The sequence below is a fragment of the Cetorhinus maximus genome, chromosome 2, assembly GCF_964194155.1.
Source record: "Cetorhinus maximus chromosome 2, sCetMax3.hap1.1, whole genome shotgun sequence".
NCBI lineage: Eukaryota > Metazoa > Chordata > Chondrichthyes > Lamniformes > Cetorhinidae > Cetorhinus > Cetorhinus maximus.
In genome coordinates this window covers 192959384-193010590 of record NC_135880.1, presented here as the reverse complement: position 1 = coordinate 193010590, position 51207 = coordinate 192959384, and the positions used below count along the sequence as shown (strand labels likewise).

Sequence of the window (51207 nt, the reverse complement as noted above, 5' to 3'; positions counted from 1 at the left end):
GAATTTTGATAGGGTTAGTGGTGATTGATTCAACTGGTTGGGAAATTCTCCAAATCCATAGACTCAGGAAAAGTCTGAAACCCTCCCACCTCACCAACTCCCCCCAACCACCCCCACACAGAATTCCTGGGATGAAGGGGTTATCTTATGAGGAAATGCTGGCCAGATTGGGCCTGCATCCATTGGAGTTTAGAGTAATACCATATGATCTTATTGAAACATATAAGATCCTGAGGGGACTTGACAGGATGGATGCTGACAGGATGCTTCCTCTTGTAGGTGAGACAAGAACTAAGGGACACAGTTTAAAAATAAGGGGTCTCCCATGTAAGATGGCGATGAGGAGAAAGCTTTTCTCTCAGAGCTGTTAAAGTCTGTGGAGCTCTTTTCCTCAGAGAGCAGTGGAGGTTGGGTCATTGAATATTTTTAAGGCAGAGTTGGATAGATTCATGGCTGACAAGGAAGTCAAAGGTTATAGGGGGAAGATTAGAAAGAAGAACAACTTGGAAAGTACAGTTGAGGGCACAATCAGATCAGCCATGATCTTATCAAATGGCAGGGCAGACATAAGGGGCTGAATGGCCTACTCCTAATTTGTATGTTCATATGTTAGAAGTCATTTGACCATGGAATGGTTTTACCACAAGTGGCTCATGAAATTGAACTTCATTTAATGAAGGAAATTGGATGAGGATTTGTAAAAGAATACAAGATGATGGAGGGTAAGTGCAGAACAATTGAATTCAAGCACAGGCAGCATCAGCTGAAAGGTCAAATCTAGCACAGTGCAAAAGACCAGATGTTGCTGTTCCATAGAGAAGGGCGGGGGGGGGGGGGGGGGGGGACTGTGCCTGCAATTCGACAACCAGCTCCTGGGTTTGGTCACGTCACTGTGGGTATTGGAAGCCGGACATTTATTAAGCAAAAGACACTAAAGAAAGACTAAGAAAGGCCCCTGGCTCTATTTTAGCCAGACCCTTCAACTCATTGTGTAGGGATCATCTGACTTCCAGATAGTATTCCCATTCTTTGCTTTGCTGGAGAGGGAACAGCACTGTACTCCAGCTCAGTCTGTACACCACAACCTGGCAGCCCACCGAGGCACACCCAGCAGCAAGTCTTCCAGGCTCCTCGGACAAAGGGAAGATCATTCAAGTGGCCTCCAGGCTGGACAACAAATACCACAACTAACCAGTGATGTACAAGATTCCAAGCCGTACAACTATCAGGGATTCAACAAACTTAAAACACGGATCAATCTAAAAATTCATAAAATTTACACTGATTTTTTTCTTTTGAAAACAGGAAACCAATCGAAATGCCCGTGGTCATTAGTGTAAATTAGTCTTTGATTTGGTACCTTGTGCATCAAACCTTATTGCATGATTATATACAATCTTTTACCACTCTGTTCTCTGCCTGCTGCTAGGGCAAGAGTATAACGAGGCAAGGCACACATGAAACATGAAATCTCTGATCTGTACAAAAGCTGTTATTACACAGAGATGGACCCTTCCCTGAAGCTTGATTTTCCTATTAGGACGTTTATGAGGGTCGGGTTCCCATTCCTGCATTCCTCCTGAGCAGCCCTTATTAAATCGTCCATTTGATCTTCATTCTCTCGATTCAGTAAAAAGCCTTTACCACCATATCCCTCAGCAACTGTATGGTAATCTGTGGAGAAAGGACATATAAAAGGTCATTGTTCTTCCATGTCCTCATGATACCTGCAGTAACTGGAGTAAAGGCAGCCTCTACAATGCGGCCTTCAGCTCCTTGGCAATGTATGGCAAGAGGCCTGGGCCTTACACTCTCCAAAATTCCCTCACCCTATGAGTGGGGATCTTGAAACCACTGGGAGGTTCACAGGGGCCATGTAACCAATTCCAATCTGAGCCATTAGTGCCCATTCCTTCATGGTTTCCTTCCCTTTACTTTGAAGATTAACAGTCATGCTTAAGCAGAAGTAAAAGTTGGTAATTTCCAACTTAACAGGACACAATGGAGTGATTGAACGGCACAGAACGATCATTCTCAATAGCCCTCGTCTTCCCATGGCTCAGCTTGCAAACCTATTGTATGATCTGGAAGAGTTCAGGTTCTATTCCTGAGCTGTGCTGAGTTAGCAGATCCACCACAGGGACAGTGTAGGGCTGCTAGAACTGGCCTCAATTCCACAGGCTTAAAACACAGGCAAGATTCCTACTGCTGTATCTGTCCACTCTCTCCTGCTTGGGTGAGCAAGTGTATGTTGGACAAACCAAGTTATGATGCCCCCCAGAGTAGAACAGCCTGCTGACTGTCTAAACTCACACATGGAGAACAGGCATTTGTGTGAGACCTAAGCAAGTGGTCATTATCTATGGAACTGGATCCCAGTAACAGTGAGTGCAGAGGAGTAAATAAAAAGGCACAGGCAAGTTTATATTCTCAGCCAGTTGCACCAGCGCATCGGTTTTATTGTCTTAGTAAAACTGGCTGACTCAGTAATTAGACATCTGCAAACTATTAAATACAAATTTGCTTTTCACATGCAGTTATACATTAAAATGACTCAAACTCTGTCTCTCTTCCATTCCCCTGCCCGCTATCAAAACAGCAAAGGGGGCAGGGCAAGCTCATCAAGACAGAAAATGTATATTTCTCAGTTCTGTATTAGTACAGTTGAAGACCCAGCCATGTACCTGTGTATGCCAGGCCACAGGCCACGTTGCTGCCTAGCAACGGAACTTGCTCTCGAGAAATCTGGCTCCAGCCGGCATCATTGCCAACTAAGGCAATTACAGGAGTCTGAAAGAACAGCAATTAATAATGAATGAGAAAAATAATTGTAAATGCACATACACACACACATCATACACACACTCGTGCGTGCAAAGCAAACTACACTTTCAGACTGGATTTAAAAATGTTAACTAATTGTTCGGTGGAGGGAAGGGTTGCTGAATGAGTGAGGGAGCTGATTAACAACAGTATCAGTATTAAATAAAATCTGAATTAAAAAGCTAGGATCAGTATGAAATTACAAGAATTGTCATAAAAATCAATCTAGTTCACTAACTAGAGATATCAGAACTAGAGATATAAATAAGCTCCTTTATTTCTAAACAACATTAGTAAATTAAAGCACACTCTACACTGGCTGCTCTATACCCACAACTCCACACAGGGCGAGTTCATGATCTTAGCCACACACTCGTTTGAAGGCACAGAACAGAAGGGTCTGAAGTATTCAACCAGGCAGAGGCACAGTAATAACTTGCATTTATACAGTAGTAAAATGACCCAAGGCACTTCAGAGGAATGTCAGAAGGAAAAAACAAGCCCAAGAATGAAGCATTAGACCTAATCCTCACCAGGGCTGGTCTCAGTGGGTCACTAGTGGGAGCAGGATGAACCGCTACTCATTGAACTGGAGATAAGATGAGGCACAGGAAACCTGAGCACAGACTACTCCCACTAGAAAAGCATTGGTGGAAAGAGGTGGCTTACAAAATGCCAGCATTGGGTTTTAATATCCCAATTACTGTCAAATGAAGTTATCATCTCCCTGCTGCAATGTGCACTTGCTATAATACTAAGAAGAAATTACTGAAATGGTGACAAATGCCCATTTAACATCACGTACCTTGTGACGTTTGAAAGTGTCAAACTCAGCTATGCTGTAGCCAAGGGAACCATCTCCATAAACAATCCAAACCTAGACATAAAAATAAAACACACAGGCTCAGATATCTGCAAAACAGCACAATGATCTTCAAGGTACAGTAAAAACAAACATGCTCATTTAAAAAAAATGAGTCTGTATTTTTAAATTCATGACCAGTGCTGGGAATACAACCATCTTCCGCTTGAGGAACTCAGTGTTGGTACCCAGGAATTTCAAGCCAGGAACAAGGGGTCAGATGTACAGCAAGGTTTTCTATATCCCACCAATGCCCCAGAATTGCTCGTGCAGCCATGTCACAGTCAATGCCACGTGTTAGATTTCTTTTCCCCTCGGCTTTCAGCTCCAAACAATTTTCTGCTGCAAATTGCTGGAATTGCGAGCTGCTAAAGGCAAGAGAAGGGCAACTTCAGACATCTGTATTTTTGCTAAGCACCAGGACCAACAGCCTATCTTTAGCAACTGAAGGAAATAGGGTGAATTTGAGTCAAATCAGGGTCAGAAGGATAAATAAATAGAGTGAAGGAAAGATTAGATACGAGTGAGAGAACAGCAAAGGAAATACAAGAAAAGCTAAAAACAAATAAACCCCTTGGCAAACGACTACCTGCAAGCGTGAGGCCCCACCATTTACTTTCTGGGCTGATGAAGGTTGTATTGCATCAGGACTAAAAACCACCTCATTAACAGGATCCTTACACTGTGATGTAGCACCCCTGATTTTCTGCAAGTTTAATTTGTAATTATGACACACATGCAACAACTTTTTGAAAATCACAGGGAGGTTACAGGCAAGCTCCTGTTGAGTGGCACAAATCCTCCAGCAATTTGTAGCAACTCGTAACTCACAGCACAATTCTTCCCCGCCATAAATTATCAGATATTTTTTAAGCACTAATAACACCATGTACTGTGAATTTGTCATTAGTTTCCCTGAAAACTCTGGACCAATGTCTCTTAATTCTGACCTTGAGAAATTGTACCTCTACTTGTACTACAGTTGTCAATTCCGGTAATCCTTCTACTGAATGAATTTACCAACCTGAAAGCAGTTCAATCCGATGGATTCAGGCCCACTAGCTACTGGGTTAAGTCTGGCCCAATCTCATCACAAGACAATGGCACAGAACTAGGGCTTTACAACAGATAATTTGCTGGGACACATACTTCATGCCTCTGCTGAAATCTCAACGCTGAGCAAAGCCTCATCTCAATAGTCGGGACTGGATTTGAACCCATATCCCAGAGGTGAAAGGCCAGAAGCAGAGACGCAGAATTAACATGGCACCAATGAATCAAAACTTTGGCAGGCTGGATTTCTCTCAAGTCAACTAAAAGTTTTAACCAGGCATTTAAATAATTTAAACTCCCTCTTTCTTTCTGAAGGTGTGTGTTCTGCACACATCCAAAAGCCAGAGCAGCCCAGCTTTGTGCACAAAGCTCCTGTGAGGAAGCAAGGAGAATACACTGACCTGTGACTCTGGTCTGCAAAGCTTGGCTCCAAGTGCAAACCCGCCACCCACTCCGAGTGTCCCAAAAGCTCCTGGGAACAGAAAGACCAGTGAGGTGAACAATCTATTAGAAATGCAGAGCCTGCTTATAAACAGATGAGAAAACACTAAATTGAGGTTAAATCAGTGCACAGACTGGGTACAAAAACAGAAAATGCTGGAAAAACTCAGCAGGTCTAACAGCATCTGTGGAGAGAAAAAAAAGAGTTAACGTTTCGAGTCCTTATGACTCTTCTTCAGTTCTGTGCCATTGTCTTGTGATGAGATTGGGCCAGACTTAACCCAGTAGCTAGTGAGCCTGAATCCATCGGATTGATCTGCTTTCAGGTTGGTAAATTCATTCAGTATAAGGATTACTGGAATTGACAACTGTAGTACAAGTAGAGGTACAATTTCTCAAGGTCAGAATTAAGAGACATTGGTCCAGAGTTTTCAGGGAAACTAATGGCAAATTCACAGCATATGGTGTTATTAGTGCTTAAAAAATATCTGGTAATTTATGGCGGGGAAGAATTGTGCTGTGAGTTACGAGTTGCTACAAATTGCTGGAGGATTTGTGCCACTCAACAGGAGCTTGCCTGTAACCTCCCTGTGATTTTCAAAAAGTTGTTGCATGTGTGTCATAATTACAAATTAAACTTGCAGAAAATCAGGGGTGCTACATCACAGTGTAAAAATCCTGCTAATCAGGTGGTTTTTAGTCCTGATGCAATACAACCTTCGTCAGCCCAGAAAGTAAATGGTGGGGCCTCACACTTGCAGGTAGTTGTTTGCCAAGGGGTTTCTTTGTTTTTAGCTTTTCTTGTATTTCCTTTGCTGTTCTCTCACTCGTATCTAATCTTTCCTTCGCTTTATTTATTTATCCTTCTGACCCTGATTTGACTCAAATTCACCCTATTTCCTTCAGTTGCTAAAGATAGGCTGTTGGTCCTGGTGCTCAGCAAAAATACAGATGTCTTGTTGCCCTTCTCTTGCCTTTAGCAGCTCGCAATTCCAGCAATTTGCAGCAGGAAATTGTTTGGAGCTGAAGGCCGAGGGGAAAAGAAATCTAACACATGGCATTGACTGTGACATGGCTGCACAAGCAATTCTGGGGCATTGAAGAAAAGTCTTAAGGACTTGAAAAGTTAACACTATTTTTTTCTCTTCACAGATGCTGTTAGACCTGCCTAGTTTTTCCAGCATTTTCTGTTTTTGTTTTAGATTTCCAGCATCCGCAGTGTTTTAATTTATTACAGACTGGGTAACTGCGGCGGGGGGGGGGGGGGGGGGGGGGGGGGGGGGGGGATGCAGGGAGCAGTGGTGTGGCAATTTGGCTCAGTTGCTCTTCTAGGTCAGATGATTATGGGTTCGAACCTCACCGGGAGTTGGATTAACATAGGGCAACACTCCAGTGCAGCACTGAAACACTGTCAGGGTCTCCTAGACCTTGCCTGCTTGCCTGTTTCTGTAGATGTTAATGCAGTGGGAATAAGATAGGCTAGTGTTCATGAAGGTTTAGGTCAAATGGACCAAATGCCTTTGCCACTGCATTTCTACATAGCAGCTTAAATGTGACAGCCTTCCAACTCTGCACCATCCTGCTCTCATTCAAAGTCGTCAGCTGGCCAGAGGCTATTCCACAGGCAAATTACTAGCATTTATAAAGCTGCGAATAAAGAGATGAGTCCCCATCCACTGCTGTTGGCATAATCTTACACCTGAGATCTTCCTATTTCAAAGCAAAAGTTGTTTTAAATTAAATAACCTCAAGCAGAATAATTTTTTGATAATCATCACCTTGAACCTAGCAGGGCCGTGTCTACACCAGCTGTGCCTTCCTGCCACCTGCCATACACAGTCCAAGCCTGCTAACTCCTTTCATTTAACAGCATTACCTGTTATTGACTGTACGTCCACTGATGTTAACCATGCCCTCTCCTCAGCCTGATCAGATATATTAGGGTTCATAATTTGATATGGACACCAAAAAATTGATGTTAAGGTTAAAGAACAATGCTTTAATCTTTCTCCTCAGTCAACAGGTTACAGCTTCAAGCTCCACTAGAGTCTGGAGCACTTAATATAGGCAGAGACTTAAGTGCACTATCAAGGGAGTGCTGCATTGTCCCAACGTGATTTTCAGACAAGACATTAAACCGCGTCTCATCAGCCTGCGTGTGAAAGATCTTTGGTACTATTTGAAGGGCAGAATGATATCTTGGTACCCTGGCCAATATTTCTACTTTAACCAACACTGCCAAAAGCAGGTTATCTTGTCACACGGTCCTGCTGTATATGGGACTTTACTGTATCCAAATTGACTTCTGCATTTGCCCAACAACAGGGACTGTAAGAGTAACTCATTGGTTGCAAAGCATTTGGAGATGTTCTGGGGATCATAGAAGACAGAGGGTAGCAGTGGAAGGGTGGTTTTCTGAATGGAGAGCTGTGTCTAGTGGAGTTTCGCAGGGATCAGTGCTGGGACCTTTGCTGTTTGTAGTATACGTAAATGATTTGGAGGAAAATGTAACTGGGCTAATTAGTAAGTTTGCAGACGACACTAAGGTTGGAGGAGTTGCAGATAGTGAAGAGGATTGTCAAAAGATACAACAGGATATAGATCAGTTGGAGACTTGGGCGGAGAAATGGCAGATGGAGTTTAATCCAGACAAATGCGAGGTAATGCATTTTGGAAGGTCTAATACAGGCAGGAATTATACAGTAAATGGCAGAACCCTTAAGTGTATTGATGGGCAGAGGGATCTGGGTGTACAGGCCCACAGGTCACTGAAAGTGGCAACGCAGGTGGATAAGGTAGTCAGGAAGGCATATGGCATGCTTGCTTTCATTGGCAGGGGTATTGAGTATAAAAGGTGGGAAGTCATGTTGCAGCTGTATAGAACCTTGGTTAGGCCACACTTGGAATATTGCGTGCAATTCTGGTCGCCACATTACCAGAAGGATATGGAGGCGTTGGAGAGGGTGCAGAGGAGGTTTACCAGAATGCTGCCTGGTCTGGAGGTTATTACCTATAAGGAGTGGTTGGAGAAACTCGGATTGTTCTCACTAGAGCAACGGAGATTGAGGGGTGACGATAGAAGTTTACAAAATTATGAGTGGCACGGACAAAGTAGATAGTCAGAAGCTTTTTCCCAGGGTGGAAGAGTCAATTACTAGGGGACATAGATTTAAGGTGAGAGGAGAAAACTATAGAGGAGATGTGCAGGGCAAGTTTTTTACGCAGAGGGTAGTGAGTGTCTGGAATTCGCTGCCAGAGGAGGTGGTGGAAGCAGGTACGATAGTGGTGTTTAAGAGGCAGCTTGACAAATACATGAATAGGATGGGAATAGAGGGATACAGACCCCGGAAGTGCAAAATGTTTTAGTTGACGGGCAATATGATCGGTGCAGGCTTGGAGGGTCGAAGGGCCTGTTCCTGTGCTGTACTTTTCTTTGTTCTTTGATATGGTGCTATATTCTAGAGTTCACTGCAAATTTGACATTTCATAAGTTCCAACACTGAAACTTGATCTTTAAGTAAATATTCTTTTCCCTCCGCACCCCTCTTCTAGAGGTGCTAACTCGCTAGTACTCCATTCAAGTAAAACGTCTCTAACTTTAGGTGGTGGTTGTTAACTGGTTATTTAACAACAGAAAGGAAATCACAGCTGAACTCTAGCCAACTCTTACCAAAGTCCATTTTCCAACAGGGGACGCTGGTTGATCCCGCCCACTCCCCTTTGTAACCCAGAGGCTCCTTCAACAATTCTGTTTGTACTGACCAGGATCGAGCCATCGGAGGGGCCCTCGGGGTTTCAAGATATAGGCAGCACTGCCCACAAAGTCACCCCCATCCGTCACTATTATGCTGTCCTCCTCCAACAAATGCTCGACATGATGCAGAACCTTCAGTGGATTCAGGTGTTTCGCCACTTCCTCCTCTGCCTTTTCACTGAAAGATGAAAAATGAATATCCCATTTCAGAAACGCAGTTCCCTAGAGTAAACCAGGACAAGATTCAGAGTGAATTGAGAGCGGGTGATGCTCATTGAAGCCTGTAAGAGCTGGGTTTTTCTCCAGTAGCTGGTTAGCTTCTGAACAAGGAGAGGATCCAGAAGGAAAGAATGGAAATTGGTATTTGTTCTGAACTATAGTTTAACAATAAAACAATTATGATTCACAGAATGTCTTCTGCTGCCTGATTCTTCAAATGGATATCCACCTGTTAAACAACTATGCCTTCTCAGCACCTCCCACCAGCTCAATATGCACCTCATCTGACCCGTCCCAACTCTAAAACCCTGAAATATTGTCCATCATGACTCAATTGGTAGCACCCTCATCTCAGCATTTTAAAAAAAAAAACATTTATGAGATGTGGGTGCCACTGGCAAGCCCATCCCTACTTGCCCTCGAGAAGGTGGTAGAAGTCAACTTCTTGAACCGCTGCAGTCCACATGGTGTAGCTACGCAGTACCATTAGGGAGGGAGTTCCATTATTTCTGACCCAGTGAGTTCAGGTACGGTTCAAGTCAACCTAAGAACATAATCTAGGCTGATGTTATTGAGCAGGACTGAGGGAGTGCCACGTTGTCAGTTGTGCCATCTTTTAGGTGGGTTATTTTAAATGACACCCTATCTGGATGGACACTAACCAAAGCGCAGGACTTTTTCCTGAGTATCCTGGCCAATAATCCTCTCTCAACCACCACTTCCAGAAACAAAGTGCCTAGTAAGTCATCGCACTTACCATCTGTGGAATCTTACTGCATTTTTCTACATAACAGTGATTATAATTCAAAAATAAATCTTACATGAATCACACTGAAATGCCTGAGGATATGATATGATATGATAAGGTGATTCATAAACACAAGAACTTATGAAAACACAATCATTTCTAGGAATAGGGAAAGGCTGTTAGAGCCCATTTTTGATCAATCTCAGCCTCACCAAAACATCACCCCGGCACTTTCCAGAAAAGCAAATATTTTGTTGAACCATTTGTACCATCTGCTTCATGACCATCCCTGGTAACTTGGTCAAGTTTTCCCCCCCTCCCTCCATTAGGCATGAAAACATTTCCCAACTTCCCTTCCTAAGGGCAAGCTTCTTAACATTTAACTCACACCTCCTATTGTTTAAACCTTCCACCCTACTTGGTACTGTACTCCATTATTGCAAATTTTATTTACACCTCTAAATTTAATGCCAGCATATAAGTCTCCAACAATGAAACTCAGCAGCAGCTCAAATCCTTTTCTCATTAGCTTGGGCTGCTCCCTCTTAAAGGCATCGATCCTTTGATTGTTACTGTTTCTCCAGCATCCGCTAACTTGATCAAAGAGTACTAATTGTGTGTGAACCTCGACAGCAATTATCAACCTATTTGACCTTTGGGGCATCCCAGTACCATCCTGTTGTCACCCAACACGAATGCTCATGCAATTCGCTGCAGGGCTCCATAGCCAGTACTTGGGATTGGGATTCTCAGCTGATTCTTCTCTCAAACACCAGCTGACCAGTCCAATTACAACATGCTTCCTATCTCCAACATGGGAGATCAGCTAACCTTGCACAGACATAGACACAGGAGCAGGCCATTGAGCTCCTCGGGGCTCCTCTGCTATTCAATTAGATCATGGCTGATCTGCACCTCAGCTCAATAGTCTGGGTCCTTTTCGCTAAGAAAAATCTAACTTTCTCAGTTTGAAAGTTCCAAATGCCCTGGCATCAACATTAACAGCCTTTAAGGGGAGAGAGTTACAAATTTCTAGTACCCACCGTATGAAAAACAATTTTCTGATTGCATTACTGAATGGCTTAGCTCTAATTTTAAAATGTGCCCCTTGTTCTCAATTCCACCCCCACCCTGCCACCAGAGAAAATATTAACTTTGCATTTATCCTGTGAACGCCTTTTAATATTTTAAATACCTCGATAAGATCACCCCCTCAATTTCCTATACTCAAAAGGATACAAGCCAAATCTCTACAATGTGTCCTCAACTTAACCGCAGAGATCAAAGCTGGGCTATTTGCTTTAGCTATTGACTGGATAAATAACAGCCTTCAGAGGATCTTTCATTAAAATCTTAGTAAAGAGCCATGTGGCAAATGAGTAATATACCAACAACATTTTTAAGTATGAGGGCGTCTTCCCCCAATGGTTCAAGAGGCAAATACACAGAATTTACAATGGAAACAGGCCATTTCTCTTATCGAGTCTCTGTCAGCACTTACTCTCAACCAGAGTAAGTAGACCCAATCACATTTTCTGGAATGCCAACAGAACCAACAGCAACACGAGGAAAAACTTTTTTTTAAAAAAAACACTGCGTACGGTTGGGATCTGTAATGCATTACTCGCAGGTGACACGAAAATTGGTGGTATCGTAAATAGTGAGGAGGAAAGCCTTAGATTACAGAGCAATATAGATGGCCTGGCAAGATGGGGAGAGCAGGGGCAAATGGAATTTAATCCCGAGAAGTGTGAGGTAATGCATTTTGGGAGGACTAACATGGCAAAGGAATACACAATGAATGGTAGGACCCTAGGGAGTACAGAGGATCAGAGGGATCTTGATGTACATGTCCATAGATCCCTGAAGGCAGCAGCACAGGCAGATAAGATGGTTAAGAAGGCACCTTTATTAGCCAAGGTATAGAATATAGGAGCAGGGAGGTTATGTTGGAGCTGTATAAAACACTAGTTAGGCCACAACTGGAGTACTGTATGCAGTTCTGGTCGCCACACTATAGGAAGAATGTGATTGCACTGGAGAGGATGCAGAGGAGATTCACCACGATGTTGTCTGGGCTGGAGTGTTTCAGCTATGAAGAGAGACTGGATAGGCTAGGGTTGTTTTCCTTAGAGCAGAGAAGGCTGAGGAGAGACCTGATAGAGGTATACAAAATTATGAGGGGCTTAGATGGAAGAAACTTTTCCCCTTAGCAGAGGTGTCAATAGCCAGTGGGCATAAATTTAAGGTAAGGGGCAGGAGGTTTAGAGGGGATTTGAGGAAATTTTTTTCACCCAGAGGGTGGCTGGAATCTGGAACACACTGCCTGAGGGGGTGGTAGAGACAGGAGCCCTCCCAACATTTAGGTATTTGGATGAGCACTTGAAATGCCAAACAGCATACAGGGCTACAGGCCAAGTGCTAGAAAATGGGATTAGAATAGATAGGTGGTTGATGGCCAGCACAGACATGATGGGCCGAAGGGCCTGTTTCTGTGCTGTATGACCCTATATGAACATACGGATGAGGAGGAGAAGGCCACTCAGCCCCTCAAGCCTGCTCCACCATTCAATAAGATCATGGCTGATCTGATCTTAAACTCATTTCCCTGCCTACCCTCGATAGCCTTTTACCCCTTTGCTTATCAAGAATCTATCTACCTCTGCCTTAAAGATATTCAAGGAGTCTGCCTCAGCCACCTTTTGAGGAAGAGTATTCCAAAGTGTCTCAGCCCCTTGGGAGAAGAAAGAAAATTCCTCATCGCTGTCCTAATTGGGCAAGCCCTTATTTTGAAAAAGTGACTACTACTACTACCTCCTGAGTGCGTCGTGGAGGCAGATTCAATTGTAGTTTTCAAAAGGGAATTAAATGAGCACCTGAGCAGAAAAAAATTGAAGGGCCTCAGGAAAAGGGCTGGAGAGTGGGACTAGCTGATTTGCTCTTCCAAAAAACTAGCATGAACACAATGGGCAGAATGGCCTCTTTCTGACTTACTGAGTGCAACATCGCTTCATTCACTTATTCCAGTTAAATATTCTCGGTTTCTGCCTCAACCACTTACTCTGAATTTCCTCACAACTCAGAAGATTATCTTGTTCGATGATAATCCCTTACATTTAATATTACCTTTCATTCAAAATAGCTCAAATTGCTGGAAATCGTTAGCCCCTTCTACCCTTCATGTTGCCCTGTAATATGCACTGTTTTAATAAAAGGAAACACTATTTTATTCTAGGTTTATAGTGTTCAAGTTCCTTTTTCTTTTTATATTCCTACCTATTAGTCTTCTCCTTTTTAACATCTCCCTCCTTCAGACATCGGGTCCAATCACTGGGAGCCTGGTAACCCTTTAGCCCCTCTGCCAACTGAACTAAAAAGGAACCAGGGTCACCTGAGAGGAACAAAGACACAATATTCAGATATATTACATGCGGAATTAAAATTAAACAAATCAGATAATATCATAATGTTTCAGAATACAGTGATGGGATTGGGTCAATTCAACGGCTGATAGTCCCAATCTAGATGAACATCTTTGCAAAACGCTGCAATGTTGCCAGGTGTCAAACAATTACCCCTTCATTCAATGGAAACCAAGAATTTCCCATCCCTGATTGGCATTTGGGCAGTGAATTCTCTTTTTAAATAAAAGATGTGACACAAACCTATAAAACCCAGGTGCAATCAAGCAACAGCCATCACTGAGAGAACATTAATATTGGTTGTAAAGTACCAGGACGCTAATCACAGAGTGCAGAAGAGGCCCTTCGGCCCATCTGCAGTGACATGTGAGAAACACCTGACCTACCTACCTAATCCTATTTACCAACACTTGGCCCATAGCCTTGAATGTTGTGACATGCCAAGTGCTCATCCAGGTACTTTTTAAAGGATGTGAGGCAACCCATCTCCACCACCCTCTCAGGCAGCACATTCCAGACCGTCACCACCCTCTGGATAAAAAAGCTTTTCCTCACATCCCCCCTAAACCTCATGCCCCTCACCTTGAACTTATGTCCCCTCGTGACTGACCCTTCAACTAAGGTGAACAGCTGCTCCCTATCCACCCTGTCCATGCCTCTCAATCTTGTACACATTGATCGGGTCGCCCCTCAGTTTTCTCTGCTCCAACGAAAACAACCCAAGTCTATCCAACCTCTCTTCATAACTTAAGTGTTTCATCCCAGGCAATATCCTGGTGAATCTCCTCTGCACCCCCTCCAGTGCAATCATATCCTTCCTATAATGTGGCGACCAGAACTGCGCACAGTACTCCAGCTGTGGCCTCACCAAGGTTCTATACAACTCCAACATGACCTCCCTACTTTTGTAATCTATGTCTCGATTGATAAGGGCAAGTGTCCCGTATGCCATCCCACTAACATGCCCCTCCGCCTTCAGAGATCTATGGACACACACGCCAAGGTTCCTTTGTTCCTCAGAACTTTCTAGTGTCATGCCATTCATTGAATACTTCCTTGTCAAATTACTCCTTCCAAAGTGTATCACCTCACACTTTTCAGGGTTAAATTCCATCTGCCACTTATCTGCCCATTTGACCATCCCATCTATATCTTCCTGTAGCTGAAGACACTCAACCTCACTGTTAACCACCCGGCCAATCTTTGTGTCATCCGCAAACTTACTATACATATACCATAGTCATCTATGTCGTTTATATAAATGACGAATAATAGGGGACCGAGCACAGATCCCCGTGGTACACCACTGGACACTGGCTTCCAGTCACTAAAGCATCCTTCTGTTATCACCCTCTGTCTCCTACAACTAAGCCAATTTTGAATCCACCTTATCAAATTACCCTGTATCCCATGTGCATTTGTCTTCTTTATAAGTTCCCCATGTGGGACCTTGTCAAAGGTTTTGCTGAAATCCATATAAACTACATCAACTGCACTACCCTCATCTACACACCCGATCACTTAAGATCTTCCTTCCTCCATTCAGCCTCTGGTACAGGGTCCGTGCACAAACCTCCTTGTAGCTTGTTTGAGGGTTGGGGCTTAAGAGAAGGATTTGACTAAGCAGTCCTTCTGCCTTGTGAATGGCTTTTTGGGGAGCGAGGAGGGTGGGGGGACGAATTGAAGCTGGCCTTCTGCTTACATCCAAACCATATCTTACATTAGCCCACCCAGTCTAATGTTCTCTTATTCCTCAATGTTCCCTTCTCTTCCCCAAACCATCAACCTGCCTGAAGGTGCTGATTGCTGAGTGTTTAGCAACCCATCTGTATCTTTCCCAAATGGGAACTCTTCACATGTGAATATTGGGAGGGAATAAGACTGGGTGACCGCTTTGTGGAACACCTTCGGTCTGTCCGCAAGCGTGACCCAGACCTTCCTGTCGTTTGCCATTTCAACACACCACCCTGCTCTCATGCCCACATGTCCATCCTTGGCCTGCTGCAATGTTCCAGTGAAGTTCAAAGCAAACTGGAGGAACAGCACCTCATCTTCCGATTAGGCACTTTACAGCCTTCCGAACTGAATATTGAGTTCAACAACTTCAGATCATGAACTCTCTCCTCCATCCTCACCCCTTTTTTGATCCCCTTTTTCCTAATAATTATTATATATATTTTTATATATATATATAATTTCTTTTCCCACCTATTTCTATTATTATTATTTTTAAAATTTATTTCCGTCCATTGTTTTATCTCCACCTTTTAGCCTATTTCAATCCCTTCCCCCCACCCCACCCCCACTAGGGCCATCTGTCACTTGCTCATCCTGCTTTCTACCCTTAATGTCCCCACTAGCACATCCTTTAACTAAGATCACCACCGTCAACACCCCTTTGACCTTTTGTTTATGACATCTTTGGCAATCTCTCCTTTGCCTCCACCTATCACTGGCCCTCTGTCCAGCTCCACCTGTCCAACCCCCCTTAAACAGCTTATATTTCACCTCATTTCTATTTTTCTTTAGTTCTAATGAAGAGTCATACGGACTCAAAACGTTAACTCTGTCTTCCTCTCCACAGATGCTGTCAGGCCTGCTGAGTTTTTCCAGCAATTTTTGTTTTTGTTTTAGTAATGGGACCTGACATTCATTCATTCTCTATCTCTCCCCCTCGCTCTCAATTCAATGTTGGCCAGTCAATCTCAATCAGGTCTGCTTTCTTTTGCCTTCTCTAATCAGACAGAGAGCAAGAAGCCAAGCTTGACAACTCCTTATGCAGTCTCAGAGGTCAAAGCTCAGACTAAACCATGACATGCCAGGTTTGTAGCTTTCAGTGCAAGCACGGGCTGTGCATTCTCTGAGCCCATTGTAGGGAGCTAACCCTTCGTTCTTAAATGGAGATGTCACCACTTACCTCTTACAGCAAGTGTTGGCTTCCAGAACATGTCTGAGTTTTTCAGCAACTGTGAGCGGTTACGGTTAACAGCAATTATCTGGCTCCGTCTGCTGAGAACACGTCCATAAGACAAGCGGAAATCACACACTGTACCTGTTTGCCAAAAATTGGAAAAACCATCAGACTGGGGGTGGTGGGAACTGAAGTCACTGACCCTACAGTAGGACAGAGCCGCATAGAAGTTCAATTGACAACCAATCTGATTAAGGCCAGATTTTTACTGCAGTTAACGTTCCTCATCCTTCCTAACTGCACATTTCATTAATGAAGACTTCTCCCTACTCAATCTATTGCAATGTGCCAAGCAGGGCACAAGTCAGCGCCTAGCTCAGTGCAGCTGCCTGGGAATGAGCCACAGTACAGGGGAGGAGAAATGCAGCCCATTTGTTTTTTTTTTCAAAAAGTACAATTAGCACACAGTTGGTATTGATTTTGTAGAATGCAACCTGTGCTAACATTGAGAACATTAACTCATTATATGAAGCATTCAAACAAATCAAGAGCACTTTAATTAAATTTTTTTTTTCATTTATGGGATGTGGGCATCACTGGCTACACTAGTATTTACTGTCCATCCTCAGTTGCCCTTGAGAAGAGGGTTGGGAGCTGCCCTCCTGAACCACTGCAGCTCATGTGGTATAGGCACACCCACAGTGCTGTTAGGAAGGGAGTTCTAGGATTTTGACCCAGCGGCAGTGAAGGGACAGCGATATATTTACAAGTCAGGATGGTGAGTGGCTTGGAGGGAAACTTCCAGGTGGTGGTGTTCCCATGTGTCTGCTGCAATTGTCCTTCTAGATGGTAGCAGTTGTGGGTTTGGAAGGTGCTGTCTAAGGAGCCATTGCGAGTTCCTGCAGTGCATCTTGTAGATGGTACACACTGCTGCTACTGTGTGTTGATGATGGAGGGAGTGAGTGTTTGTGGATGGGGTGCAAATCAAGCAGATTACTTTGCCCTGGATAGTGTCAAGCTTTTTCAGTGTTGTTGGAGTTGCACGCATCCAGGCAAATGGAGAGTATTCCATCACACTCCTGAATTGTGCCTTGTAGATGGTGGACAGGATTTGGGGAATCAGGTGCTGAGTTAATCATCGCAGGATCCTAGCCTCTGACCTGCTCTTGCAGCCACAGTATTTATATGGCTAGTCCAGTTCAGTTTCTGGTCAATGGTAACCCCCCCAGGATGTTGATTGTGGCAGATTCAGCAATGGTAATGCCATTGAATGTCATGGGACGATGGGTAGCTTCTCTCTTGTTGGAGATGGTCACTGCCTGGCACTTGTGTGGCATGAATGCTATTTGCCACTTGTCAGCCTAAGCCTGGATATTGTCCAGATCTTGTTGCATTTGGACATGGACTGCTTCAGTATCCGAGTCGTGAATAGTACTCAACATTGTGCAATCATCAGTGAACATCCCCACTTCTGACCTTATGATGGAAGGAAGGTCATTAATGAAGCAGCTGATGGTTGAGCTACGATACTACCCTGAGAAACTCCTGGAGTGATGTGCTGGAACTGAGACGATTGACCTCTAACAACCACAACCATTGTTCTTTATGTTAGCTATGACTCCCAACAACTGGAGAGTTTTCCCCGATTTCCATTGACTCCAGTTTGGCTAGAGCTCCTTAATGCCACACTCGGTCAAATGCTGACTTGATGTCAAGGTCAGTCACTCTCACCACACCTCTGGAGTTCAGCTCTTTCGTCCATGTTTGAAACAAGGCTGAAATGAGGTCAGGAGCTGAGTGACCCTGGTGGAACCCAAACTGAGCATCAGTGAGCAGGTTATTGCTAAGCAAGTGCCGCTTGATAGCACTGTTGATGACCTCTTCCATCACTTTACTATGATCGAGAGTAAACTGATGGGGTGGTATTGGCTGGGTTAGATTTGTCCTGCTTTCTGTGTACAGGACATACCTGGGAAATTTTCCACTTTGCTGGGTAGATGTCAATTTTATAGCTATACTGGAACAGCTTGGCTAGGGGCGCAGCAAGTTCTGGAACACAAGTACTATTACTAGAATGTTGTCAGGGTCCGTAGTCTTCAACCATTCTTGATATCACATGGAGTGAATCGAATTGGCTGAAGACTGGCATCTGTGATGCTGGCGACCTCCGGAATTTGAGATTGTTATGATTTAGGCAAGGGTATTAAGGGATATGGAATTGAGGCAGGTAAATGGAGTCAAGGTACAGATCAGCCATAAGCTAACTGAATGGTGAAACAAGCTCAAGGGGCTGAATAGCCTACTCCTGTTCCTACTTATTGTCCCATGAAAAGGCTAGAAAACAAATTTTTTTTTGAGCAACATCAAAGACTGACGCTGGTCAACATGAGTCCAGTCCAAGGCTCACTAATCACTCCCAATGAATCCACTTCGACAGCATTGGTACAACATGCTGAAAAGATGGAAGGGCTGCCACTCACATGTCACAGTCACGTAAGAAAGCATCAAGTTGGAGCCTTTCAGAGACCTTGCCAACCAGTGCCAATAGTCAGTCAGTCAGAGAATCGCAGCACAGCCTGTTTTATGGCATTTCAGTAAAACATCACACGGCACCATGTACACAGAATGGCTGCTGCCATCATTATCAGTTACTGCATTTCAAGGTGAATTGAAAGATGTGATAAAGCCCTAAATAAATGAGAAAGTCTTTTTTTTATTCAGCTTTAATGATTACTGCAGGTATTTGAGACAATTCAGTTAAAGGCCTCCCACTACTGATCAGATTGATCAGGATCTCACTGACCTGCCAGTATGACCAGGTCTGCCTCTTTCAAAGCATCTCTTCGGTTCTGTCGGACGTGAATGGGGCTGTCCCTTCCCAGCATTCCTCGAGCCATGCCTCCCAGGAAGCAAGGAATAGCCAGAGATTCCAGAGCTGCCCTAGATGGAAATGTTTACAATATCTGGTACATTACCATGCCACTGTACTACTACAGACCAAGAGTGGTGTTTCACCCAACTAAGGGATCACGTAGAATAAGAGTAAAAGTCAACACAAAAGCCAAAATCTTGCTAATTTTATCTTTCCCATCCCAACTTTGCAAGTATTTCTGAAATGGATTAGCTGTAGATATGGGAATACTGCCCAATCTCATGACTGTTTACAGAACACTGTGCTTATGCAAAATCAGTGCTTAAAGCCTAGTGCTAGATTGGGCCAAAATGGAAGCAGTTTTGTGTTACAGATTTATGTCAATTAGGACACAGATTAAAAATGTACCCAAACACATTTCACGGTGTAGCTCACAACCAACATCGTGCACGTGAAGTCCATGCATTCAGCCCACAACCTCCAGCTCTCCTGCTTCTTTAGTTTTTACATACCTGCTTTTTAAAATTTCCCTAATCCAACACACTTCATTATCCCCACCCCAATCCCAAGTCTCTCAAAACCCCTCTCTGACCATTCCTCCAGCTCCCCTCCCCACACTTGCTATCACAATACGAGGTGGGGGGGGTAGACAGTAACATGTGATAACGTCGCTGCATTAGTAATCCAGACAGGCTAATGCTCTTGGGACATGGGTTCAAATCCTAACATGGTAGCTGGTGGAGTTTAAATTTAGTAAATAAATCTGGAATATAAAGCTCATTTCTGTAAAGGTGACCAGGGCAACTATCATCAATTGTTGTAAGAACCCATCTGTTTTCGGGGAGGAAATCTGCCATCCTTACCATATCTGGCCTACATGTGACTCCAGGCCCACAGAAATGCAGCTGGCCCTTAACCATCCTCTAAAATGGCTGAGTGAGCTACTCAGTTCAAGGGCTGTTGGGGATGGGGAACAAATGCTGGCTTGCCAAAGAAAAATGCGAAAAAGGATTAAGTAGGGTTGCAGGTTTTCTCCTGTAAAATGCTGAGACAGCTTTCCCTACGTGAGGAATGTCATCTCTCAAAATACAAACTTTGACTGCCAAAGAGGCGGCTTCCATGCCACGTTCGACCCCAGATCTTAAGAGTTTATAGCACGACACTAGCTCCATGTGCCACCCAATCCTTAAACAGCAGAGCATCCCAAAGTAGTTCCAGGCTTGCACGATAGAAAAGCTTGTCCGCAATTTAAAACACCACCCTCACCAAGGTCACATGCACTAAAGGTTGCAAGCTGGGATAAAGCAGGGAAAAGAGAGCTAGGCCAGATCATGGACATCAGTTGATCAGTGACTTACCGGACATTGTCCACAGGTGTAGGTGGGAGTGTTACCTGACTGCCTAGAAGGATGACTGGTTTTTTAGCCCTGCTCACTATCTCCACACAGCACTGCACCTAAAGAAACAAAAGTTAAACCTTCAGAAATTGCTGCACAAACATTGCATGCAAACATTAATTTTGCGATACTAAGTGGAAAATGCATGCCTGATGCCAAGTCAGTTAATAAAGTAAGTAGTTGAGCCATAAAGACAAGCAAAAGTTTGATCATAACCCTACTAAGTCAGTTGATCTCAGCAACAGTGCTCATAGGATTGCTTCAATTGGCCTCAGTACCCCTCAATTTTGGGAAGGTAGGGAAGAACTATCCTGTTCTTCACCAATGGCCAGAAACCACCGCTAAGTCTATAGGTTTCGGGTAAGGGCACCAATGGGCTGAATTGTGATGCCCTCCATAGTCAAGTAACCCAGCACCAAGTCAAGGGTTACACATGAAGAATGGACGTTTGGGTGAGCTGCTTGCCAGCTGTCAAACAGAAAAAAACAGGTAGCTGATGGCAGGTTGAATGGAGAGGAGAGTGGGTGTCGGGGGAAGAGGAGAACAAACGTTCCTGGAGACAGAAATCAGCAAAGAGGAAAATTAATTATAAAGGAGCAATTTTTATTGAAGGTTAAAATTGGTTTAGTTTCTGTTTTAAAAAATAACGCTGCCTTTTTAAAATCGTGACCCATGCAATGTTTGCTTAGGCTTTTGTCAGCAGGCTGGAAAAATTGAATGAAAGGATCAGAGCTCGTGAACTGCAATATTTAATGCAGAAAAGTAGAGAAAATGTTCAACTGACTGTGGGAACCTTCTAGTTACTGTGATGCATAAGCTGTTGATTCCTTTGTTAGAGTGAGACCCATTCACTGTTTATTGTGTGTTTTTGTTTGAATCAGTGGTGAGAGGTGCAGTGGTTTCTGCAGCTGTGATTTTGAGGTATAGCCTCTCTCTTCTTCAGTTTCAGCTGGTGTGACAATGTTGTAGGTATATGTCTCAAAGAGGGACTGGGTGACACTTGTGAATGAAGACACTTTCCCGTCATATTTAGGGCCTGCATTTAAACGATACAAAGACTGAGGGGGGTAAAGGTCCCCCGTCTGATAAATCAAAAGGTCACAATTAAATTAACCCGAAGGCAGGGTCAACGTGGTTCCTGTTGGCCGACAGACAACTGGAAAAAAGAACTACTTGCTGATACATCTCACCCAGAGAAGTGAGTCAAAAAAGCAGTTAATGTGTGTAAGGGAAAGGGCTGCAGCAGAGGTGAAGCCATGCACGATGCACAAACTGAACATTTGAGGTTAACAATGGGCATCAAAAGTGGAATGTATTCATCTGCCAACACTGCCATCTCTCACCCTGTGAGCAATCATCTCAGTTTAAGAGAGAGATTTAAAGCAGGGTCACAAGATTATTCCTAGGCTACACTGATCTCAAGCGGTCAAAAATGCTGCTGCCCATGACGCTATACAAATGCTTATTTCCACCTGAAAGATTACAAGTCTTAGGAATCTACCTCATCAGCTGTGGCCATGGGAAGATCCACTGGCAAAGGTGAGATGTCCTTTTTGTCCCAAGCTCCAGCAAACAGGTTATTCAGATGGTTATGAAGATACCTGAGAAGTGAAGGTGAGATAAGTGATTGTGAATTATTGCACAAGAGAAAAACTTGTCCACAACTTAAAACATCACCCTCACCAAGGTCCAAACTTCAAGTGAAACAGGATCAGATTAACCCTTTTGATGTCAAATAGCTCACCTTCAGAAGCGTAATCAGCTCTTCAGTCATCTACGCAAATGATTTTTTATGTACAAGTCCAGATAGTGAGTAGGAACAGTACATTCAGCCTAAATTAAGTCCTCCTGACTAGATTTTGGAGGAATGTTTTGGAGAAATGAAATACCAGAGGCAAAAGCTCACTTGAACCTGCAGTGATTATTGGATAGAGCAGAGATCTGTGCTGGATTTCGTCTCTTCCCTCCCTGGTACACTTCCCTCTCACAGCTCAAGTACCATATTATTTATATTTAATTTTTGTACCAAAACCAACTGGAAAATATCAGTTAATCCACCCAGTCCTCTCAGTCCTACACATTGTACATGAGAGCCACCCAGCACGAATGATCAGCCAAATTAGCCCCCCCGCCCTTGCTTATATGATATGCATGGATCCAATTTCCTCTTCACAACATAGCCAAAGTCGCATAAGAGAATCACGCAATGAACTCATGTTGTGGAATGGCACACAGACCACTATAATCATACTACAGCATCACTATAAAGCTGTGTAGACCTGGCATTTATACATCAGTCCTGTTGATTGAAAATAAATGACAAACACTTAATGATACCATCATAACTTACATACCTGCACTGCACTCCCATTTTTCCAATCGAGAGGCTGGGGACGGGGAGGGTGTGACAAAGTGTCAGATCTGAATTTCTTCTTCCACTACTTGCCTCAACAAAACTCCACCCCACTCCCCCCCCCATCCAAACTTAACTGCAGGATGAGAGACTTGTTCTAATTAATGTAGGAGTGAAGAACAATCAAAAGTATTGCTGAAGAAAAAGGAAACATACTGTCAAAGCTTTTCATCTTGCAATCATTAGGACAGGTACAAGAATACCAAATTTCAAAGGGAGCAACAATTTATACTCCATGAGAAAGGGGTGCTGCTTGTTTGCCAAGTTGACTTCAATTGGTTAAGCCTTGCCATGGAGAATGCACCAGGGAACCATTGTCCCCCATGCTTTTGTTTAATTCAAAAAAGACACAATGCATTTTCCTTTTGTCTGCAGAGGGCAGTCCCTAAATAAGAATGGCAATGCCTTGACCCGAGTCAACTTGCCTACCAAGTAACACTTTTTTTTACCTCATAAAGGTATAAATTGTTGTCCCCTTTAAAAGTTGCCATTCTTGCGTCTGTCCTGATGAGTGCAAGACAAAAAAGCTTCAACATCATGTCCCTTTTTTCAGCAATACTCAAGTTTTGTACTACCAAGCAACAATCAATAAAAGTAGCTAGTGCCATGTTAGATCTTTTAAGTTTAAATGGCTCTGACTGGCATAGGGGGGCTATTCTTAGCCTTAGCACTCCCACCCCGGTCTAGGAAAGGAAAAAAAAAACAGCCAGCGTTCCAGTTTCCAATCCCTAGCCAGCTTACCTCTGCTGGAAATTGTGTGGACGCTGGATGAAGACAGGTTCGAGCTCTGCTGTGATGCCTCCACAGTTGAATTACCCATTCACACTCAATTTCTAGGCTCACAAAAGGATAATGGTCACTTGTGTGAGGTGCTGAAAGGCGCCATGGAACTGTCCTGCAGCACAAGTCAACACACTAGGGAGAGAAAATGGGAAAGCAATACTTGTGGCCACGATCAGTTAGTGCCAGTGGATGTGATGGCTAAATTTACAGAAAACTGGGGAAAAAGCAATAGCAGCTTCTGCTGGATAGTAGCTCCATTAATCCCTCCTTCCTCCTCTGAAAGACCATATTAATTTGCATGAAAAGCTGACAAACACTGAAAATGTTGTAGCAACTATTCCCCACTTGGTGGCTGAAATATGACTTTACAAAGCTTATTAAAAAACAAAAATAATTGTACATAACAATCCACAAATTGTTACTTTAAAACGTGGAATTAAAGGAAATAATCTATCAGTTTTATCCTTATAACACTGCGATTTTAGTAAACTCACCAGTTTATGACTTTTCCCATAACTCCTTTAGGTGCACTTTTTGGTATGACCTCTTTCTGAACTATATGATATGGGTAGAGGACATCAATTGGAAACTCAACAAACACAGGCCCTAGGCACAAAGGAAATACAAGCACAAATATTTTTAAAAGTTTTACAATAAACATTATTAAATACAAACTAACTGGATTTGGGTCAACCGAGCCAAGTGAAAAGACCAAGTCATATTTGACTAATTAAGAAAGTAGGGCTTTCCTTTTTATTCACTCACAGGGTGTGGGTGTCATTGGCGAGATCAGCATTCATTGACCATTTCTGATTGCCCTCAACGCAGGCTTGCCAGGCCATTTTGGAGGTCAGTTAAGAGTCAATTACATTGTTATGAGTCTGTAGATAGAGCTAGGCCAGATCTATTAAGGATGGCAGACTTCCTTCCTTGATGGGCATTTATGAAAATTTGGTTCACTACTTTGAATGAAAATCCGGTACTTACATGGTTACCATTACTGATACTGGAATTGTTTTTTTTGTTAACTGAATTTAAATTCCCCAGCTGCTGAGGTGGGGTTTGAACTAGTGTTTCCAGGCCTCTTGATTACTAATCCAATAACATAACGACTTTGAGACAGTTCCCTGCTTGGGAGGGTCAGCAGTAAGCTGTGTCACAGTAGTTAGAAGCTGTCTGAAGCTTCTCTCGTTCCACTCAAGCAACACACTTTAACCCCAGTGCAGCGTAATAGCCTCTAATATATATACAAACAAAAAGCTAAAAGCTACTGCGGATGCTGGAAATCCAAAACAAAAACAGAATTACCTGGAAAAACTCAGCAGGTCTGGCAGCATCGGTGGAGAAGAAATCAGTTAACGTTTCGAGCCTTCACGACCCTTCGGCAGAACTGAAGCATAGTTAGGAGAAAGGAGAAATATAAGCTGGTTTAAGGTGGGGGTGGGGGGGTGGGGGGGGGGTGGGGGGGGGGGGGGGGGGGTGGAGAGAAGTTGAGGGTGTGGTGATTGTGGAGATAAGCAAGCAGTGATAGGAGCAGATAATCAAAAGATGTCACAGACAAAAGGATCAAAGAGGTGTTGAAGGTGGTGATATTTGTCTAAGAAAAGTGCTAATTAAGAATGGAAGACAGGACACTCAAAGTACAGCTCTAGTGGGGGTGGGGTGGAAAGACTAACAAGGTTTTAGTTTTAGATTTAAAAATAATGGAAATAGGTGGGGAAAGAAGAATCTATATAAATTATTGAAAAAAAAGGGGACTGGGGAGAAACAGGGTGGGGATGGGGGGAGGGAGAGTTTAAGATCTAAAGTTGTTGAATTCAATATTCAGCCTGGAAGGCTGTAAAGTGCCTAGTCGGAAGATGAGGTGCTGTTCCTCCAGTTTGCGTTGGGCTTCACTGGAACAATGCAGCAAGCCAAGGACAGACATGTGGGCAAGAGAGCAGGGTGGAGTGTTAAAATGGCAAGCGACAGGGAGGTTTGGGTCTTTCTTGCGGACAGACCACAGGTGTTCTGCAAAACGGTCACCCAGTTTGCGTTTGGTCTCTCCAATGTAGAGGAGACCGCATTGGGAGCAACGAATGCAGTAGACTCAGTTAGGGGAAATGCAAGTGAAATGCTGCTTCACTTGAAAGGAGTGTTTGGGCCCTTGGACGGTGAGGAGAGAGGAAGTGAAGGGGCAGGTGTTGCATCTTCTGCGTGGGCATGGGGAGGTGCCATAGGTGGGGGTTGAGGAGTAGGGGGTGATGGAGGAGTGGACCAGGGTGTCCCGGAGGGAACGATCCCTACGGAATGCCGTCAGGGGGGGTGAAGGGAAGATGTGTTTGGTGGTGGCATCATGCTGGAGTTGGCGGAAATGGCGGAGGATGATCCTTTGAATGCGGAGGCTGGTGGGGTGATAAGTGAGGACAAGGGGGACCCTATCATGTTTCTGGGAAGGAGGAGAAGGCGTGAGGGAGGATGCGCGGGATATGGGCCGGACACGGTTGAGGGCCCTGTCAACGACCGTGGATGGAAAACCTCGGTTAAGGGAGAAGGAGGACATGTCAGAGGAGCTGGTTTTGAAGGTAGCGTCATCAGAACAGATGCGACGGAGGCGAAGGAACTGAGAGAATGGGATGGAGTCTTTACAGGAAGTGGGGTGTGAGGAGCTGTAGTCGAGGTAGCTGTGGGAGTCGGTAGGCTTGTAATGGATATTGGTGGACAGTCTATCATCAGAAATTGAGACAGAGAGGTCAAGGAAGGGAAGAGAAGTGTCAGAGATGGACCATGTGAAAATGATGGAGGGGTGGAGATTGGAAGCAAAATTAATAAATTTTTCCAGGTCCCGACGAGAGCATGATGCAGCACCGAAGTAATCATCGATGTACCGGAGAAAGAGTTGTGGGAGGGGGCCGGAGTAGGACTGGAACAAGGAATGTACCTCTAATATATGTTACATTCCCACTCCAGAAATTAATGGGCCCTCTTAGCAACAGCATTACTTAGTGCATTAGAACAGAGATGCCAACTAACACACAAGATGAGGTACTGACTTGACTTCTGTTTTCCATTCCAATATCTGTTAACTCACAAGCAAATCACAACAGGGCAGCTGTCTGCTGTTGTCAACCAGTTTTGTTCTACGGATTCAGTCTCAGCCCATTTCATTAACACTTATCCAGTGTTAGTACATATCCCATGGCATCGCTTATGGTAGGCCAAGACCTAGAGTGTCATTTCCGATCTTTACCACATTGTGATGAACTGAGTATGACCTATGCGGATAACAGATTTTTCTCTACCATTTGGTGAATTTCCATGCAAGTACTTGTTCATTTTCATTTTCTTCCCCTTCTAAAACCATCTTTTTTTCTCTCCCTTCAGTTATTTGATTTTTTTTTCAGCCTTACTTCAGCAGATGTGTAGATTGTGTTTAAGTTGTTATTGGTGCAGCCCTGCCAATGACGTCATCACTCCTACCCCACTTGACTTTGGAAGGGGTCATCAAGTGGAAATTGCCTAGCAATAATCTGCTCACTGCTCAGTCCGGGTTTCTCCAGGGCCACTCAGTTCCTGACCTCTTTAGAGTCACCTCACCACTGGAGTTCAGCTCTTTTGTCCACATTTGAACCAAGGCTGTAATGACATCAGGAGCCAAGTGGCCCTGGAGGAACCCCCTTCGTCACTTTACTGATGATGGAGAGTAGACTGATGGAGCAGTAATTGGTTGGGTTGTATTTGTCCTGCTTTGTGTACAGGACATACCTGGGCAATTTTCCACATTGCCAGGTAGATGCTAGATGTTGCCAGGTAGATGTTGTAGCTGTACTGGAACAGCTTGGCTAGGGACATGACTGATGCACAGAAAATCAAGTGGTCTTTAAGGAAATACAGACATACAGAGCTCAGTTGGCTTGCATTCAGAGATAGTTCGCCAGATCAACCAAGAATGATATCAAGTCTCTAAAAAGATTTGGTATTTCATTTAGAATTGGAACCAGTTTCATAGCAAATGTTGACGATATTGATGTGGGTACTGTCTTGGAAGAAACAAGCCAATCATGCAAAGGAGCTTAAGCAACCCTCATCCCTGGTGAGGGGTCAATCTTAGGTTTGTGAATATATTTCTACCAATGATAATTCAGCTCCCTAACGCTGGCCAGCTCAGAAAACTGTCTGAAATGTTCATCAACTGGAGGATGTCAAAGTTGTGGAACAGAGTGCTCTTCCCATTCAGTACTCAACGTCAGCATCAAGTACTCCCAGCTCAGATGCTTTGCATTTTTCCTGTGCTTAATAGCTCCCTCTTCACTGCCTCTTAACTCCAGCAGTCCCGATGCGTTCATTGTTTATTGTTAAAGATTTATAAAAGTGACCGAAACACACTGAACAAAAAAAGGACACAAACATTATCCCTGATTTTTAATTTGCCAAGGCCATGATAATGAGACCCTCACTTTTGCAATGGTAACTTGGAGGTCCTTCTCTCATTGATTTCCAAACTGTACAACATGCTGTAACTTTCTACATGTATTATAACAGTGGAAAGATCATTGAACAATCATTCAACACATTGAGATTTTCTCATGCATGAATTGGCCTTTTTATGCCAAAATTGTTGAGATTTCTAACCATCCCCCATCCCAGAAATCCTGGCAACTCAGAATAAATTACATCAACAATGGAGTCATCAAACGTCAACCTCCATTATTTCCTGTTCCCAATCCCAGGAAAGGAATTGCTCAGACGGTTCAGGGACCTATTAGTGCAGACTGTACTTTCTGAGACTGAGGCAAAGGCATATTCTTGATGCAAAGAAAGCTTTACTCTGTATGTAACCCATGTTGTACCTGCCAGGGACTGCTTGATGGGACAGCGTAAAGGGAGCTTTACTCTGCATCTAACCTATGTCGTACTTTATCTGCTGGCACTTGATGCAGATAAAAGGTGTCTGAAAGTAACAGCATGCGCTATCCCCCAGTGATATTCCTCACATTGAGAAGCACAAATTCCTCCACTAAAAAAACTGAGTTGCCCATGACAAATAAAATGAATATTCAATAAATTCAATATACCCTTTATTGGGTTTGTTACCCTGAAATGTTTTATCCCTCTTTGTTTCCGGAGATTACACCATTTCCTGGATGAGAAGGGGGATATAAACCTTTTTCCTTAAGTTCTGTTAAAACAACTCTTGAGCAAGCCCCTGTACAGAGTGAATGGAAGGTTCTGTGTCACTAGGCTTGGCCTCTGGCTGAAGAGTTTAGAACTCAGGGTCATAATCTCAGGAAAGATGAAAGAGTCAAACATTCAGGACTGAGAATAAGAGAAATTCTCTAACCCAGTGAGCTGTAGATGCTCAGTCGATTAGTATATTCAAGAATGAGATGAATAGATTTTTGAACACTAAGGGAACCAAGGGATATGGGGTTAAGACAGGAAAGTAAAATTGATGTTGAAATTAAACAACGGTCTTTTTGAATGGTGGAGCAGACTTGAGGAGCTGTGTGGCCCCTCCAATTTCTTATTCAGTCACCTTTCAGCCATTTGACAACAGGATCGTTCCTGCACTAACACTGAGACACCTAAAAGCTAGTGGCAACAGCTTTTGTGCAACAGAAATAGAAACAGAAAACTCTCAGTTCAGAAGTTGGATCTTCAAACAAATATCGACCTGTCCTTTTGCCCTCAGACCCTGACAGATCCACAATGTATATTTCATAGAAATTTACTTGCGATTGTTTTGGGGTCAGGGATTGGGGAAATTACACATTCTAGTCTAACTTCATACCTGGAGTACCAGACTGAGCCACTGCAATAGCTTTCCGGAGCACAGGAACAATGTCTCGAACTGTACGAACGGTACCACAGAATTTACAGAGGGTTTTGAAAAGTGACAGCTGATCAATATCCTGCAGTGCACCTCTGCCCTAGGAAATAAGTAGAAATGCCAAAATGCACTTAATCAAAGTCATGAATGATGATTGCGACCATGATGCATTATCCCTCATTAGCCTATTTATAGCCTCTGGCATAGCCAATTACATCAATTGTTTCTGACCACTATCCCCTGCAATTTAGTGGGACTTCCTTCTCTACATTCCATTCTTACCTATCTGATGGTAGTACAAACATCTCCAAAAATGGTTTCTCCTCATGTTCCTACACTATTACCTTGAATTCCATCTTTGGCGTTTTTCTCTTCCCTTTGGAAACCTCACAGGTATACTGATAATATGCAGCATAACCTGCCCACCTATTCTCCCAATCCTTCCCAGTGCTTCTATATTCTCAGATTGATGGTCAGACTTCAATACACACCCATGCCATTAATGCCATTTCCCTCCCAGCCACGTTTGCAGGCTGAACTAAATTGTTCCCCCCCTCTGCAGCCTATTCAATCCTGGCCCAAGCTTAACGCCACATGTTCCACATTCCAAAAACCGACTACCTACATCTCCATAAAATCACCCAATTCTATTCTACCTCAGGTCATTTGCTGGTGAAATCCTCATCCATGCCTTTGATACCTGCAGACTTCTGTACTCCAATGCTCCCTTGGCAGCCTTATATCCCTCAGCTCCTGTATTTCAGCTCTTCTAGAAGGGTGCTTCTCAAATCCTATCCCACTCAGTCAATACTTAGGTCCTCGCTGATCTACATTGGAGGATTTGGAACCAACACCTCAAATTTAAAATTCCCCTGCTGTGATAATTGAATGAGGACTAATCTGATTTCCTTGAGTTCCATAGTTGCACTTTCCTTGGGTTCCATAGTTGCACTTACTCTAATTTATCAGTCCTTCAGACATCATGGAAAAAGTGGGTGGGAGGGTTCCATAGAAGGAATGTAGCAAGCCCCAATGAATGGTCCGAGAACTTGTTTCCACTCCAGTTTTACTATGAGCACCGAAGAAAGACATCTTTGATTTTCTAATTTCTAAAGGAATTGTCAATCTCTGTCACTTGAAATTTGTTTGGTATTGTTCATTTTTATTAATATGTTTTGTAGTTTCTGGCCTTGGAGCATTGCAATAAATTGCATTTATCTAGTGCTATTAATGTAGTAAAATGATCCAAAATTGAGGCGTTGCTTGACCTGGAGCCAATGTAAACTAATGCAGACAATGTCTACGAATCCCAGAAACTTTCTCCAAAAGTTCTCAGAAAGCTGCTCATATTCAATAATATGCCTAGAAACAGTTCTTTCTGCAACATCTCAAAGCCCAGAGCAGACCACCACCCATCATATTGTTGCTGCAACAATTCAACTGTAGCAGCTATACCTGCATAGAAATCTAACAGGCACGTTTCTGGAAAAGACCAAAGTAGTTTTGCACAAAACATTAAAACCCGCCTATTGTTACATTGACTCTTCTCATGCCTCAGCTTATCTACTAGTGAAACCCTCATCCATGCCATTGTTATTTTTAGACTTGACAACAAGTGCCATTCAATTATCACCCTTGTGTACACTGGCCTACATTGGCTCCAGGTCAAGCAATGCCTCAATTTTAAATTCCTCATCCTTGTTTTCAAAGCCCTCCACAGCCTCCCACCTCCCTATCCCTGTAATCTCCTCCACCCCCAAAACAGCACCCTGAGTTATCTGGGTCTGCTAATTCTGACCTTGAGCAACCTTGATTTTACTCACTCCACCCCTTCAGCTGCCTGGGCTCTAAGCTCTGGAATTTCCTCCCTAAACTTCTCTAACTCTCTTTTCTCATTTAAAACCCACCTCTTTGACTATGCTTTTGATCATCTGCCCTAATAGCTTCTTATGTGGCTTGGTGTCATATTTTATTTGATAACGTTCCAGTGAAGCTCCTTGGGATGTGTTAAGATAGGGTAAAAGCACTACACAAATACAAGCTGTTGTTGTTCCATAGACCCTGTCCCTGAATGCAAACATTCACTCATGGGAAGATTCTGTTTACCTGTAAAAGAGTTGCAGCTGCTCCCCCAATTAGCAGCACCGGAGTCTCTGCCATTTGTGCATTTTTAACCGCAGTCACGGTGTTGGTTAAACCAGGACCAGCAGTTACCGCTGCAACACCAATACAGCCTGAAACACAGAGACAATCAGCTTTCAGTAAACGCGTTCCATAGGCAGACTCCCCGAAATACCGAGCTTAACTTCACCCTCACCATGGCAATAGGCACTTTCAGCTGGTATTTTCACCATTCCTCAGGGGAGAAAACACTTGAATGAGTGACCTCCACACTGCACTCCCCTTACTTTTCAGTCAGAGATTGAACGGTGCTGGGTTCTGCTTATAATGTGAAGGCTCAGCTGTGAGGTGAAGAGTCTCACAGTTTGGGAGGAGCATGCATAGAGCAAATATAGGGGACAGATCAGCAGAGCCACAATATTGGATCTACGCTGCTGTCAGTTCAATATAGAACAGACCGTCTATACTAAGAGATACACAGCAGTTGCTGCTGGTAAACAGCTTTACAATCCTGTAGGGTAAACAGATCTTATATTAGGATAGCGAAACTAAGGAAGATTAAAAAGTTGTTTTATGAATCCATTTTCATTGTTATCTCCAGCTCGCTTCCTCTTTTCTTTCTTTTCCTCCTTAACAGCAATTAAATGAATGCGATTATCCTGAAGAACAGCTTCAGGTTGTAGGATTAGCAGTGATATTTGGATAAAATGCAGACTGTGGACTGAAGTAGTAAGCCTGCAAACAAAGGGTACACTGCACTAAGCAAGCTACTTGATTAACTTTTCTTCTGTAAAGTGTTTACCAAAGTAAGGCCCAATGAAACGAATGAGACAGTAATGAAAGGCACACTGTACCTGAACACAAAAACAAAAATACCTGGAAAAACTCAGCAGGTCTGGTATTTTCGTTTTTGTTTTCAATTTCCAGCATCCGCAGTTTTTTGCTTTTAACTGTACCTGAACAGTTGGCTGCACATTAGACATAATGTGAAGGATTCAGACCCACAGTGGGGACATCAGCAAGGTTTAAAAAGAGGAGAGAAGCAGCAATCGATCCGTAAGCAATGGCTCAGTTACATCAAGATTAGTTTCAAAATCCTCTAAGTTGCAGCAGGAAAAACAGCGCGAAAGATACGGAGTGTTGAAATCATGGGAAATATTGAGTTACAGGAGTAAACAGTGTGCAAAGTTTTGATTTAAATATATGAGGGGGCAGGGCACAGTCCAAAGGGTAAATGTTTGAAATAATCTATTAGACAAAGTAATAGAGACAAAGGATTCCAAGTGAATAGGAAAAGCAAGGGAAAGTTAGTGTACTAGGAGGATAGGCTTTGGTGGGAAGGTCAGGTACCAAAGAGGAAAGGAGGGAGGACAAAAAGAGCAGCATGCATTTATATAAAGCTCCTTACAGGACATTCCAAAAGGCATCACAGGCAATTACGTACTTTCATATTCTAATGTAGGAAAACTAGAGCTTCAATGAGAGAGTTAGGTTACTTGAGGGATGGGTTTTAAGAGGCGTTTCTATTCCTGTGCTTGTATTACATTTTCAAAAATTGAAGAGAAAATAAATTGCCATCAAAGGAGAAACCAGACATTTTGCAGTCGGCATTAATGGTGGAAATGTGGGAGTTCCATTTGCGATCAGTGCAGACAGTGATACCAAGTATATTAAATACAGAGCACTAAGGTTAGAGCGAAAGGTAAGAAGTGATAACTGTATGAGATGTTAGAACTGAAATAAACAATGTGGAGGCTATGGAGCAGATCAAACCTTTAGCTGAAAAGGGTGTGAGCATTCAGAGGCTGTGATCTGAAGGAAATTAATATACAATGTCAAATACAGGAGTGGGGAAAGCCATTCAGCACCTCAAATCTTCCATCATTGAATTACATCATGTATGATCTGTGTTTTAACTCTTGGTTCTGTAACCTTCAATACCCTTGCCTAACAAAATTCTTATCAATTGCACATTTTCAATTGACCCCCAGCGACAAGAGCTTTTGGGGGAGAGTTTTGCAGATTTGCACCACCCATTTATGTGAAGAAGTTCTTCCTAATATCACCAGTGAACAGCCTAGCTCTAATTTTAAGATTATGCCCCTTACTGCTTATTTCCCCAGAGGAAATAGTTTTTTTTTTCTCTATCCTATCATATCCTTTAATGTCCTAAAGCGCCTCAATTTAATTCCAGATGCCAGAGAATACAAACCATTGTCAGTGGAATCATTGCAAAACAATGGAGAATGGCAGGTGGTTGCTGATGAAAATCAAGCAGCAATTTGATTCCTTTTTTAAAAAAGTTTGTGCCCTATTTACAATCAACTTAACTTTTAGTAAGGAGGGTTTTTAAAGGAGAAGGAGGTTGAAAGGATTCCAAAGAATTCAACTGAAGATATGACTGCCAATGATGGAGTGAAGTGCAACAGGATGCACAAGAGTTAGATAAACAGAATTATACATTCATTTAAGGCACAAAAACCCAAAGAGAAAAGCCAGTCAGCCAAGCCAACAAAGGAAGTTAAGGATTGTGTAAGATTAAAAAAGAAAAGGCCTCATTACAGCCTTGGTTCAAACATAGACAAAAGAGCTGAACTCCCGAGGTGAGAGCAACTGCCCTTGCCATCAAGGCTGCATTTGACCGAGTGTAGCCCAAGGAGCCCTAGCAAAACTGGAGTCAATGGGAATCAGGGGGGAAAACTCTCCACTGGTTAGAGTTATACCTAGCACAAAGGAAGATGGTTGTGGTTGTTGGAGGTCAGTCATCTCAGCTGCAGGACATCACAGCAGGAGTTCCTCAGGGTAGTGCCCTAGGCCAAACCAACTTCAGCTGCTTCATCAATGACCTCCCTTCCATCATAAGGTCAGGAGTGGGGATGTTCGCTGATGATTACGCAATGTTCAGCACCATTCACGACTCCTCAGATAATGAAGCAGTCGTGTGCAAATGCAGCAAGACCTGGACAATATCCAGGCTTGGGCTGACAAGTGGCGAGTAACATTCGCGCCACGCAAGTGTCAAGCAATGACCATCTCCAACAGGAGAGAGTCTAACCATCACCCCTTTACATTCAATGGCAGTACCATCTCTGAATCCCCCACTATCAACATCCTGAGGGATAGCATTGACCAGGAACTGAACTGAACTAGCCATATAAATACTGTGGCTACAACAGCAGGTCAGAGGCTAGGAATCCAGTGACGAGTAACTCACCTACATACTCCCCAAAGCCTGTCCATCATCTACAAGGCACAAGTCAAGAGTGTGATGGAATACTCCCCACTTGCCTGGATGAGCGCAGCTCCAACAACATAAGAAGCTTGACACCATGCAGGACAAAGGAGCCCACTTGATTGGCACCACATCCACAAACATTCACTCCCTCCACCACCAACGCACAATAGCAGCAGTGTGTACTATCTACAAGACGCACTGCAGGAATTCACCAAGACTCTTTAGACAGCACCTTCCAAACCCACGACCACTATCTTCTAGAAGGACAAGAGCAGCAGGTAGATAGGAACACCACCACCTGGACGTTCCCCTCCAAGTCACTCACTACCTGACTTGGAAATATATCGTCATTCCTTCACTGTCACAAGGTCAAAATCCTGGAACTCCCTTCCTAACAGCAGAGTAGATGTACCTACACCACATGGATTGCAGTGTTTCAAGAAGGCAGCTCACCACCACCTTCTCAAGAGCAACTAGGGATGGGCAATAAATGTTGGCCCAGCTAGTGAAGCCCACTTCCCTTGAATGAATATAAAAAAGGTTGCCAGAAATAGCAGTGTACCTGAGGATTGGGAGGATTTTAGAATACTGCAAAGGAGAACCAAGAAACTGAAAAAGGGAGAATAGAATATTGAATGTAAACTAGCAAAAAACATAAAAACAGACTGTAAAAGCTTCTATAGGTACATAAAAAGGAAACATCTGGTTAAGACAAATGTGCAGGCAGATTCAGGAGAATTTATAATGGGAATAGAGAAATGCCAGAGAAGCTAAATGATTACTGTGTGTCTGGCTTCACTAGGGAAGATATAAGAAATCTTCCAGAATTAGAGATCCAAGGAACTAGGGAGAATGAGGAATTGAAGGAAATGTGTGTTAGTTAGAAGGTTGTATAAGACAAATTAATGGGACTGAAGGTTGATAAGTCCCCAGAACCCATTGACCTACATCCCAGAGTATTGAAAGAGGTAGCGATGGAGATAGCAGATGCATTGGCGATCATCCTCCAAAATTCTAGATTCTGGAATGGTTCCTGCAGATTGGAAGGTAGCAAATGTCACTCCACTATTTAAGAAGGGAGGGACAGGAAAAACAGGGAACTACAGACCTATTAGCCTTACATCAGTAGCAGGGAAAATTCTAGAATCTATTAAAAAGGATGTGACAAATGGAGAATTGAATAACAATCTGATTGGGCACAGTCAACGTGGATTCATGAATGGGAAATCATGTTTGACAAAGCTATTGGATTTTTTTTGAGGATATTACTAACAGAATTGATAAGGGGAGATCGGTGGATGTGGTATACTTGGATTTCCAGAAAGCTTTTGATAAAGTCCCCCACAGGGTTGGTTAGCAAAATTAAAGCACATGGGATAGGAGGTAATATACCGACATGGATTCAGGATTGGTTAATAGACAGCAAGCAGTCGGAATGAAAGGGCCATTCTCACGTTGGAAGGCTGTGACTAGTGGGGTGCCACAGGGATCAGTACTCAGGCCCCAGTTCACAATATATATCAACTATTTGGGACTGGGGACCAAATGTGATATTCCCAAGTTCACAGCTGATACAAAGCTAGGCGGGAATGTGTGTTGAGGAAGTTGTAAAGCGGCTACAGGAGGATTTGGACAAATTTAGTGAGTAGGCAAGAACATGGCACATGGAATATAATGTGGAAGAATGTGAGGTTATCCACTTTGATAGAAGGAACAGATACGCAGAGTATTTCTTAAATGGTAAGAGATTAGAAAGTGTAGATGTACAAAAGGACCTGGGTGTCCTCAACAATAAGTCACTGAAACTCTTTCAAGTTATCAACAGTCACAGATTGCAACTCTTTTCGAGTACAATCACAGTTCTTGGTTTCCGGGAGTGGGACATGAACCCACAACCCTCTGATTTAAAGGCGAGGGTGCTATGAACTGAGCCACAGCAGTCACTGAAGGCTAACGTGCAGGGTGCAGCAGGTAATTAGGAAGGTGAATGGTGTGTTGACCTTTATTGCAAGAAGGTTTGAATACAGGAGCAGCGAAGTCTTGCTTCAGTCGTGTAGAACCTTGGTTAGCCCGCACCTGGAGTACTGTGTGCAGCTTTGGTCCCCTTACCTTAAGGATATTATTGCCATAGGGGGAGTGCAACGAAGGTTCACCAGACTTGTTTCCGGGATGGCAGGACTGTCCTGTGAAGAAAGATTGGGGAAACTGGGCCTGGATTCTCTTAGTGTTTCGAAGTATGAGACGTGGTCTCATTGAAACCTACAAAATACTTAAAGGAACAGACAGGGTACATGCAAGTAAGATGTTTCCCCTGGGTGGGGAGTCTAGAACCAAGGGACACAATTTCAAAATAAGGGGAAAGCCACTTAGAACGAGACGAGGAGAACATTTTTTTACTCTGTAGGTTGTGAATCTTTGGAATTCTCTATGCCAGAGGACTGTTGAAGCTCTGTCATTGAATATGTTTAAAGAAAAGTAGAGATTGACAGATTTTTAAATGCCAATTATATAAAGGGATAGGAGGATAGTGTGGGAAAAAGGCACTGAAGTGGATGATTAGCCATGACCATATTCAATGGCAGAGCAGGCTCAGTGGGCTGAATGGCCTACTCCTGCTCCAATGTAGAGTTGGGCTAGCTCTGGCTGATGGAAGCAGTATCCTCCAGCAATGGAACAAGGATGGGGTCAGTCTGATGCATGGTCAAACTGTGACCTCACCAGGCATAAAAAAACAAAATTTAGGAGGATTGTCAAGCACGGGAAGTGTCAGATTGGTGCAGTTGGACTATTCTTCTAAGCTTGAACTAAACCCATTGCACAGTGAGCTTCATTACCTGAAAGCCTGGCCACAGCATCTGCAGCAAATACAGCCGTGACTTCATGTCGTGTATCTACCACACGGATCCCAATCTTCTCACAAGCTACAAGGATGGGCGAGATGTGTCCTCCCACCAAAGTGAACACGTACTTCACACCATGAGCCTTCAGCACCTCTGCTACGCTCTCACCACCATGTCTGGGACTTGATGCTTCCACCTATCCAATGAATCAATGGAAAAACATCACTGACCCATTGAAATAGTCTCAATGATGATATACAGCACCCTAATTTTCAAACCATGATTGTGGAATACCAGCCTCTCCGGTACAGGAGCTGCTGTGTCTGACTACCTCCCAGTGCTGGAGCATCCAATTCACCTTTCCCCCCCACTCAAGTTACTGGCCCCACAGCCCCATCCATACTGGACAGGGGTCACTGCACCTTGAGTGTTTCAGGCAGTCAGTGTCACCTAACACAACCAACCCCACCACACACTGCACACCCCCCCCCCACCCAAGCAGGAATCACGGCCTCCAGGTTCAACCCCAGCACCCCCAAGCCCCTGCAATCTAACAACTCCATTTCCCCCCACCCCAAGCAAGGGTCACTGCCCTCTGTCTAGGGCAAGAGTCGTGTCCCCCTGACCACCATGCCCCAAGACAAAGGTCAGTTTTGTCACTTGGGCACCTCCCCCCACCTCGCTTAGGTAAGTACTCCCCTTACCCCTCAGATAGAGGGGGTCAGTCTGCCCCTAAAAACACCCACCCCTGGAGCGGGGAGCGGGGATCATTTTTTCCCCACACGCTCTCCCTCAGGTCAATGTGACACCACTGCTCCCCACCCCCACCCACCGGACAGGGGTCAGTGTGCCACCCACTCTGTCGGACAGGGGTCAGTGTGCCACCCACTCTCTTGGACAGGGGTCGGGGGTCAGTGTGACAGCCCCACCGGACAGGGGTCAGTGTGCCACCCACTCTGTCGGACAGGGGTCAGTGTGCCACCCACTCTCTCGGACAGGGGTCAGGGGGTCAGTGTGACAGCCCCACCGGACAGGGGTCAGGGGTCAGTGTGACAGCCCCACCGGAGAGGGGTCAGGGGGTCAGTGTGACAGCCCCACCAGACAGGGGTCAGTGCGACAGCCCTACCAGACAGTGGTCAGGGGATCGTATCACAGCCCCACTGGACGGGGTCAGGGGTCGATGTGACAGCCCCACCGGACCGGGTTCAGGGGTTCATAGTGACAGCCCCACCGGACAGGGGTCAGAGGGTCAGTGTGACAGCCCCACCGGACAGGGGTCAGGGGGTCAGTGTGACAGCCCCACCGGACAGGGGTCAGGGGGTCAGTGTGACAACCCCACCGGACAGGGGTCAGGGGGTCAGTGTGACAGCCCCACCGGACAGGGGTCAGGGGGTCAGTGTGACAGCCCCACCGGACAGGGGTCAGGGGGTCAGTGTGACAGCCCCACCGGACAGGGGTCAGGGGGTCAGTGTGACAGCCCCACCGGACAGAGGTCAGGGGGTCAGTGTGGCAGCCCCACCGGACAGGGGTCAGGGGGTCAGTGTGACAGCCCCACCGGACAGGGGTCAGGGGGTCAGTGTGACAGCTCCACTGGACAAGGGTCAGTGGTCAGTGTGACAGCCCCACCGGACAAGAGTCAGGGGGCAGTGTGACAGGCCCAACGGACAGGGGCAGGGGTCAGTGTGACAGCCCCACCGGACAAGTGTCAGGGGTCAGTGTGACAGCCCCACCGGACAACTGTCAGGGGTCAGTGTGACAGCCCCACCGGACAAGGGTCAGTATGACAGCCCCACAGGACAGGGGTCAGGGGTCAGTGTGACAGCCCCACCGGACAAGGGTCAGGGGTCAGTGTGACAGCCCCACCGGACAAGGGTCAGGGGTCAGTGTGACAGTCCCACCGGACAGGGGTCAGTGTGAAAGCCCCACTGGACAAGGGTCAGGGGGTCAGTGTGACAGCCCCACCGGACAAGGGTCAGGGGGTCAGTGTGACAGCCCCACCGGACAGAGGTCAGGGGTCAGTGTGACAGCCCCACCGGACAGGGGTCAGGGGGTCAGTGTGACAGCCCCAACGGACAGGGGTCAGGGGGTCAGTGTGACAGCCCCACCGGACAGGGGTCAGAGGGTCAGTGTGACAGCTCCACCGGACAAGGGTCAGTGGTCAGTGTGACAGCCCCACCGGACAAGGGTCAGGGGGCAGTGTGACAGGCCCAACGGACAGGGGCAGGGGTCAGTGTGACAGCTCCACCGGACAAGTGTCAGGGGTCAGTGTGACAGCCCCACCGGACAACTGTCAGGGGTCAGTGTGACAGCCCCACCGGACAAGGGTCAAGGGTCAGTATGACAGCCCCACAGGACAGGGGTCAGGGGTCAGTGTGACAGCCCCACCGGACAAGGGTCAGGGGTCAGTGTGACAGCCCCACCGGACAAGGGTCAGGTGTCAGTGTGACAGTCCCACCGGACAGGGGTCAGTGTGAAAGCCCCACTGGACAAGGGTCAGGGGGTCAGTGTGACAGCTCCACCGGACAAGGGTCAGGGGGTCAGTGTGACAGCCCCACCGGACAGGGGTCAGGGTGACAGCCCCACCGGACAGGGGTCAGGGGTTCAGTGTGACAGCCCCACCGGACAGGGATCAGGGGGTCAGTGTGACAACCCCACCGGACAGGGGTCAGGGGGTCAGTGTGACAACCCCACCGGACAGGGATCAGGGGGTCAGTGTGACAACCCCACCGGACAGGGGTCAGGGGGTCAGTGTGACAGCTCCACCGGACAGGGGTCAGGGGGTCAGTGTGACAGCCGCACCGGACAGGGATCAGGGGGTCAGTGTGACAACCCCACCGGACAGGGATCAGGGGGTCAGTGTGACAACCCCACCGGACAGGGGTCAGGGGGTCAGTGTGACAGCCGCACCGGACAGGGGTCAGGTCCCGCTCCTCATCATTCTCACCCGGTACAGGACCCGCTGAATCAGCCTCAATTTCCAGGCCGCAAACAGCGTCGAAGCGAAAGCGATGGCCATCAGGCCCCAAGAGAGCACACAGCCCAGAAGCTCCATTACGATCGCCACTCCAACTTCCCGATCTTTCCCAGGGCAGCTGCCCTCTCCGCAACCACAGCGCCACCAGGTTGACTGACAGGGTCACTGACCTATCATAGTCCAGACTGAGTTACATAATTATACCTGTTAGCCAATGAACACTCGGAGAAGGCGGAATTACGCCCTGACGTATAGTTGACGTGAGGTGCTTGCGGTCACCGCGGTATCATGGCTCCTGATTGGATCGTTCCAATCACGTGATAGTTACTCCAGTCTGCAGCGACCTCCTCCTTCCAGACGGTGGTGCCAAAGCGGACTCCCACCAACAAGGACAGGAAGTACCAAGAAGTGCCAGAGAGGATGATGTGGGGTTCTGAGAAAGAGTGGTATTGTTTCTCTGTCCATGGATGCTGCAAGACCTGTTGAGTGTTTCCAGAAGGTTGTGTTTTTTTAATTTCAGATCTCCAGCATCCACAGTATTTTGCTTTTATTATTATGGTTTCCTGGCTGTTTGCTAGTACCTCCTGTATGGATCAGAGCAGGCATTTGGCACAAAGTGGTTATTAAATAGGGTGACCAGATTCTCAGAAGTCAAAACCGGGACATGTTGAAAAGCCTTGTGAAGACGGAGCTCTGTTATGATGCACATGTTGGGCGACCAATGGCAGGAGTCTGGGGGAGGGTCAGTTGGAGGTAGCAGGTCAAGTGATGACATCTCCCAGCATATGTCCAGCCAGAGTTGGCAACCCTAAAGATATCCGATTATTGAACACAGCAATCATGAACCACAGATTTTGTGTTTCAATGACGTTTATGCCTCATTTTCTTAAGAAAATTGAACCAACGCTTCGTTTGTCACAAGATGCTAGAATTTTTTGCTGTAACTTTACTGTGCAATGCACAATGGTAACACCAATCTCAATTTAAAAGACTTGTTTATTTTCATTTGCACACTGGGTTCAAACAAAAGACATTTTCAGCCAGAAACCGGATTTTAAAATAACAAACGTACCTTAAGTATGGGGGATTTTGTTTGCACCCAGAGCCAGAAACAGGGAACTTTCAATGGGGGATTTGGTTGAATGTGCCATGGCTCAGCCAAATTTGCTTGCCACCTTCCTCAGCGCTGATCGGTGGTTTACTGATGGGTGCCATCTACCTACCTTGGCTTGTGGTTGGCGGACCGCACTATCAATCTTTTGCCATCTCAGAGGCTGATTCCCTCCTGGCTCCCTATAAATTACCCCCAGTAACTCCTATAAACTACCCTCAATTCCTCCTATAAATCAGTGCCTTCCCCTCTGCTTTGAGGCTCTTCCCAAAGCTCTCCCACTAGCCTCTAGCTCTCCCAGGCTCTCCCCCACTGACCTCCTGTTCTCCTGCACTCTCCCCCCCAACCCTCCCCACTGACCTCCAGCTGCCCAGCTTTCCCCCATTGGTCTCTGGCTCTCTCAAGCTTTCCGCCATTAGCCTCCAGCTCTCCCACACTCTCACCCACAGGCTTCCAACTCTCCACGTTGGCTTCCAGATCCCCACACTCTCCACTGGCCTCCCGCTCTCACCCAGCTCTCCGCCTCTGGCCTCTAGCTTTGTTGCACTTCCCCCAGGTCAAGTTTGTCCTTCTTTAGGCAAGGAGACCAAAACTTGCTTTGACCATCAGCATCATGAAGATGCATGTCATGGTCCAGGGTGTTGCCATTGCACCATCGATCAGCATTGACAATGTGACGCTGGAGGCACACATCTAGGCTCGACAATCACCAACAATCTGTCACTTGATGCTGAAATCAACACACACATTGCAAAAGCTTCAGCTGTTATGTCCAACCTGAGTAAGAGAGTGTGGAGTAACAGCAACCTGACTGAGAACACCAAACTGCGAGTCTCCCAAGCCTGTGTCCTCAGCGCACTCCTCTACAGTGGTGAGACCTGGACAACATATGCAAGGCAGGAGAACAGTTTCCACTTTCGCTGACTCAGACACATCTTTGGCATTTCTTGGCCTCAGTAATATCTGTATAATTGTTGTAAGAATTTTTTATTCTTTTACTCCAATCCCTTTGTAACAAAAGTCAACATATCATTTGCCTTCCTTTTGCAGTACCTGTTTGTTAAATTTCTGTGATTCACTACAAGGATATATGGGTGTCTCTGAATGCAAACACTTCCCAGTCTCTCACCCTTAGAAAATAATCTTTTTTTTATTTTTCCTGCCATAAGGAATAGCTTCATGCTTTGACACATTGTAGTACCCACTTGCCCAACCTCTGCAACTTCTCTGCATCCTCCTCATCATTTACTTTCCCACCTAACTGTATCACCAGCAACCTTGGCTACGGTACACTCAGTGCCCTCATCTAAATCATTAATATAGGCTGTAAATAGCTGAGGCCCAAGTATTGATCTTTTCCAGACCCCAATATTTTCAGCTTGCCACCCCAAAGATATCCCGTTTATTCCCACTTCCTGCTTTCTGTCCAATAACCAATTCTCAAACCATGCTAATGTGTTACCCCCAATCTAATTTTGTGTAATAACCTCTTGTGTGACAGCTTTTCAAATGCTTTTTCAAAATCCAAATACATTCACTGGCTCCCCTTCATCTATTCTACTAGTTAGATCCTCAGAAAAACTCTAACAGATTTGTCAAACATGATTTTCCATTCATAAATCCATACTGACTCTTCTTAATCATATGATTCTCTAAGTGCCCTGTTACCATGTCTCTAATTCTAGCATTTTGCCTATTGCTAACCTTAGGCTAACTGGCCTATATTTCCCCGTTTTCTCTCTTCCTCTTTTCTTAAATTGTGAGGATATGTTTGCTACTTTTCAATACTTGGGAACTTTTTTTTATTCATTCATGGGGTGTGGGCGTTGCTGGCTAGACCAGCATCTATTGCCCATCCCTAATTGCCCCTGAGAAGGTGGTGGTGAGCTGCCTTCTTGAACCGCTGCAGTCCATGTGGTGTAGGTACACCCACAGTGCTGTTAGGAAGGGGGTTCCAGGGTTTTAACCCAGCAACAATGAAGGAATGGTGATATATTTCCATGTCAGGATGCTGTGTGGCCTGGAGGGGAACTTGGAGGCGATGGCATTCCCACGCACCTGCGGCCCTTATCCTTCGAGATGGTAGAGGTTGTGGATTTGGACAGTGCTGTCTAAGGAGCCTTGGTGAGTTCTTGCAGTGCACCTTGTAGATGGTACACACTACTGCTACTGTGCGTCGGTGGTAGAGGCAGTGAACGTTTGTGGATGGGCTGCCAATCAAGCGAGCTGCTTTGTCCTGGATGGTGTCAAGCTTCTTGAATGTTGTCGGAGCTGCACTCATCCAGGCAAGTGGAGAGTATTCCACCACACTCCTAACTTGTGCCTTGTAGATGGTGGACAAGCTTTGGGGAGTCAGGAGTTGAGTTACTCGCCACAGGATTCCTAGCCTCTGACCTGCTCTTGTAGCCATGGTATTTGCATGATTAGTCCAGTTCAATTTCTGGTCAATGGTAACCCCAAGGTCGTTGATAGTGGGTGATTCAGCGATGGTAATGCATTGAATGTCAAGGGGCAATGGTTGGATTCTCTCTTGTTGGAGATGGGCATTGCCTGGCATTTGTGTGGCGCAAATGTTACTTGCCATTTGTCAGCCCAAGCCTGGATATTGTCCAGGTCTTGCTGCATTTGAATATGGACTGCTTCAGTATCTGAGGAGTCGCGAATGATGCTGAACATTGTACAATCATCAACGAACAACCCCACTTCTGACCTTATGATGGAAGGGAGGTTATTGATGAAACAGATGAAGATGGTTGGCCTATGACACTAAGTTCCTACCCTGAGGAACTCCTGCAGCGATGTCCTGGAACTGAGATGATTGACCTCCAACAATCACAACCATCTTCCTTATTAGGTATGATGACTGAGAACCAGTGTCGCCAAAGACTGCGCATGTCTAGGGAACTGATTGGTCACATCTGCCAGCTATTGCGGCATTTGGCGCCATGGGGAGATGGAGGGCATCCAATGCCAATGGCCCTGAATGTGACCACAGCTATCAATTTCTACGCCATTGGCTCCTTTCAGGGCTCCATAGGCGACCTCTGTGGGATCTCACAAGCCTCCTCCCACAAATGCATCCATGAGGTCACAGTGCCATCTTCGCAAGGGCACACAACTTTGTGCATTTCGCCCGGGATTCAGACAGCCAGGATGTAAGAGCGATTGGATCTCAGGTTTCTCACAGGTGCAGGGTGCGATCGACTGCACTCTCATGGCACTCAGATCTCCGTCGCAACAAGCGGTCAACTATGTCAACCGCAAGGGCTGCCATTTGCTGAATGTACAGCTGGGGTGTGCTACTGTGGAATAAAGCTTTAGTCAGCTAAATTGTCTAATGGGTTAAAAGGTCTAAAAGTGATTATGTTGCAGTAAGGAACGATGTAAACTAATCAAGCAGTGTAAAACTAATTATGCAGAGTATCTTTGAAAAGTTTGCGGTTACAAATGCATCCTGTTATGTGCTAAACAAAACAATGGTGCTAAACGAATCAATGGTGCCCCGATTAAATCTGCTGATATGGTAATTTATGTAATATTTATTTAACATATTTGTAGTTAAACTGTCTTCTGTCTTATTGTGAAATGTACCATCTGCCTCTTCTCCCTTTGATCGTGCTAACCATGACATAACTGTGGTTTCTTGATGTACGGACCTTATATGGTATGAATTTCCTGTCATGAGCTGTATAAACAACGCTGGATTCACCCCTTTCCTATTTTTACTTAGTTCTGTTGAAGGGTCATGAGGACTCGAAACGTCAACTGTGCTCTTCTCCGCCGATGCTGCCAGACCTGCTGAGTTTTTCCAGGTATTTCTGTTTCTGGTTTTGTGCTGGATTCTCTGTTCAGGGTGTTAGACTGACTAGGAACCACGTGTGGTGTCCTGAGCAGCCTACATGCTTGAATAAATATAGTTTTGCCTCTAACAAGTCAGGGTTCTCGTAGTTGTGTCACGATTTGACACCACCACAAATGCATCTCGCAAGTCTGCATTTGGTTTCCAGGGAGTGTCCACGATTTCTACATTCTCAGTCGGTCACAGATCCCTGACATCTTCCAGGGACCACAGAAGCTGCAGGGAATGGCTCCTCAGGGACAAGGGCTACCCGCAGAGGACACCCTTGCAGCGGCTTCAGACTGCAGCTGAATGAAGGTATAATGAGGCTCATGCTGCAACTTGCAACTTGGTGGAGCAAACCATTGGTGCTGAAAATGAGGTTCTGGTGCCTAGTGTGCAGCCCTGCAATATAGTCCACAGAGGGCATCACTCATTGTCGTCGCCTGCTGTGCCCTTTATAACCCGGTGCTGCAATGGAGAGATGAGCTGGCTGAGGAGGAGCTGGAGGCCTCCTCCGATGAGGATGATGTTGATGAGGAAGAGGGTGAGGAGGTCCTTGAAGGCGACGATGACGGCGATGAGGGACTCGCACTGGCCAGACAAAGCAGGTGCACTCCGGAGGCCCTTATAGCTGCTCGATTTGTGGAGGATGATGATGACATGCAGTGAGGAGACACCATAGACCCACACATTGCTCCTATGAATGTTTTACTCCAGTCTGGCTTATGGCAGTGCACATGTCCTCTGTGATAATGCTCCTGTTATAGAGATGTAGCGGAGATCCTAATAGTCACCCGATTGCAGGAGGATGATGATGACATGCAGTGATGACACTCCATAGACCTTCACATTGCCTCTGAGAATGTCTGACTCCTGTTTGTCCAAGAGCAGCTCGCTTACGCTCTATGATCAGGGTCATATCATAGAGACGCACCCATGAAACTTTAAAAGCACCTACTCCTTTGTCCGCCTTCAGCACCTGACCCCTGCAGGAGCACAGCATCATTGGTCACAGATGCTGAAGAGATGAGGGCCAGCCCCACCTTAAAGATGCTGAGAGCACATCGAAGGAATGAGAGAACTCTGCAACACCTACCCATGACATCCTGGCAGCAATGACAAGCACCATCGGGGTGCAGGCATCGCTAATGTGTCCAGGGAGTGTGAGGCTGGACCATCACTTTGGCCTGAAGGCTGCACAAATCAGCGGGAAGACGCCCTGGACTGAGACAACTGCCTTTATCTTGTGCAGAAAGGTTTCACATCTGAGTGACATGAACAAGGATATTGATCATAGTGAACATTATGTACAAGTGATTAACACCCATGTCCAGGCTGAGCAATGACATCTTCTTAACCTTCCTAACCCTGCCGCTACATCTTGATGCTCCCCGGACATCCACAGTGGAGGCGGTGGCAGCCTGTTGACTGCTACGCCCTGTCTGTGATGACCTTGACAGGCGTCCTCTGGAGGACCCTGGCCTGCTGACGGGGTCCTGCTGTGTGGCAGTGGCACCCTTCTTGACCTGTGGAGCTGGAGCTGCTGGGGTCACAGGAAAAGGGGATTTGGATGGGTTGGACTCTCCCAGAGTTGCCTGGGTGGATGGCCCTGGGGTGTGCACCTGTTGATCCTCCTCCCTATGGGTGCTCAAGTCCCCCTGGCTGACTCCTTGAGGAGAAGAGGAAGCTGGAGTGAAACCAAGCTGCCCAGCACCCATCTGGCACAGCAGTGCAGGAGCGACATCCTGGACCATGGTCTCCATGGCGGCTGCCATCCTACCAGTGTTGACCTCGGTGCATTGACATGCTGGCGCTATCACCTCAGGCTGAAGACAGAAGGACTCCTCCATCGTGCCTTGAAATCTGAGGAGTGCAGCGGACATCCCTTCCTAATGTTCCCGAGCTTGTCTTTGCAGCTCCAGGAACTGAGACATGGCCGTGTCCAGAGGCTCGTCATCTGACTCAGACTCAGCAAATTTCTGGCCTCCAGCAGTCTCCGAGTGCCAGGGACCTGGGAAATCCTTTGTCGCTGCCTGCTGTGGATCAGAAAGTGCAATGTGCTCATCAGACTGTGATCCTGAGGCTACTCTAAAGCTAAGGCCCACTGAGGTGTGTGTGCCTCTGCACTGCTGGAGAGTGTGGGTGAGCGCTGTGATGGGACTTCAAGGAGGGTGCCTTCAGATTCCTCTTCAGAGGTTTCTTTGGGCCTTGATTGGAGGCCCTGGGTTGTGGCTCTGTCAGCTGTTTCCCAGATGTGCCTGCAAAAGCAAGGGGAGATAATTAGTGCATGGCACTGGCCTGTGGAACAGGACACATCACTCACAGCATGGTTGTCTGATGGATGTTGCACTGCTGGATCCTCACTTGGTAGAGCACCGCTGACCTCACCATCAGCACAGGAAAGGCCCAGATCCTCGCCGGCCAGCTGGATGGCTCTGTTTTCAAAGTCGGTGAGGAGCTTGATTTTAGGCATTCCATCACCAGTCTGCGATCTCTCCCTCTTGTTGTGTGCCAGCTTGTCTTGCATGAATAGAAATGGAGAGAGTGGAAGCAGGACGCTGCCAGGCCAAATGATGCCTGCCAGGCCTGGCATGTGTGTGTGGTGAGTGGTCCCCTGGACGGGATGAGGACAATGAAGGTGTGTGTGAGAGAGTGAATGTGATGTCCCTTGAACTGGCACTAAGTGAGGGCCTTGTGGATGTATGATGGATTTGTGAGTGTGTGAGTTGAGAGTGATGAGAACAGTGACTTAGCCTGGCAGAATGAGGGAGATCATTCATCCTCTTGCGGCACTTGGAGGCTGTCCTCTTTTGCAGGGTGTTGGCGCTGACCACCACTACCACCGCCTCCCAAGCCAGATTGGTGATGTTGCTGCCCGTCCTGTGGGCAGGACGGGCCTCCACTGTGTCCAAAAGGCACTCGAGGGTGCATCATTGAAATTGGAGGCTGCAGTCTTTTTGCCTTCCGGGTCCATCCTGTCTTCTGTGCAGCAGTCCTGGGCTGGAAGCACTGAGAGGTGTGCGTGCCTCTGCACTTTAAATATGGCGGCCGGCGTGATGAAGTGGCGAGGTGATGGCGTGGTGGGCGAATGAGAGCCTGCCCTTCATTGAAACACTGTGTTTCCTGGGAATACATAATTAATGCACTGGGATTGGGGTGATGCGGCGGGAGAAGCCGCCATTGTGGCCAGCGGGTAAAACATCATTTTTCCCAATCGCCACCACATTTAGTGCAAATCTGGGACGATTCCACCCATGAGCTCTGGAGTAGATGTTGAGGACTCCCAGTGCAACTCCCTCCCATCTGTAAACCACTGTGCCGCCACCTCTGGTGGGTCTGCCTGCTCATAGGACAGGACATACCCAGTGATGGTGATGGTGGTATCTGGGACATTATCTGTAAGGTATGATTCCGTACATATGACAATGTCAGGCTGTTGCTTGACTAGACTGTGAGACAGCTCTCCCAATTTTGGCACTAACCCCCAGATGTTAGTAAGGAGGGCTTTGCAGAGTCAACAGGGCTGAGTTTGATGTTGTGGCTTCCGGTGCCTAGATCAATGCCGGGTGGTCCGTCCAGTTTCACTCCTTATTGACTTGTTTTTAGCAGTTTGATACAACTGAGTGGCTTGCTGAGCCATTTCAGAGGGCATTTAAGAGTCAACCACATTACTTCGGATCTGGAACCATATGTAGGCCAGACCAGGTAAGGGCGATAGTTTTCCTTCCCTAAAGTATATTAGTGAACCAGATGGGATTTTATAACAATCAACTGTTCTTGAATTTAGGAATTCTGGAAGATCAAAGCTAATGCATCCACTATCTCTGCAGTGACTTCTTTTAAAACCCCACCCTCCAAACCCATGGCCACTACCACCTAGAAGGACAAAGGCAGCAGATAGATGGGAACACCACCCCCTGGAGGTTCCCCTCCAAGTCACTTACCATCCTGACTTGGAAATGTACCCCCCCCCTTCCTTCACTGTCACTGGGTCAAAATCCTGAAACTCCCTTCGTAACAGCACTGTGGGTGTACCTATGCCATATGGACTGCAGCAGTTCAAGAAGGCAGCTCACCACCACCTTCTCAAGGGCAACTAGGGATGGGCAATAAATGCTGGCCCACCCAGAGAAGCCCACATCCCGTGAATTAATTAAAAGAAAAGGATGTAGGTTGTCAAGTCCAAGGGATTTGTTGCCATTTAGACCCATGATTTCTTTACTTATATTGATTTCTTTAACTTTCTCATTCTCATGTATTGCTGAGAAAAGAGACATTTTCGTCGAAGCTTTCATCTTGCACTCATCAGGACAACTCACAAGAATACTAAATGTAAAGAGAACAACAGTTTATACTGTATGAGAAGAGAGTGCTGTTTGGTTGGCAAGTGGACTCTGATTGTAAAGGCATTGCCATGGAGAATGCACTCAGCCCTTGTGACTCTGCAAAAGCCTCCTTACTAACATCTCGGGGCTAGTGCCAAAATTGGGGGAGCTGCCTCACAGTCTAGTCAAGCAATAGCCATGGGCGGAATCATCCCAGATTTGTACTAAATGTCACAATCGGAAGACAGGAAGGAAAATATATACATATATATCTATATCATCCTGGCTACTTTATAAACTTTTTTTTTTAAATGGACAAATGGTTGGAATGATAAAATGGCTGCAGCTGACCACATGATGGTAGTTCTGGAAACTTCTGAGCATTTTAAACATGGACAAAGGCTAACTCATCAAACTCCTGGAATGTAACACTTCTTGCATTATATAAATATTCCAGCCAAGACAACACAAAGAGCTAGTACATGAGGCGTCTGCACCAGCCAGTGCTGGACAAAGGCATAGCTATTAGGGCCCTCATCTCCAATGTTGCCTGATGGCAGTTACCTGCTCAATACACAATGGGTTTTAACAAGGGTGCCTTTTTAGCTTAATAGCTCGACTTGAATCCACCCTATCACATGACCGAGAGTTGAGCTGTTTCAATTCCTTTAATTATACAGCTTTTGAACTTTATCTTCATTTGCAGTTCAACCTTAGAAGTGAAAACTGGACTCCAGGCTAGCAGCCTGCCTCTGACCTCCTCTCTCAGAGCGTGATCTCCAGAAAGAATCCTATATTTCGCCGACAGAGTGTATTAATACCCAGGGTACAAGAATACTTTGCTGCACCATCAACTGACTGAACCTGCAGCCAAGTTCTTAGGACCAAGACCAGGAATTCTGCCAGAGAAAGCCACCTAAAATATGTGTACATATTCTTTCTGTCAGCAAAGAATAGGGTCCTGTGTATTAATATATGTAGCTTCCAGTACTTGCAAATGTGCCACACTGAGCCAGACTGACAATCTTAAATTAGTTGTCAGTGTAATTGTTAGCACACTGAGGATTATATAGCAAATGTTGTTCAATTACAGAATCACGTCTAATGTTGGACACTGTGTTTGGAGCTTTGCAAGCACGGGCTGGTTGGGTAGGGTCTGTACCTTGCCAGCTGTGAACAGCAGAAGGGACATGCTGTTTGATATGATCTGTCAGTCTTTGGTAAGTATGACCTACGTACCTAGTGTCACACTG

General features: G+C 45.5%; 1 protein-coding gene across 1 annotated transcript; it reads right to left on the bottom strand.

Annotated features, from left to right (window-relative positions):
- Positions 1 to 1297: 1297 nt before the first annotated feature.
- Positions 1298 to 40818, bottom strand: ilvbl (ilvB (bacterial acetolactate synthase)-like). Its single transcript, XM_078531108.1, has 15 exons — positions 40648 to 40818; positions 37698 to 37899; positions 31614 to 31741; positions 29469 to 29607; positions 24193 to 24304; positions 22004 to 22103; positions 20464 to 20561; positions 19037 to 19173; positions 16240 to 16374; positions 13177 to 13291; positions 8942 to 9111; positions 5140 to 5210; positions 3629 to 3700; positions 2685 to 2790; positions 1298 to 1674 (listed from the first exon to the last, which is right to left on the bottom strand). Exons 1-15 carry the CDS (start codon positions 40753 to 40755, stop codon positions 1496 to 1498), a joined length of 1872 nt encoding a protein of 623 aa, XP_078387234.1. The 5' UTR covers positions 40756 to 40818; the 3' UTR covers positions 1298 to 1495.
- Positions 40819 to 51207: the final 10389 nt, after the last annotated feature.

Bases quoted from the DNA above. Each gene is read 5' to 3' on its own strand.
- ilvbl (XM_078531108.1), bottom strand. From the start codon at position 40,755: ATGGAGCTTCTGGGCTGTGTGCTCTCTTGGGGCCTGATGGCCATCGCT. The intron at 37,900-40,647 runs GTGAGAATGATG...TTCATTGGATAG, and splicing joins TTCAGCGGGTCCTGTACCGG to GTGGAAGCATCAAGTCCCAG. The intron at 31,742-37,697 runs GTAATGAAGCTC...TCTGTGTTTCAG, and splicing joins TGCTGTGGCCAGGCTTTCAG to GCTGTATTGGTGTTGCAGCG.